At 35.4% G+C, this 72,089-nt stretch overlaps 3 protein-coding genes across 3 annotated transcripts; 1 reads left to right on the top strand and 2 right to left on the bottom strand.

The window, feature by feature from the left end:
- Positions 1 to 13,702: 13,702 nt before the first annotated feature.
- Positions 13,703 to 14,741, top strand: LOC149153996 (putative protein phosphatase 2C 44). The gene is made up of 3 exons (XM_089444004.1): positions 13,703 to 13,982; positions 14,116 to 14,252; positions 14,691 to 14,741. Exons 1-3 carry the CDS (start codon positions 13,703 to 13,705, stop codon positions 14,739 to 14,741), a joined length of 468 nt encoding a protein of 155 aa, XP_089300130.1.
- Positions 14,742 to 14,902: 161 nt separating this feature from the next.
- LOC149153995 (origin of replication complex subunit 5-like) lies at positions 14,903 to 47,877 on the bottom strand. Its single transcript, XM_089444003.1, has 8 exons — positions 47,811 to 47,877; positions 46,644 to 46,834; positions 46,263 to 46,565; positions 16,852 to 17,506; positions 16,497 to 16,767; positions 15,671 to 16,072; positions 15,097 to 15,406; positions 14,903 to 14,950 (listed from the first exon to the last, which is right to left on the bottom strand). Exons 1-8 carry the CDS (start codon positions 47,875 to 47,877, stop codon positions 14,903 to 14,905), a joined length of 2,247 nt encoding a protein of 748 aa, XP_089300129.1.
- A 6,771-nt stretch (positions 47,878 to 54,648) lies between these two features.
- LOC149153994 (uncharacterized) lies at positions 54,649 to 58,099 on the bottom strand. The gene is made up of 7 exons (XM_089444002.1): positions 58,026 to 58,099; positions 57,560 to 57,900; positions 56,967 to 57,214; positions 56,392 to 56,499; positions 55,964 to 56,184; positions 55,517 to 55,882; positions 54,649 to 54,997 (listed from the first exon to the last, which is right to left on the bottom strand). The coding sequence occupies exons 1-7, from the start codon at positions 58,097 to 58,099 to the stop codon at positions 54,649 to 54,651; spliced, it is 1,707 nt and encodes a 568-aa protein (XP_089300128.1).
- Between the last annotated feature and the right edge of the window lie 13,990 nt (positions 58,100 to 72,089).

Below are 72,089 nucleotides of genomic sequence, written 5' to 3'. Positions count from 1 at the left end.
GACCTTTGGCAGAGGTAAGACTGCCAGCAACAATGAAGAGGGTAGAAATTCGAGGACTTCAGGATAGAGTGAAAGGGAAGATAACACCAGAGGAGGAAGGCCATACCAGCGAGGAAGAGGTAGTGGCAGAGGCAAAGGAAATGCCTATCAGTGTTACAAGTGTCACAAGTGAGGACACAGGTCCTTTGAATGTCTTGAAAACGAGCAAATTGGGCAGAGGGGAGCATATATTGCTCAACCCAATGAAGCAGAGGCACCACCATAGGAGGTGGAAAATATGCCAGAGACCGGGGAAGCCTTGGTATTGAACAAGGAGTTATTAAAAATAGAAAAGGAAGTAGCTGATCAAATGCAGAGGAAAGCATTATTCCGAACTGTATGCAAGTCACACGGAAAATGATGTAAGTTGATTATTGACAGCGGGAGTACCAATAATTTGATAGCTACGGAGATGGTGGAGAAATTAGGTTTGAAGAGAATAAGACACCCAACTCCATACAGGGTGTCATGGTTGCAGAAGGGACACCAATTGTTAGTTGATGAACAATGCGAGGTGGATTTTCAGATAGGAAAATAGAAGGATAAAGTGATTTGTGACATCATGACGATGGATGTGTGCCATATTCTACTGGGTAGACCATGGAAATACGACAGAAAGGTAGTCCATGATGGAGTGGAAAACTGTTACAGATTTGTCAAGGATGGGATTAAGCATACCTTGGTACCTATGAAAGAAGCCAAGGAGGAAGAGGAGACAGCAGAAACAAGCGGAACAAAGGCATTACTGCTGGGAGGAAAGGAGTTTCTGCAATAGATAGAAGAGAGCGAAATGGGTTATACAGTTCTGAGAAGACCAAGAGTAGCATTAGTACATACCAACCTTGCTGATTTGCTAGAAGAGATACAGAACATGCTACAAGAATTTAGTGATATTGTGGTAGATGATCTACCAGACAAACTACCACCAAAGAGGAGCATCAGTCACCATATTGATTTTATTCTGGGAGCCAGTTTGCCAAACAAGGCTGCCTACCAGATGAGTCCAAAGGATAATGAAGAAATCCGGAAGCAAGTGCAGGAGTTGTTGGATAAAGGACTGATTCGGGAGAGTTTAAGTCCTTGTGTAGTTCCGACAATTTTAGCTCCCAAGAAAGGAGGTGAGTGGAGAATGTGCACAGACTCTTGGTCAATTAATAAGATTACTATCAGGTACAAGTTCCCATTACCTCGACTGGATGATATGATGGACTATCTGAGTGGAGCAACATACTTTTCAAAGATAGACCTGAAAAGCAGCTACCACCAAATCAAAATTCGAGAAGGTGACGAGTGGATGACAGCTTTCAAGACAAATGAAGGCTTGTACGAATGGCTAGTTATGTTGTTTGGATTGAGGAATGATCCTAGTACATTCATGCAGTTGATGAACGAGATGCTCAAGGAATTCATTGGAAAATTTGTGATTGTGTATCTAGATGATATACTGATATTCAGCAGGACACAGGAGGAACATTTTCGACACGTGAGGTATGTACTAGAAAGATTGCAGCAGAATAAATTGCTGATAAATTTGAAGAAATATTATTTTTTCAAGAAAGATTTAATTTATCTAGGATTTGTGATTGTTGAGAATGAATTGAAAATGGATCTGGAAAAGGTTGCAGCTATAGCTAGCTGGCCATCTCCCAACAGTTTGTTTGAAGTGCAAAGTTTTCATGGACTGGCAAGTTTTTATCGAAAATTTATTAAAAATTTCAGTGGGATCTGTGCACCCATGTTAGATACTATTAAGAAAACAAATCATCCTTTCCATTGGACTGAAGTGGTAGAGAAGAGCTTTCGGCTGCTCAAAAAGAAAATTGCTAAAAGACCAATTTTAATATTGTCGGACTTTAACAAACTTTTCCAAGTTCATTGTGATGCCAGTGGAATAGCCATTGGTGTAGTACTCAGCCAAGAGGACAAGTCGGTAGCCTATTTCAGCAAGACACTAAATGAAACTAGGCAAAAATACACGACCTATAACAAGGAATTTTATGCTGTGGTTCAGGCACTAAAACATTGGAGGCATTATCTGTTAGCAAATGAATTTGTCTTATTTTCAGACAATTCAGCATTGTAGTACATTATGCAGGATTCTTCAGAAATTTTCTGCAAATGCTTACAAATTGCAATTACCTCCAGGTATTGGAATTTCACCCATTTTCAATGTATCGGACCTGTATCACTACATTGCAACAAAGGATGAAGACATTTTGGATAATCGAACACGGGACACCCAGGAATAGAATGACATGTGGATTAAATAAATTCCCCCAACAAAGCCTCTAGAGATCGAATAGATCCTAGATACCCAGGTGGCTAGACGGACTCGACGGAAGGAATATCTGTTGTACCTAATCAAGTGGAAGGGTCATCCAATTGAAGATAGTTCTTGGTTAGATGCTGGCTAGATTCAGAATGCTGGGTACTCTATTGAAGAGCTCATGGATAGGAGCCATGAATTTATTTCTCCCCGAGAGCCTGATGCATGAGCACCCGAATGAAGAGGCGACAGTTGGGAGTTGGTTCTTATTTGTTGTTTTTTTTCTCGTTCTATTTTGACAAATAGAGAGGGGAACATCTCAATTTTCTAGTTTAATTAGTTTCATTTTATGTTATTGTAAATAAAAGCTAAATCAGCTATTGTTAGCTTTGATTTAGACAAGACAGGTTTAGATGAGAATTAGTTAAGAAAATTGTCTCAAAAACTGGAAAAATAGTTCTTCAAACTACAAGAGGAACTGCCATTGATGTATTGAAAAGGGCACAATAATGTAGAGTAAGGGGTTAGCCAAATAGAGAGAAATTGTAAGCCTACAAGCAGGTTGTAAGGAGAACCACAGAGAGAATCTAAATAAATAAAAAAGAATACTTGCCAGTTTTTCCTTTTCTCTTTATGTGCAAGTCTAATTTGGAAACTATGTATCTTAGACTTCGAATGGTTGAAAGATTGAGTTTAATGTGAACTATAGCTTCCTTGTATGCATGTATTCTTGCAGGTTAATTCGACGTGACCAAAGAGGCAGAAAGCTTCCATAAAGGAAACTACTAACCACACAGCAGAAGCGAGGAAAAGGCTTGTGGACAAAGGAATGCAAGGCTAAAGAAGTGAGACTTAGGGGTCGTCAGATCTAGGGGATCGACGGTGAAGATTGGTTTGGTGGAGTTTTTATGTAACTTGGGTTGCAGGCGAAAAAACACAAATTACATTGAAAATCGGCGCAAAACGAAGTCAGGGAAGACCCGAACCCAAAACCTTATAAAGTGGATCTAATATCATATCGGGCCTGTGCGCATTATTGCATCGGAGCTTTATATCGCATCAAAGTTTTGTTAAGTCGGGTTTTCAGCCATTGGATATGTCAATTTACCAACTTGTGATATTGCATAGTCAGCGATCGCATATCGGAGGGATCGAGGAATAAAAGGCTTGGAGATTGTGACCCGCGGAAGGGCTGAAGCCTGACTGCGATTAAGTGTGACCTCGGGTACTGTACCAAGCCTCACGATTTCAGCGGGGTGATTGGATTTTACGTTTGTTTGTGCGTAAATCCTTTGTAAAGGTTTCACCACCGTAAAAGCGCGATTTCAAGGATTATCAAAGGAGAGAGGGGGACAGTCACTTGTATGCAGGCTTGAGGCCATGAAGGATTTTCCAAGGGACTGAAGAGTCCTGATAGAAAGGATCAGTGAGGGTAAAAGGCTGAACTATTGTGCGAAAGCTTTCCACATCAACTATTAAGGGAGGTCGTAACCTGTAAGGTTAAGAAGTTAGTTCCAGCTGTGCATTGACGGCATCATGATATATGTGTATATTGATGATTTCAATAATTCTTTTATCATGTTTACATATACTGATAACCATATTCATTTTCAAATTGTTATTGATAGTGGTTGGAGTGTGGCAGGAAACCACCTTGGCACACATGTGCATGATGAGTCACAAAATCTTGTTTAGATCATTTGAGTACAGTTTGTGCTAGAAATTAATTTGTGAATAATATATAATGTTATGATTTATGATGACATATTAGTGTTCTTCTAGTACAGATCAGGTGCTTGGCCAAATTACTTTCACATGAGTGATGGGGTTGTACAAAGAAAATTGGAGTTTCATAGGAGGGGTGGGACAATGTCCTTGATTCCACCCTTTAACACTCTCATCTTGACTCAGGCTAGAAGTCGTTGGGACACCTTTTCTTTGAAGTTCATGATGCCATGAGGAGGGACTGCATATTTGATCACTCATGAGGCTTTACTTAGAGGTGTGCATCAAAGTGAAATCATTGATCCTCAATAACATTAGTCTCAAAATAGAGGAAAACCTGGGAGTTAATAATGGTCTCCCTATCGTTCCCATGTTCCCCTCTTTTAGTCACAAATCTCTAAAGGGAAAGGGGTGTAGGACCCTTGGAAATTTGTAAGGAAGTACTTGAAGGGTGTAACTGAATTGGCACCCTTGACATTAGGACTTTGAAGATAATTAATTCTCATGATGATGAATTAAAAAAAAATAAAGGAAATGATACATATAGAGTGGATAATTCAATTAAATATTAATTAAAAAGTTAAATTTTGGGGATGGAAAATTAGCATTATATCTCTAGAGATGAACTTAAACATAATTAAATATCCCCTCTAATCACCCTCATACTTAGGAAAATATCAGTAATAAAATAAATTCTTGGAATATTTAAAATATCCTAAAATATGGGGGAGGAATGAACTCTAATTTAGAAAATAGGGCCAAATAAATGGCTAGTACACATTTACAATAAGAAAGGTGAAGTCCACATTGAAATTAAAAAAAAAACTAGGAAAAAATAAATTCATGAGAGAATATCCATGTGACTAAAGCATAAATTAAATATTTCCAACTAAGATTTAACTTGAGAAAAAGTAGAGGTTAGTTGGGGATAAGAATTTATACCTGATGACTCTAGTTGATGGAATAGTTAATGGCCAACATAGGGAATATAAGTTGGGATCAAGAGATAACTAGTAGGAGAAATATGGAAACATGTGTAGGTGAGGGAAATTAGTCCATTTTTTTGTGACAAGAAATTGACAACTAGGTCGATTTCATACTCATGCGACAGGGGGTCGATTTTGATTGTTACCACTATAACATCTAGGCAGGACTAGTAAAACCTTATATAAAAGGAAAAACATTCTATTATAAGCACACTTGGAACTCTATTGTTGGATGGATGTCCTAATGCTACTTTTCTTTTTGAATGACTAAAAAGATATCTATTGTGAGTTTGGTGTGAGTGGATTTCCATCAAGTGTGAACCTTTTAAATCTGAGAGTTCAAGTCCACTTTGATGTTGTTCTTGACTCCTATAAAGTGTCATCACAACTCAAAGCTCCATGAGGAAGAAGAGTACCTAAGAAGCAAGCATGGAGGTTCAGAAGTGGGTTGAATAGTTCGGTCAAGCAAAAAGATTCAAGACCAAAAAGCTAGATTCCAAAATTTTATCAACAAGGTCAAAGAATTTTGTTTCCTTGGTGCTTAGTAATTCTAAAATATACTTTTGTGTAATAATTATGCAATTATTTTATACATTTCATTATTATAATTACATGAAGGAGGACTATGTAAGTACTGTGTTATTCTCTACGTGGGTAGCTGTGTTATCGTTCACAATAGAGGTTGCAATGATAGATAAAAATATTTCAAGTAAATTAAAATGATTATTTGAAATATGTAAATCCATAAATAAATTATGTTATTTATTCGTACCCTTCCGGCTCTTCATCTAAATTGTCTTCTTCAAATTCATGGGCTTCAGTGTTGAATGAGTAGCTATTAAAGGATAAATTCTAGAAATTATATATGTGTGTGTGGGGGGGGGAGGTGTAAAAAATTGTTGAGACATCAATGGGAAGTGATTTTATATAAGAATATTGTTGTTGATTAACATAAACAGAGAATTGATTATTAAGTGTCATTTGCAATTGAGAATTGTTTTAAGAAACATACTTTTAAACGCTTGTTACTAGGGAATTCTAGTTAGCATATCTCCTATCATATACTTATATATGCATTCGATAAAAGCATTAGCATTCCACATAACTGATTCTAGTTTTTTTTTCAACCTTATTAGTCCCTGCCATCTGGCAATGGCCAGGGACTATAGGAATCAATATCGCGATGTTAAGCATTAATTGAGCTGCTTGTTGACCTGCTTGTTAGCTTTCTCATCACTTATAATCAAAGTTTTTAATCGCATATGGTTTCACCGTGTTATTTGGCCTCTTCCCGAGGCCGACAGAGATGAACCATACATTATCTGGTTTTTAAAAGTGTTGTATTAATGGTATAAGTTCACAGCCTAAACTAATACTAACATTAGTCTCTAGTGTTAAATGCTATGTTATAGGTTATACTTGTTTGAGTAATTGGCTATGCCATATAACTTGGCTCTGCCACCTGCACACCATGCATTACTCTGTCTTATAACTTCCACCTGCACACCATGCATTGCCACCTATGGTTCCATCGCCACCTGTAGTTCCAGTTTAACCTAGCTTCCACCTGCGCTTTTCCTATTCATGTTCACTTTTCGTGTTCCTGTTTAGGTGTTCAGGTGGATACGCATCGGGCGGCTTCTTCAGGTGCCCAAGCTTCAGGCAATTGAATCAATTGAATCAGGAACTTTGGTCTTGGCAATCTCCTTGCTTGCGGGCGTGCTGGATCATTGTCTATTTAGGATCTCTTCCCTCTCGTCGGCCATCTCTGAGACTGTCTCGGCTATCTCTGAGACTGTCTCGGCTATTTCAGCTATCTTGAGACTGTCTTTCATTCAGAGAGCTTTATCACTCTTTTTCTTTTAACGAAATCAATAAGCTCACTGGCATCATTCACTGGATCATTTACTGGTCTCTTTGTGCAATTGGGGCAGAAAACTGTCTCCCTCTCCATCTCTTCTTATTAGCCTTAAGGGTATCGAGCCTTAGAAACTCCTGTTGTAGCTCTTCATGATGGCAGTATCACTGCTCGATGGCGGGATTTCTGTGCAGAGGGCGCAGATCAGTCAGGTTGACGTCATTTCATGAAAATTCGCGGTGACATCAAGGTAATCTCCACAGGCTTTATTGGGTATATAATTCTTTCTTTTTAAATTTAGAAAATGTTCTGATTGCAATACAAAGTAAGGGTTACAAGTAGTGCGATTCATTACTAGTTACCTGGTGCCATTATTTAGATTGCGTGCAGACAGAGTCGGTTTCTTCAATTCCTGCTCCTGGACTTGCTCTTGCTGCTTTTCCCTCAAAGTAAAAGGCAGACAGAGTCAGTTTCTTGAATTCCTGCTCCTGGACTTGCTCTGTGTATATAGTACAGGCATAGACTTCATGCAATTATTGTAACAAGAAATATATTTCATATTAAAATCTGCATTTGGAGTGTAGCGATACAACAAAGTTTACAAAATTGGTTCAATAAACCTAGTTTACAAAGTTTACTAAATCTGTCTGAAATTGAAAAAATATGAAAAAATATCACTGCATCATGAAGATTGGCATTGTTAAAAAAAATTCAGATTCGAAAAATAGATGTTAGCTGGTGTTGTATGAGACTTTGCTCATGAAGAAGTTTCATAATTGAATTTTTTTTTCCTAGTATTTTTATTTAATGCCTCAATTGGCATGCTTTCTCCTATTCTCGTTTACCTGGTGATATTATTCTATCTTGAGGATTTCATTGTTACTGGAAATCACTTCGCTATTAATAAATTCTAGAAGTGGATTTGCTTTTACCTGTTCTGTTTTTCTTTATTCTGACTAATTTATCCCTATGTGGTCTCTTGGCAGGAGATTCACAATGTTGGTACTTAACAAGGAATAAATTCGCGCCATACTAAGAGCCCGAAGGATATTAAAAAGCCAGAGGACCAGTTTGTAAAAATTATAAAGGGCAGAGTTACCGTATCGTTATAGATCCAACACCCATCACTCATAGGGTTCTCAAATCTTTTAGGATTCATTTCCAAAATGCTTTCTGTGTATAGCTTATCCTCTTAGGATCTATTTCTGGAATGTTTTTTGTTTCAAAACCCTAATTTTAGGAATCCCCAAATACTAAAAAATTGAGAACAGCGTGTGTCCGGCTCTCAAAAACTCAAACTTCTGGTCAGTTTAGCGAAGGTAAATTTTTGAAATGGTACATCTCACATCTTGCCTAGTATATTGATATTTTTTACCATTCATTCAGAAATAAGAAGCAGAAGAATCGAAAGTTCTGGACAGAAAACTAATCTTTCGTGTAAATATAAAGTAATTAAGGTCAGCAAAATAAAGTTTAGTTGTGAACCTTCCACAGTGGGAAGGCATTGCAGCTAGAATGGACCATAGATAAGAAGCGCCAGTATCCAAAGTTATCAAAAGAAAACTAGCTTTCGTGTAAATACAAAGTAATCAAAATCAGCAAACTAAAGTTCAGTTGTGAACCTTCCACAGTTCCGACGAAGGCATTGCAGCTAGAATCCACTGTAGTAAGCACCAGTTTTGTCCCGTCCAACAAATTCTCGTTGTTGTTCACATCATTCACCGTCAATTCTATAGTCGTCTTTGCCACTCTTCCAATTGTAGAATTAAATCCAAAAAGAGCACCGACTTTCACAAAAGCAGGCCTTCTATTCCCAACATCCCTGACATTTGCATCAGCATCTGTGTAATAACTCGGACTTAATACAGAGAATGCTACAAACAAAACGACTAAATAATCCTGGTAATGCAGGAAATCCAGACACAAAAATGTCAGGGCAGACAAGCTGAAACAACCGTTGTTGCTGCGGTTGCGATTTTGATAAGCTGGTGTTTTTACAGTGTTTATTTTCTCTTACCACATGGTCGTATTCTTCAGAAACATGAAGACAGGTTTCATTTTCATGCAACATGTTTCATTTTCGTTTTCTATGAGCATGCCACATTTCATTTTTAGTACCTTTCGTGTGATCCTGCTAGGCCATCGGTTCAATGTCTTGCAACGTCTTGCATACGATGTGTAATCCGTTATCGTGGAAGACTCACATTGGCAGGCTAAGCAGGTTGTTTACACCTGTGATGGCGCCACCACTTGCAGCTATCGTAAGCCCACTATAAACATGTGCTCTTATCACTGTACCAGTGAATGCGCCAATTGACCAAGCAAAAGTATTGATCCGTGATATAAATCCATAAGGAGTTGACGGAACCAAAATTACTACCTATACTCAAATAGTAAACTATTTCTTTCAATTGTGATTTCGTTTCAATTTCGATTCAAGAAACAAAAGAACGGGCAACATAGAACCGCTAGTCAATGAAAAGATTATGTTATATATATATATATATATATATATATATATATATATATATATATATATATATATATATATATATATATATATATATATATATATATATATATATATATATATATATATATATATATCTATTATTTCCTTATATGTGACAATAATACACACCAAGTAACAACTAGCATTTGCACCTGATGTTGCAAAGGAAACAACGTAAGGCATAGAGTGTGGAAGAATAGCGACATGTGAATGGGCATTGTTGAAAGCAAGGGTGGATGATAATGAGATGCAATTGAAATTGTTAGTTATGTGTACGCTGAATATGGATATTTTGTAAATAATAGTGTGTAGAAGAATAGTGACATGTGAATGGACATTGTTGAAAGCAAGCGTGGATGATATTGAGTTACACTTGAAACTATTAGTTATGTGTGTTTTGAATAGGGATATTTTGTAAGTAATAGTAGTTTGTGGAAGAATAGCAACATGTGAATGGACATTCTTGAAAGCATGGGTGGATGATAATGAGTTATAGTTAATGTCAGGTAGAGGTTATCCATTATCCATGTAGTAGTTGTTGTTTATGTGAACGTGTTTTTGTACATTATTTTAAGGTTTTTCAAATGGGCATCTTTGAAATTTTGGAAAAGAAATTGAAGTGTTTGGCAAGTTTTGGCCTACTACTCATAAACATCAATCCGAAAAAGGGGTATGTGTTGTAGTATTTGTAAATGAGTAAACATTTAAAATTTGGTTTTATATGAAAAAAATATTTAGTATGCATAATGAAACATTAAATCAAAACAATAATAATAAAACAATTTTGCATACCGTCATCTACAGATATTGTAAAGCAACTCTAGCCACATTTTGAATATTGCTACAGGGGCTTATGCTGTAAAGACTCCACATTCAAAACAAAATGGAAAGGTAGGATGAGAAACATATTGGATCATAAAGCAATAGAGATTATAGTGGAAGCATGGGATCCTTATAATTATCACCGGTCCTCCTTAAGCCTTACTAGGATTGGTGCCTTTTGGTGGCTTAGGCAAGAAGAGTGATTTTCTAGGTATCATTTTCATTTTGTTGCTCCTATGGGGGTTCTTAGATTCAGAATTTGAAGGGACCCAACATCATAAAAGTGTTGTTTGGTGGCTTGGTCTTGTAACACATGAACTGGTACTTAGCCCCAAACAACTCGAGAGTGTACAAATTTCCGAGGACAAAGGATAAAAAGGAGTTACTATTAAAATTTAAAATTCCCGCTTAACAAACTCTACCTGGGATTCCTTGAAAATTTTAATTTACCAGCCTCCACATTTCATCAAAAGATAAGAGCCTTACTGTAAAATAAGGATTGAAACTGAAAAGTAATGAGCTGTTATCATTTTTTTCCATTCCACCAGTCACAAAACATTAAACATGTATGTACCAGTTCACTCTACATGATTCATGATTTATTGCAGAAATGGTAAAAAAACTCAATGCTTATTTCTTCTGATCTCAACAGAAATTTGCATTTTGAAATCTTATAAATCTATTAAAATAGTAACAATAGTACAAAATTATATCTTATTTTTGAGTGATCAGGAACTTTACGGCCCTAAAAGTTTTATTATGAGTAAAAGCTTATAATTTCATTGTCTTCTAACAGTTTTGTGTGAACGAACTCTAAATTTCTTGCACCATTCTGACTTGAAGTAAATGCACAGGTGGTATATTGTAGGGAGACAGAGTCAACCTGCAATTGTTTTGGAGAAACCTATAGAGCTTGTCAATCAGTAATCCTTCAAAAGGCCTAGCGCTCTTATTAGTCTTCAATGTGATTTTTCCTAGAAGATACACAAACCTTGTATTCTTTGCCAATTCAATCTACTACAATTCCTCATCTAAGAGTAGTTACTTTCTTCCACTATATTTCTGCTTGCATAACTTCTGTCATGTGAGGAGGAATGAGTTCCTCTAAGCTTGAGATAGTCTTTTATGCTTTCAAAAACCTGGTTGATAAATTCAGAGCCTTCAATGTTTGGGGCATCTTTGTAACCATATTGGGCTACACATTTATATTACACTGTACAAAACAATTATTCAAGTGACACCTTCCATTAATTCCATTTCAGCAAACACAATCTCAGTTGTATACCATGAACCATGTCGTCAAAATTTTGAGGTTCAGGGTAAATAACCGAGATTGCTTTTGTTGAAACAGAACTGATGGGATGTGTCGCTCGAATAATTGTTTTGTACAGTTTAATTTCTTGATGTACATTTGGATTACGTGGTTCATGGTATGTAACTGAGATTGTCGTTGCTCAGATGGAATTGATAGCAGATGTCTCTTGAATACTTGTATTGTACAGTGTAATTTCTCGATGTACATTGGCCTCAAATATAGAAAAGAAAGTATAGACACTAAGTGCTCACTCCTAGATGAGGATCTAAATTGGTGAAAGTTAGTCCTGGCTATTTAGTATTGTTTTTATATTACAGTACCATTTCCTATTAACGGACGATAGAAGATAAGATAAGACTAGTTTTATTAATGGCAGTGGGTGACCAAAAGAGAGGTCAACGGGGCTCAAAAGTACACCAGTTACAACATACTGTGGAAGTGCCCATTACTTGTCATTAGGTATAGATGTAAAAAGTAGAGGAGGGAGAAGAAGCATCCACATCTGTATCAATCACTCTGTAGCTACCGATGTGCTGCTTGATAATGTCACCTAGGGAGTGCCTGGGTAGTACCAATCTATAGTCTACATATTTAAATTAGTGCTGGAAAGGAGTTTAGCGAATTGCAGTCCTTTCATTAGTTGAGTAGGGTTTGATTCCCAACTTAAAACATAATCTAGAATGAGATTCTTGATTTTGCCCACAAAGAAACTCTCTAAATTAGCTAATTTGTAAGTCTATTTCAATTGTTACCAACCTATATCCTTTCTGAGCTGGATGATAGGTATCACGCCTCGTTACCAAATGCATATATTTTTTATTATCTTATTTTTGAGCCCTGGGGTTGGCTTGATTGGCCTTGGAGTTAGACATTAAACTTCTCAGAAATGGGATGCCACAAGTTCAACTCTTACAATTCCTTTGGGGTTATGCACTGTAATCAACGCTGATGGTCTACCTGGTTTACCATCTATGAATCATGGGGAATACTTGTAATCAATGCTGATGGTCTACTTGGTTTACCATCTATGAATCATGGGGAATACTTGTAATCAATGCTGATGGTCTACCTAGTTTAGCATCTATGAATCATAGGGAATACTTGGAAGGTCTCTGTGAATTTAACAACATCTATTTAAATTCAACATCTATTTAAATTTTATAGTTGATTGTATTGTGACATGTATTGTTTTGCTATCGCTAGTCAATCAAAAATTAAAATTATACATTAAATTGGAGCAGGTTCAAAGTTTCTTTCCATTTTCCAAATTGCATATGTTTATCTCAATTGCCTAACTTGATTGTAACTTGTGAAACAATTTCGTTTTCTCCTCTATTGGTTCTATTATGATGTTTCTACTTGCATTGACTTCATGGGTTAATTTCCTGTGTTTTATCTTTGGCATATGATATATATTGTTAATTGTAACAATGATCTTTGGCATATGATATATATTGTTAATTGTAACAATGATCTGCATCTATGAACAAGATTTTTCTAGTTGTGATATATCGCCATGTCCATTTCTCAAACCTCAAAGGCGAAGATTCTCCAACATTTTACTTCTCACATATAATGAATTTCTTGTTTTTCCCCATCATATTTCTAGTTGAATATGTTTCATGCGTAAATCCACTATTTTTCAAATAGCTTAAACTGTTCATATATTTCCTATACTTATATGTTCATGTGTCTCTTGCACCTATCCAAAGAAAAAACGTCCAGTAGTAGCATCACATCATGGCATAAAGCAATAGTGCTTCCTTATTGCAAAAATTGTATTTGCGACAAATCATTATCATTTTTTATAATTTCATTCATTTATATAAATATATGTTCATGTGTCTCTTGCACCTATCCAAAGAAAAAACGTCCAGTAGTAGCATCACGTCATGGCATAAAGCAATAGTGCTTCCTTATTGCAAAAATTGCATTTGCGACAAATCGTTATCATTTTTGATAATTTCCTTCATTTATATAAATATGATGGTTCTCAAATGACTCTTTAGAAAAAAATTGTATATCAGATGAGATTTCTGACTCTGATGCACATCCAGTAAAATGCTTTTACAGCTGATCTGCCATTTGTTGTATTGGTTGTCACTTGCTATTTTCAAAGTTTCGTATGGTGTAAAATGCTAATTAAGTATTTTAATGCTGACAAGTATCTCTGATAATAATGGAGCTGAAGTTCTGGACAGACCCAGAAAGTGCCATCAAGAATGCATACAACCGGACTAATGGGAAAATTTTAGCAAAGGCAGCTGATTTAGGGCCCAGTGGCTCCACAGTAGTCATTGCTATTTTAGTTGATGGGAAAAAACTCTTTGTAGCAAATACAAGAGATTCCAAGGCTGTTATATGTAAAAACGGCACTGCTATTCAGCTGACTATTGATCATGAGCCAAGTATTGAACACCAAAACATCGAGAAGGGTGGATTTGTGACACTCCTGCCAGGTACCACTACAAATGTTGTGCAGAGATTAATTTTAATGAGAACATACTTAAATAATTTCTAGCTCAAGAGTAACATTTGAATGGTCACAGGGAGAAACTATATACTTAATGGCGTTCTTTTTTGATATATTAGGAGATGTACCTCGAGTTAATGGTCAGCTTGTTGTAGCTCGTGCGTTTGGTGACAGGAGTCTGAAGCAACATTTAAGTTCAGAACCAGATGTGAGAGACACAGAATTTCTCATTTTGGCTAGTGATGGATTGTGGAAGGCAAGGCATTTTTTCCAATCATTGACTTATTTGCATAGTTACTGTTAGATGCATATTTTTTTTGGCAAACTCATCTCATGGGAGAAAGCATCTAGGAAATTTTTTGATTACTGTATTGTCATTAATTTTACTCGAATACTTCATCTGAAACGCCGTAAGGCATAAATTGAAGAACACAAATGTTGTTGTGGTTATTCAGTTTTACAAACTAAATATACTTAACAAAACTATTGTAACGGAGTCTAATTCATATATGTTCCCACAGATGAGGAGGTTGTATTGTAAGCCTGAATGCAATTACTCTGCTGAAGAATAAAACTTAATTGTCTTGCCCCTGGATATTTCCTTGACATGTTGTCAGGGTTTTACCACATAAATCCTGTGTATTAATCTATATAATTTTGTGTGCGACTTTATTGTGAATAATCTAATTTGCAGACTCTGAACAACATACCTGAGCTATTCACAACTCCTGGGGTTATGAGGTGAAACAGTTCATATCTTTTATAATTACGTGACCTCCTTGCCCCACAACATACAACATTTAACAATCAATAAATTGTCTTTCTCCCACAAATTGAACTGATTTACTTCCTCTGTAGCAGGCGACTGAACAACACGTCTAGAAATGGTCCTTGTCAAGGTCATTATCACCGATAGAGATATTTTGACAAAGGAAATTTGACACTGCACGCAATCTACAATCACAAACAAATAAGAGATGGATTAAAAATAAAATTCCTATTTCCCACAGCCAAAGTGATGATCAAAGATTTTAGTCGATATTTTCAATACAGCATAACAACACTAAACATTGATAAATCATAAACAAAAAGAGGCATACCTTCATTGCAAGTTCCTGATCGATGTTGCAACGATATCTAGCAGCACCTTCTAGGGGACAGTTTGTTCCTTTATACAAAAGATTGATATTACAAAGAGTTGAGAGCTGCATAAGAGCATCAGCCATAGGCCCCAAACCATTTTCATCAGCTGCAGATATATTGTCAGATTGTAGATTTTCCAATTCTTCATCTGCCACTGCTGTGATGCATTGGAAGATTGCAAGCAGCCTCTCCAGAGGGAAACTCCCTGGACCTTTAAGGAACTTTTCTTGCTCCTCATGTTCCTTTCTCTCTGTGGATTTTACACTCCTATTCACAAACCAACAAAAGAGAGTATACAATAATTACTCCCAAAGTGATGCTTGGGATTGCATAATTATATGGAGGAAACGTTAACTTCTTGCTACCATGAAATGGGAAAGAGGGCATAGTATTCAGATGAGCTGGAACTTCTAGATAAAAGAAATCAGATCCTTCCTTATGTGAAATCAACTAAATTTATTTTTAAGAATCAGATGAAAAGAAAAACAAAAACGAAGAAAAGCAAAGGATCAAAGGAACTAAAGTTCTTACTTTTTCCTTCGCTTACGATTATCTAATCCCCCAGACAAATCAAACAATGTGGCATCAAGAGTCGTAGGGTTCCTTGATGCAATGAAGGCAGAGATGAGCAAGTACTTTCTACAAACAGAAAGATGAAAATCTAGATCTTCATGTATTTCATCAAAACCTTGTCTTCTTGTCATGATTTTCATTCTAACCTTGTCTCCAGAAGTAGGGACATTCAATATTTGGTTCAAGGTCATTGCAATGTGTGGCTCAAGATAAGAAAACAGCCTCCACTTTCCATTTTCATCGGGAACCACAGCTTCTTTGCTAATTGGTTCACAGTATTTTTGAAACAAAGGTTCCAATGTTGTAGAGAGTTCTGTAACTCGCCTGCAAGCTCTACTGAAGGGCTTCAAAATAGCATTGTTCAATATCAGAAACAAAAAGAAAACAAGTTTAAATCAAGCAGCCACATATTTCATTGGCAATTTTAAAAACTTCGAAAGCCCCTTAACTTGAACAGCAAAGAGGATCGTGGCACGGTTTGGACACCTGAGATCAGAGAAGCCCAACTTTCTTGCTGCTGGGTGGATCTTCCCATACAAAATAAGCAAGTGTATAGTGTGCAGAAGAGACAGAACTTTCAGCAAACCAAACTAATAACCTCATTGACAGGAGCCAATCAACAAGATTTACACATTGCGACATACTCCTATGGACGCAGAGAAATAGTAGACACATGAACCCAAATTTGCCTCGTGTTTTTCTAATAAGATTTGAGCATTATTGTTTCATTAACAGAAATCTATAAGCATATTTGAAGAAAAAGGTAGGCACAGGTACTTACTTGAGAAATGAGGCATACAGCTCAGTATTAGGCTGCCCTTTGATAAGGATTTGATACAACTCATCATCAGTATAGTCCCGAAAGTAGACTGTCAATGGCTCCAGAGCACCAGTATGGGAATAGAAGGAATCTGGAGTGATATTGCTGATAAAAATCAAACCCAAATTGGGCATTCTTGTCAAATCAGATAGCTTGAACAATGCCGAGATGAGGTTGAAACCATTGTTCCACTCATGCAGAAGTTCAATATTGTCAAATATCAAGTACACCACCTCTGGAAAATCCAATCTCCTGACTTCTTTACTAAAAGAATCATTGTCCCTCTTCCCTTTGTCTTTCTGCGAAGGATCATCGCAACCAGAAGCCTGAAGCCCCCTTCCTGTATTTTTTTTGGAGGAACCCTTAAGCCCCTTTTCTGGACTTTTTTGGGTATTCTTGCGAGGGGAGCCCTTAAACCCTGATTCCTGAAACCCTTTCTCTGGACTTATTTGGGTATCCTCGTGGGGAGATCCCTTAAACACTGATTCCTTCAGCCCTTTATCTGGGATTTTTTGGGAATCCCTGGGAGGAGAGCCCGTAAACCCTAGTTCCCCATCTTTCCGAGATTCTATAGACCCACCTACCAATTTCTTTTCATATTTTTTCTCAATGGCCTGAATACCGGCTTCTTTCAAATACACAACAAAATCTGCAATTTTCTCGCAGCGATTTGCACTGTTATAGTTATTAGCTTTCGTTCTTCTGTGGGATATCAACTGGTTCAGAATGGATTCAAACAGCAGACGAGGGCTAAAACAAGATCTACAACTCGCATAGGCAAAAGGGCGGTTCAAACGCTTAAATATATCTAAAACTACACTGGTTTTGCCAGTGGAAGGGCCCCCATAAACAAGCAATGGCGTCATAAAATCCCTTGGACCCCCAACGAGCGATATGAGCTCTTTAATCTGTGTTTGTCGCCCGGGAAATCCATCGCAGAGGCATTGTTGGCTGCTGTGCGCCTGGTGATCCGCCTTTTATTGCATGTAAAGTGAAACGTTTTTTTAAGGTTTTTTAATGTTTTAAAACATTTTTTATCAAATCAGACGGTTGATTTTTGTTCAATCGTCTAACAAAAAATCTAATGGCTACGATTAGGAAAGAAAGGCAATCGGGGGAGTTCATTTCAGAGGGAAACGCCTTACGGCGTAAAGATCTTTCATGTAAAATGCATTTTATTTGTTAAAATGCATTTCGGATAACAGTCAATAAATCTACGCCTGTAATGTTTGGTACCTCTTAATTGATAGTTCCCAGCTAAACGTAAAAAAGTTTCTATTCTAGTTCCACAGTTTTTACTGAAGATGAAATTCAGTAAAACTGCATATTTGTAATTACTAAGAGCTATGCCCAATTCTAGTTACGCATCGACTGCATTTTCCTCATGCTTAGCTTAAACAATTGAAACCTATTTGAATGACTGAATTGGTTTTGCATCGCACGCACAGCTCCAGCGACTTCTTACTGAGCATACACAATTATTAGAGGGCGTATTTGTCAATTATGTTTTTTTGCCTGATCAGAGATCATTGGTGCTTATGGATCGGTGGGCCTTGTTGGCTGGATAGGCCCTTTGCATCGCACGCACAGCTCCAGCGACTTCTTACTGAGCATACACAATTATTAGAGGGCGTATTTGTCAATTATGTTTTTTCCCTGATCAGAGATCATTGGTGCTTATGGATCGGTGGGCCTTGTTCGCTGGATAGGCCCGCGTGGCTGATTTTATTTCTTTATTTCTTTAATTTTTCTTTTTTTTATATCTAAAGAGTGCACAGTTTAGTCGGGCCTTAACAAAATCCCCAAGGCAGGGACTAGCTGCCATGCAGCCTCCCTTATTTATATTATATATATTAAAATTGTTTATGTATTAAGTTGCTCCTCGCTTGTAAATGGTATACTCGTTATTCATTATTAAACCATGAGAATATCAATAAATTCTAAAAAAATGTTATGGATGATCCAAGCGTTCTTAATACCATGTCCTGAGAAATATGGTAATGCTTTGAGATTCGCATTGATCTGTGGTCAGTAAAATATGATTCCCAAATAAATCAAATTTGATGCCTATGAGACAACAAATTGTTTCTCAAATACCTTCTCTCAAGAACCCTGGAAATACATTCGATCTGTTCTTTCAATTCTTGTATCATAAATAAAATCGATGGCCAGTATAGTAACCAGGGAAGCAACGTGATCTTAAATGATAACTATTCTATCCAAATTCTATCAAAACCTGGGCTGTGTAAATGAACCATTATTCTTGCTAATGCAATGACTTCAAGTCCACTTTCCTGCATCATGATAATTGGTTATTGGTATTTTCATTAAATCATGGAATCGTGTGGTTACCTCTAGCGGATATTGAACTCTGACTAACAAATATTGAACTCTGCTATCAAGGATGAAGTCAAATTTTGAATTCACAGTGTCCTTTTACATGTGATGGAAAGGGTGGGAAAATTTTAGGGAAAAAATGGGGTTAATTGGCTAATATTTTTTACGATTTAAAAAAAATATTAGTTCATTTAATTATATATAAATAAATAATATTATCTAAATTTATTAATTTAGTTATTAAATTATATATATATATATATATATATATATATTTATATTCTATAAACATAATAATCCTTAAAAAAGACACTGAATCATTGCAAAAAGACCTAAGTTTACCATTTTGTCACGGAATATGCGAGACATGTTTGTCGACTCTAAATCCAATCAATGTCAGATCCATGCATAGTAGTAATAGTTAAGTTAATTTCCACCTGGTTACAAAATGGTTACAAAATGTCACTGTTACATTTGAATGTCTATTAGGTACGTGATGTAAATTATTAACCAATATTAGAAGGTTATGTATGTCATGTATATTACTAACCAATTAGAAGGTTATGGTCAGATCACTCTGCATATGTTTTGAATTTTGTTGGTCACACCAAGTGTAATTATGGGATAATTGTTTTCAATTTAATTATTTTACATTGTGAATTATATTTTTGATGATTGGTAATAATTTTTGAATTTTATTGAGCCGAGTTGCTTATTTTACAACCCTGTGTGAAGACAATGTGTAAGTATGTCCATGCTTAACTTGGAGTTGACACATGTTAGTGGTAATAAAAAAGAAAAAGAAAAAAATATGTTATGCATGTTTAATTAATTGTCCAAGTAACATAATATAATTTCATCTAAAGTAATTAGAAGTAAAAAAACATGTAAGTAAGATGTTTAAACCTTATAGTTTCAAAAATATTTTAACACGTGATTTAAATAAATTATTTAAAAATTGTGTTAAATAATTTATGTACATATCAACTTGATATATATCTATATATATAAAAATGTTAAAAGAAAATATTTTAAGATTTTTTTGGATTTACAAGTTTAAATTATGTAATCTCTATAGCATTCAAAAATATAATTTAAAGAATGAAAAATTACACATTGTTTTTTTTGCATTCTAAAATAAGTTTGCATCTATTATTTGATCCTGGGTCATGTTAAACTTAAGATGGATCTATGTTTGTTCTACAACCCAATGTGAAGGCAATGTGTAAGTATGGTCATGTTAGATCAGTGATTAAGATGGATCTATGTTGGTTCTACAACCCAATGTGAAGGCAATGTGTAAGTATGTTCGTGCTCAACTCTTAAAATAAAAATAAACTATTGTCTAAATAAAAAAGAAAAGTGAGCGATAATAAAAAAATAAAAATTGTTATGCATGTTTAATTAGTTGTACAAGTGACTTGATATAATTTCATGTAAAATAATTAGAAATAAAAAAGACATGTAAGTAAGATGTTCAAACCTTATAGTTTCAAAAATAAATTATTTGAAGATCTATGTTAACTAATTTATATCCATATGAACTTTATATATATGTGTGTGTGTGTGTTAAAATAAAATATTTTAAGATTCCTTTAGATTTACAAGTTTTGAAATTATGTAATTTCTATAGCATTCAAAAATACAATTTAAATAATGGAAAGTTACATATTGTTTTTGTACTAATAAATTTGCATCTAAAAAAATTTGATCCCTTAACTTATATTAAATTCATGCGTTAAATAAATCTATACTGCTATACAATATCATGTTTAACCAACGACAAACACCCATGGATTTGATTCTAGGTATTACTATTTACAAACACCCATTTATTGTAGGTATTACTATTTATGCATGATTGATCCATACTTCCAATTGAAAAGACATTACCGAGCATTTACCCTCAATACTGAAGTAAAGGAGTTTGCAAATAGTATAATCACTCAGAATCTCGATAACTATTATAAATTGGTCTTCTTGTTAAATTTTTGTAAACACAAAATGTCTTCAATGACTTCTCTAATGGAGAATAAGAAATTGGATATCATGTTATCCATTCATATGTCAATACAAAGACTGACTACACTTAAATTTTGAATAATTACAGTGTGGTTTTGTTAGGTCTCTATACTACTAGTGTAACCACTTATTGTTATTAGTGCAACCACGTTATTGTATTACTGTGCCCATATATTCCCCATGTTGTTATTATTATGCCCCATAGAAGCCCACTATTGTTATTGTTGTGCCCTTACAATATTATTGTTATGTAGGCTTAGTTTGTATTGGGAACCCTTAGACTCCTATATATAGAAAGGATGTCTTGTCATCTATATCATCCAAGAATTGTTCATTTGTGTAATGTAAAGGAGGTTGCCCCTCGAAGAGGCTGATTTCTAAGTCGTTGATCTATCTTTTCTATCTTTTTGTGAGTTAGTTTCATAACATTTGGTATCATAGCTTTGGATTCTAGGGTTTTGATGGTCCAAACTACTCATCGTGGAATTTTTGAAATAATGTTTTTTGTACGGAGTTTCAAAATCTAAAACAAAAACTCATCTGAGCTGAAATTGTTTTAAACTTTGGGTATGAATTTCAGATATTATCTCGCTATATTTTCAGAGATATGATCTGAGGAAGTTAGGGTTTTTGAAAGCTCTAGAATTCCATCACAAATAGGTCATCGTGGAATTTTCGCTATAATGTTTTTTCTACGAAGGTTTAGACTCTGAAATTAAAACCCATTTGAGCGGAAATCTTGATGAATCGTAGGCCCAAATTTCATATCTTGTTTCACTATATTTTCGGAGATATGATCCAAGGATGTTAGGGTTTTTGCAGGCTCCCGAATTACATCCCAAACAGGTGACTTTGAGAAAATAGTCATAACTTTCTCTCTGAGCATCGGATTGAAATTTCGTAAGAATTTACAGAAAGAGGATGGACTTTAGTCTTCTATGTATATATTTCAGGTCCAAATGTCGAAACAGTGACATGTTTCTGGTCATATAAATTTACTTTAGTGAACCATTCTATAATCAGGTCATTGTAAGAGATTTGGCATAAATATTTATTGAAAAATTAAATATTGATCAAACTAGTGGGGTTTGAAATTGAACTCAGAGGGATACCATATGAAGAAATTGTAGAACTTGAGGATATGAAATTATAGAGTCAAAGTAGTTTAAATATTGAGCTCCTAAAAGCAAGAAAAATAATGACTCGAATCAAGAAAATAGAAACACCTAGTAAGCAAAATTGGATGGATGATTTGAAGAATGTGATCGAAGCTAAGATAAATAGTTTTATATGTGCCATGGAAGCTAATATCGATGGTATGGAAGCATATTTGAAGAAAGGCATGGAATATTTGAATAAAGACATGGAAGGTTTGAAGAAAGGTGGGACAAATCTGCTACAAGAAAGACCTCCTAATGATGAAAAGGTAGTAGAGGAAACTCATGATGAGAAAAAAATAAATGTTAATCATGATTTCATAGAATCTAACATTGGATTGAAGACCCACCATATTCCAAAGATTGATATGAGGAATTTTGATGGCAAGGATCCCATAACATGGATACTATAGATGAAGAAATATTTCAATCTACATGATGTGCAACTGTTACAAAAGGTACGTATTGCATCTTTATATTTAGAACCGAATCAATTTTTATGGTACAAAAGGCTTTGTTCTCATAAACCACTTGTCACCTGGTCAATTTTCATGGAGGAAATGATAGCACATTATGAGGATACAAAGAGAAACACCTTCTTTAGCCAATTTATAAATCTCAAACAAAAGGGTTCAATGACAAAGCACATTGAGGACCTCCAAAAATTAAATATAAGGGTAAATGATATTCTAGAGAAGCAGAGGATTGATGTCTTCATAGGGACTTTAAAGGATAACATTCAACATGAGGTTCATCTTTGGGAACTTGATTCATTGGAGAAGACATTCAGGTTGGCAAGAAAAATGGAAAGCAAAATTATGACAACAAGGAAGCCTACCACTCACAACTATAAAGATGGAAGTGTTGTTGTTCCTAGCCTTTCACCACCTACAAGGGTGACACCACAACAATTGGAATAAAAAAGAGTAAAAAGGATTTGTTATAATTGTGATAGAAAAAACACTAAAGGCCATAAGTGTGTTGAAAAGAAATTAATTTACATAGATAGGGAAGAGGAGCAAGAAAAGGAACAAGAAATGTCAAAATAAGAGGATATACACCGGGAACCAATCCCAGAGAAAGAAGAAATGAATCTGACCATATCTTGTAATGCATTGACAGGAATTACCACTCTTCAAACTCTCGAGATATAAGGGCATATCAAGAAGAAAAGGTAATAGTGCTGATTGATTCGAGTAGTACCCATAATTTTATTCATTGTAAGATAGCCAAGGAATTGAATTGCTTCTATATCCAGCACCAAAGTGTCAACTAATGCTTGCAAATGGAGGAACCATAAATTACTCTAGAAAGTGCAATAATATCAAGCTATTCATGGGATAATATGTCTTGAATAGTCCAATTCTTTCCCTTCCAATGGGTGGTGTAGATGTTGTACTAGGAGTCCGATGGATACAATATTTGGGTATGATATCTTTTAATTTTAAAGAACTTTTCTTGAAATTCTTTTGGGAAGGAAAGGAAGTTGAATTAAGGGGTATCGCAGGGAAAACATGAAAGATAGTTATCTCTAACAACATGAAAAATCTTCTAAATAAATAACAATGAGGCGTAATTGCACAATTATGTTCACTAGAGGCTCCCACATTGAAATCATTTATTTCTCCATATCTCCAAAACGTTCTGGATAATGATTCAAAGGTGTTTGAGACTCCCAAAGGCCTCCCACGTATTCATGATGCTGATCGTGCTATTCATTTGATTCTATGAAGTGTTCCCCCAAACATCAGTCCTTTGAGATATCCATATGCCCAAAAGAGTGAAATTGAACGTATGGTTACGAAAATGTTAGAGGTTGGTATAATTCAACCTAGTCAAAGTTCTTTCTCTACTCCAGTGGTATTGGTACACATGAAGGATGGATCATTGCGCATGTGTCAAGATTATAGGGATTTCAACAAGCTTACTATTAAAGATAAATTTCTCATTCTTGTCATTGATGAACTATTGGATGAATTACATGGAGAAATTTACTTCACCAAGTTGTATTTTCATTCAAGATATCATCAAATCATAATGAAGACTAGAGACATTCCAAAAACAACATTTAGAACTCATGAGGGTCATTATGAATTTTTGTTCATGCCTTTTGGCCTTACCAATGCACCTTCTATGTTTCAAGGTTTGATGAATTCCATTTTCAAACCCTTCCTTAGAAAATTTGTGTTAGTATTTTTTGATGATATACTAATCTACAGTAATTATTGGAAGGATCATGTTCAACATGTTGACAGGGTGTTCAAACTATTGGAGGAAAAACAATTATATGAAAAAATCTCCAAATGTTTCTTTGGAGTACAAGAGGTGGAATATTTGAGTACTGAGTTAGCTCATTTCTCATCTTATCATCCTCAATCTGATGGGAAAACTGAGATAGTGAACAAATGTTTGGAAGGATATCTTCATTTCTTTGTATATGGTAAACATACACAATGGGTCAAGTGGTTGCCTCTGTCTAAATGGTGGTATAACACTTCCTTCCATACTGCAGCAAAAATGACCCCATTTATGGCACCTTATGGATATCATCCACCATCCATCACATTGTCTTTAAAAGAAAATTCTAAGGTTCAAGCAGTGGAAGATCACATCAAGCATTAACAACAAGTTCTCAAAATCTTAAAGGATAACCTCACTTTGGCCTATAATAGAATGAAACAATAGGCAGATCAACATCATAGTGAAAGAAGTTTTGGTGTAGGTGACTGGGTATTTCTACCACTACAATCATACAAACAAATGTCCCTCAAGCAAGCTAAGAAGGATAACAAATTATACCCTAAATATTATGGTCGATACAAGGTGTTAGAAAATATTTGTACTATGACATACAAATTGGAGCTTCCAGCATCTTCCCAGCTGCACCTAGTTTTCCATGTTTCATGCTTAAAGAAGGTTAAAGGTGAGAAGATCCCAGTTCAAAAAATATTTCCAAAACTCAATGAGGAAGAAAAAATCATATTAGAACCAGAAGCAGTCACAAAAACAAGAAATCAACAGCTACGAAATCGATCAATTTTAGAGTATCTTATCAAGTGCAAGAACTTACCCACTGGAGATTCCACATGGGAGGATAAGAATTTTATATTAAAGCATCCAGAACTACTCAAGAATTGAGGACAACACTTTTTGAAGGAGAGGGGCATGTTAGGTCCGTATACTACTAGTGTAACCCCTTATTGTTATTAGTGCAACCCCCTTATTGTATTATTGTGCCCATATATACCCCATGTTGTTATTATTATACCCCATAGAAGCCTACTATTGTTATTGGTGTTCCCTTACAATATTATTGTTATGTAGGCTTGGATTGTATTGGGATCCCTTATACTCCTATATATAGAAAGGAGGTCTTGTCATTTGTATCATCCAAAAATTGTTCATTTGTGTAATGTAAAGGAGGTTGCCCCCTCGAAGAGGCTAATTTCTAAGTCATTGATCTATCTTTTCTATCTTTTTGTGAGTTGGTTTCATAATAGGTTTGAACTATAACATGTGGAAAATGGTTCATGCATATAAAAGTGGATTGTTTTCAATTTCACTCTCAATATGATTATTACGTGCAATAATAAAGTATCAATAAAAAGGAATTAATATAGAGTTGGGAGGAAAAGTTTTCCATCATGGGTATCTAATTATTTTATGAAAATAAATACAAAGTACTTTATCAATATGGGGATCGTGAAATAATTATGTGGAAATGAAAGTAATAAGCAATAGGTTATGCTTTACAAATTTAATGATATCACTTATTTATTAAAATGTTATTTTTAGTAATATAAAATTTTATTATACTATGGTAAATTTTTGCAAATAAAAAAAATATTATTACACTCAATTTAATTAGTGGAAGAACTAATTGTTGTTTTCATAATAGCTTCTTATTATCATATATTGAAAATGGTTTATATTGGTAATTTGAATGGTTTTATTTAAATAATATGAAAATTAGGTCTTAACCTTCCGTACTGAATATTCTTATAATTAGTCGAAGGCAAGCTTTTTGTTTCAATTTAAGGTGGATGGGAACCTGTTGATTTTTTTTTCTAGTTTTTTAATTAATGGCCTATATTTATTATCAAGGGAATATTCTCAACATATTATTCATATGAATTCTTATCAACGGTGGTAGTTTGTTACATAGTTTGTTAGGTTGCACTGACTTTTGATAAATTTTAAAAATTAGATTTGTTCTATTTTTTTTATTGATGGCCTAGATTGATTATTAAGGGAATATGCTCCACATATGCTTCGTGTGAATTCTTATCAATGGTTCTAGTGTGTTACATAGTTTGTTAGGTTGCATTGACTTTTAATAAATTTTAAAAATTAGATTTGTGCCACTTGGATTCCTGCCCACCAATTTCCTAGGGATTTTCAAAGCATACCTAATTTTAGAAAATCAACCTTATATCTTAGTTGTAAAGGATAGAGACTCTTCAACACTTCTATTTTTTATCATGGCCTAGGCTTCTTAAGGGTTAATTAAAATCAAAGTTAATAATAATATTTTTGTTGCTATAGTTTCTTTCGATATATTTATCAACAGTAGATACAAATGAATCCTTCGGCTATATCAACCACAATAATATTTTTAAATATCAACCAAATTAATATTTTTAATGTGGTTGTGCTAGTGTATCCATTTATTGATATAGATAGATAGTCTATAGCTTTTATAAAAACTTGAAGAGGTGGTGGTGACCTTAAAGCCTTAGAGAAGGAATTTGGTTAGAAAGAAAAGGCCATGTTATGTGCAAATACCCACACTTATATGATGATAATTACATTATGGGGGTAAATTCATCAAAACCTATGTAACTCAAAATGCATTAAGGTTATACGATTTATGATACATCTTCAAAAAACCCCAAGGGTTAGATCAACTGGTTGAGTTCTTGTTGCTAAGTACCTTGTCGATTAGGAGGTCACGAGGTCAAATCTCCTCAACACCCTTGGGGTTAAGCCCATCTAGTTTGATCGACAGGATTTGGTTCCTTTTGGGGTTGATCTTCCTCGATTTTCCCGTGGATGTAGTGGCCACCCAGTGTCCATGAACTGCCATAAAAAAATTACACATATTTTAAAAGGGTTATAAGAAAGTAAGTGGAAAATAAGAGGAGTTATCTTATTGGTTAGCTCATTTAGGTCATCATTACTCTTTTTTAACTAAATGCACTCATTGAAAAATTGAAACATGCATTTTGTGAGATGATATATGTCTATATATTTTCTCAAAAAACAAAACAAAAACAAAAAATAATAAAAGAGTTCATATTAGGCTATGAGTGTGACCATCACATTAATATTTTCTAGATATTTCATTTCTTGAATGGTTAATACCTTTGCATAAAATATCAAGGGGAGATATCTTAGAATTATATGCAGAAGCATTGATTCCTTGGTATTTTCACCAATTCTTATGATAGTATTGACAATCTCATCCACAAGAAGGAAGAAGGATGCAATATTTTCTTCATCGTTCATCTTCAGACTCTTAAATTGTATTCTATGAGAATGAATATTTTCCTTTTCTACCTTGTCACATGCTTCATATATGTTTTGATGATTTCCCCAAATTTATATTGTAGACTCACACTCCATTACCTTTATTTTGATAATCCACACAAGATATCATTCCTTTCTTTTGCATTACACACAAAATCATTCTTACCATCTTGATCATATGGATAAGTTTCTAGAACTTCATAACCATCAACTATAAAAATGTTAAGATAAATTAACATTAGATAAGTCCTTATCCTTACCTTCCATAAATCATAATGTGTCCCATCAAATAGTGGAGCTTTGTTTGTAAAATAATAATTTTAAATGGCCATGGTCATTCTAATACGTTCCTTCGATATTAGGATTATTTCAAAGAAACCTACTCTAATATAAATTGTTGGATTCATACTTATACTTTGGGGTGGTGAATCCGTATAAGACTTTCTTTTACTTACTTAAAATATCATAAGAAAATAATCTCATAAATAGTTCATGAAACACTAGATATAAGTGGAAACGCTCTTAGGAGAAAACCCACAAAATTTTTCATATCAAAGTTCTTTGTAGGAACCAACCTACTATTACAATAATTTTTATGCAGCAAGCCATAAGAAACACTGATCCACTCAAATTCATAAATTTGTAGGCACAAAACTATAGAGACATTGATCCTCTCATATTCAATCATATGTAAGAACCAACATACAATAGACATCAATCCCCTCAGTTGCAAGTGTTTGTAGGTACCAACCTGAAAGAGACATTAATCCCCTTTGATATCCACTCTACGGTATGTTTTGCAATGGTCCAATATGCTTCTTTGAAAATTTCTTTGTTCTTTATCCATGTGCACTCACATTTTACCATGTTACATTGAGTCGATTGCTTCATTCAGCTAACATATTCAGAATTATTATTTACAAACGTAACACTTTTTATAATTTAGTGTTTTCTTCAGCCCACATTTCAAAACTATACTTTATTAACATAGTACTTTTATATTTTGGCACTTCTTCAACCCACATTTTAGACTTGGTGCTCATAAGACCAAAATATTTATTATATTCCCTCATGATATTTACATGTGCTTATCACATCCTTGGAACTCTATACATTGTGACAAAATAAGAATGCCAAAATTTCACCATTTCTCATTGAGATAAGAATTCATTCTATTAGCTATGTACAATTCCTCTGTTAGTTGATAACTAGATCTACTAAGATATCAGGATAACAAAGGGTTATATGAATGTTGTACTTAATCTCCTTCTATGAAACTATCATGAGTGAAAGGCTCGCATTTTTTATAATTTCTCTATCAAACTTCATGACTAGAGTCATTGGTGGTTTCAAACACAAAATTCTCTTTTGCATCAAAATATTGGAAAATACTTTAATTCATTTAGAACTAAAAACTCCCACAAAACCAAATGATTTTGTACCCTTAAATGGTAAATAACCAAATGATTTTCTACCCTTAAATGGCAAATATTTTTGTTAGGCTCCATTAAATATTTTGTCTATCAAGGCCAATAGATGACAAAAATTGATATATCGATATATTGAGAGCTATAGGAATGTGTTCATATAAATATTTCTAATATGTCGAGGATCCTGTGTGACATAATGTATTTGTGGGTAAACATTTTGTTGCTAGAGCCTATAATTGATGGCATTAGGATATCAAAATATTAGTGCATCACAAGATAGTGCAATAAATGCAATACTTCAATATGTTGAGTGCTTTTAACCTTTAAGTGCTATACCGAAGAACCCTATGAGAAAGAGTTATAATAGGGATTTTATGAGTATCAGAATATCAGAAAAACCATTGAATCTATGCCTTTTTTATAAAATTCCAAATGCTGATATGCCAAGGGCTTATGCCCTAACTATTGTAAAAAAATTTCTCCACTAACAGGGGCTATGACTAGGGGCTTAGTAGGTATTAGGATATCAATAAAATATAAAGTTAGCCCTTTTAATAAAACATCAATATGGTGACATGTTAAGGGCCTTTATCCCTCAGATGCTACACCTTAGCACCTTTATGGCTAGGGTCTTAGACCAAGAGATACAAATATTGAGATATCAGAAAAATCACAGAGCATACCTTATATATAAAGTTTGATACATTAAGGTTGTGGTAGATGAACTATCAACTCTTCGAAAAAATGTTGTTCCATTTTTTGATGGATCATAGATTGGAAATAATGATTTTTAAATGTCTTCTCGTTATAAAAAAAATTGAGGTTTTTCATATATTTTTCAAATATTTACTTTCTTTAATTCCACATTCCTTCTAATTTCCTTAAATATTCCTCATGCTTCTAATTGTGTGCCTCTACTCCTCAAGCATCATTGCTCTACATTTCTATATTCATCATACCTCATATCACATTACTACTTATTCATTCCATTACCTAGTAAGCTCAACAATAAAATCATTTATACATATTTTGGTGAAAATATTTTCTTAGTCTAACCTAACGTGCGCTCCCCTTGACTTATCTATGATGAATTGAGAGCTTGTCTTATATATAATGTAAAAGGGTATCCCCCTAGATTTGACATTAAGGAAAAAATTACAATAGTATATTCTATATGCATTATTCATCCATCCGAAAATCATGATTTTCTTTGACATCGATAAAGTTGATTCCCCTTTCCTAACTCCTTACATCACCATCAAAATACCAATTTCCATTAGGAATGACATTGTTAAACGATTTATTATTGAGGAAGGTGCATCCTACTTTGTGATTTGTACCCAAATATGGAATATTTTATGCTCTTTCAATTTAATCCCATACATAATCATCCTTCATGTTTGTGATGGAAGACCTTCTCAACCTAAAGGGATGTACTATAATTGTCCCATTTAGGTCATAGGCATTGAATTCCTACCTGATTTAGATATTATTGACACACCATAAGACTCTAACCTCGTCCTGGTCCATAGCTTAATGTATGCCATGAAGGAATTTTTCCCCTTTATTTACCACATGATGAACTTGCCCAATAATGGGAAATTTGTGATTATTAACTAGCACATGTATTACAATCCCAAGAAATAGGTTAATCTTGAAAATGAAATCTCCTCAATGTAGATGAATTATTCCATCCATTAATTTACATACATCATCCTAAGATTCTACAAAGACTTCACTTCGCATGGTGCATATTATAGTTCCTATCTCCAATACACCATGATCATCTCAAGTTTTCATAGTTTCTACCTCCCAATATTCTCAAAGGCTTGCATTATATTTTTCATATATATATATATATATATATATATATATATATATATATATATATATATATATATATATCCTCAAAGAAACACATCTACTTGTTCAGCACCTAGGGTAGGGGCATCCCCCCTAGACAGTGTCCATTTGTCTAGATACCATACCTATTTCCATCACCTAGAGTACTAAGCACTCAAGTTATGGCCGCATTAAATTTTCTCAACCTACCATTGGGCATAATAATTTGGTACTTGCATACTCTCAACCCTCTAACAAAAATCCATACTTGGCCTTGACACTAGTCACACCATTTCTACTAGCCTTATAACTACTCAATTTCTTGGGAAACCCTAGCCTAATCCTATTTTTTTATGGGAAATTAATTGAAAAGTGGTGGAAATCAAAGAATAAAAGGGGCATAGATAAGATGGGATAAGTTATGGATACTCAAATCATTGCACCTAAATCTCCACCTCCATTTTCTTTATGAAATCTCCTTGGCCATGCCACCAATAATTTTCCTTCTCTCCCCAATATCAAATCACTCAATATCTCAAGTTATATGGAGTATAATACTTATGTCATAGTGGTAAAATTCATTTAACTTGAGGACTCTAAACAAGTAAATCCTTAATAAAAAATTACTCTTGTGCTCTACTTGATACATATTGTGGTCGTTCTCACCATTGTCCCAAACTACCTTTGTTTTGAGACACTCTTATTGTAGTGACAAAATTGATTAGAGCATACACTTTGCTAGTTAAGGACCTTACGATTTATTGCAAGAGGTTAATCTAGGAGACACACTAACCTATCATTGAGATCGATCCTCATGGTGTAACTATGGAGGAGGACATCATGCATATGCTTTACTTCTAAACTTCAGTGGGATCAATTCCCTCAAGGAATCCTTATTTTTATAACATTATACATCATAGCATCCGTTATATGTCTTATGTCATTTTGGTATCAACACCAATGGAGGCATCATCCACCCACCTTTAATTTACCCTTATGGACATTGCATATGTGAACCACCATTCTCATTCCCAATGCATTAATTTAGGGTTCACTTCCCCAACTCCATAGATCTCATCTAGTAGTGTAATCTATAGTTCCACTATTCTTCACTCTCATGATGACATTCTATAGTCCCATACCACTCTATATTACCCTTGGGATGATATACCTCATTGTTCCTCCTTCTTATATGAACAACTCAATCCCTTCAATTAGTGTGTTGTTAAATCAAATATTTATAGGATGAGGATTTTTCCTCTATCTCCAAAAACACTTGGCATGGTGGCACCTCTTTGCAAAACCAAAACTGAGTCCCTTTGACTGATATATATTTACTAGGAATCTCCTTTTCCTTTCTCAAATTGCACCTATTTACAATATAACACACATTACTACATTAGAATGGCACATCCACATTCTCTTTCACATTTGTTTCTCTAAAACTACACCCATAACTCATGTGTACAACCACCATCTGGGACATGCTACTTTCATGCTACATAGATAACTAGCATGGGACATCATTCCCATATATTCATATATGATTGGTTCCCCCCATCATCATCTACTATGGGGTAACACATAATTCTTGGATGGTCATTTTCCAAACTGATAGTTATCCAATATCATCCTAGAAATTAAAGTTCTAGGTAAGGTATATCATCCTCCCAATTGTTGAGTAAAATATCCTACCAGCCTCTCTAATAAGCCATTTATAATATTTACTTGATTATTAACAAAGAAATAATTTTTCCAAGAAGTATTAGAGAACCTATGTTTGGTCCCTTTGGACCTTTTTGAGCCATTCTCAATATTTAATTCACTTTTTACTTCACTAACAAGCCATTTTTCCAAGAAACATTAAGGCATGTTCTCATTTTCCATGAATTTCTACTCATTTTTCGTTCTTACTTGTACACCATTTTGTATATCTACTTCTTGGATTATGGGTGGATTTTCACCATGAATAACCAATTTTATTCATGTACATGGGTATCCATTAGGACTCTTCCGCTTGGCATTTAGCATAGAGCATTTGCTTTTAGTTCATTGCAATTTCCTACCATATCTTGGAATTTTCATATAAGAACTCCCACACTTTTTTGTATGGAGAAACAATCCACATATCCATTTTCTATCTATCAAGTATTACATCATTCCTTATATGGTTGACCAAGAATAGTAATCCTTGTTGCATTTTGGTAGCCATGCCATTCAATCCTATTTTAGATTCAAAGTTTATTTTGTCTTCATACTAGAGTTAGAACCACATAAATTTCTTCTAATCATATTGAAAACATAATTACCCCTGTAATATCTCATTTTTAATGCTTGCTATCTAACAAGATATCCTTTTGATCATTAAGTACATTGTTCATTTTTTGGTATCATCACTTAGTTGCCCTTGTTTAGATCATGTTTGATGAATCAACTTGATATCCCATGGAGCATATTTGGTACCATATTGAAGTCATGTTTAGTTTTTCAACACTTTTATGAATTGTACCCATCTCATATTCTTGACAGTTTTCCTCTAGTTGTCTTGTTACTTTATTAGTATATCTCTAAAAATCCTCTACCTAGTATTTTATTATTTCTCATGGAGTGTTTTCAATTATTAGTAGGTCAACCATAGTTTAATGCTCCAAAAAAAGGGAAGAATTAAGTCCACCTCTTACTATTTAATCATCTCTCATATGATATCAATCTCTAATAATCACATCATACTTTATACCTCATGCTAGTGTCAAGGATTCATCATTTCCTTGAACCTAATAGTCCTTCCCCTATCAACTTCAACAATTATATTCTAGGGGTGCTCTAGAGGATAATGTACCTTAGGCTTATCTTCCTCATTTATGGACGTGTTGAATCAAGAGCAAGACCTTAATTCTGTATGGCTCATTTATTCCTTGCATTCTCAACTCCAACTCATCATATCACACCTAATAATCATACACACTAGGGAAGCAAAAGATATTATGCAAGATATACATGGCCCAATGCTTTAGACAATTGTACTAAATTAACTAGGCATATAAGAGGTATCTAAGACCTCAAGAGAACATTTCCCTTAGGTAGTCTCCTACATGCCTAGTGTATATCAGTCCATTAGCTAGCGTCAAATGTAGTTCCTTTGATGTGATTAACTCAATGGTGTTGTTCTCAAATCCATCAACATGGTATTCCTTTGTGTTCACTCATTCAAATATTTAAAGATCCTTCTTTTTCAGTAAGGATTCATATTTTATTTCCACACCCTTCCCCCCAATAAAGGAGTATTTGGTCCTATGTATCGAAATAAACATCTTTCATGATATCAATCCTAGCCTATTTTGTTCCAAGCACATGTATTTGGGACCATGTTCTTAATTCCATTTGTTTCATGTATTATAAATAATACTTCATTTTATCTTGTATTACTCAACCCCCTTTTTTCTTGGCATAGCATTGTATTTTTTGTACTGAGTTATCTCAGTGAGTATGGGTATTGCCTTCCCCACCTCACTAAGATCATGTCCACCCACTTCTAGACTCTTGGTTGACAAGTGGTAACTTCTAAAAATCTTCTCCATGAGTGGTTCTAATCCTCATGGTGACTCCCCCTCTCACTTTGGTCATATAATACTTAGATAAAAGAAAACTATGATGTATTTTGATCATATAATGTGCTCCTATTCTCATACATTGAGGGAAATCTATTATCACACAAAAAAGTGATCACCTAGCCAAAATTACTCAGATTATTATAATACCCCTTTGTAGTATGAGTTTCTCATATTAAAACCTACTTTTATACTATTACCCATGAAAATAGCTTAAGAATCACTTTTTTATAAGTTATTTTCATTAATTTATACCCACCTTGTATAAAAATAGCTCAAAAACCCATTATTTAAAGGCTATTTTAATTAATTTTATGTATTTTCTATAAAAATAGCCCAAAACCCCATTATCTATGAGTTATTTCCATTAAATTGATTTGAGAAAACATTGTTTTTAAATTAGTGACCCATAATTAAGGTCATAAACATTTTTTATGACTTCTTCCTCTTATATTTAACAAAAAAAATTAAAATAATTAAATCTTAACATTGTAAAATAATCCTATTTTATTATTTAGACTAAATCAAATATACCCATTATTTTGGGTAAATATGAGTTATTTTCCTCTCCCTTTATAAACCCATTTTTATTTATAATCAATCTCATCCTCACTTTACAACATTAAGCCTTTGACCCTTAAACTTGTGTTCTCATTTCTCCCTTGAAAGCAAACAAATGAATTTGCCATCACATTTTCTTTCAAGCATCTAACAAGGTTGAAAATGACCCTTCAATAGAGGAGGTGAGGTGACCATCAATCTCCAACTATTAATAAAATCTTCCTTTTGGGTTTTGGAGTTATTTATTACATTGCTTGTCATTTATATTTTTGTTTGATTTGTTTTATATATATATATAATATTATTAATCTAATATTTTTAACTCCTAAGTTTTATAATCCACTTCTAGTTCTCTAGCTAAAACCACTAGAGTGGTACTTTCCCGTAGCCCTTGTTGTAGTAAGCGTGTAATGGTTGGCTTTCTCCGTTAAGCTTAAAATTGAATAAGCATTGGAATGAAAAGCCATACCAAAAAGAAAAATTCGCATATAGGAAATAATAATCTCCATAATAATAATAAAATATATATTTGAAAATTGGAAATGTGAATGATGATAGTGTAAACATGGATTTGCATCTCTCAACAGCCATAGAGATAATGTTGAATAACAAATTGAACAAGAAGAAATCATCTCAAACAAAGGTATGAATATATTATAATGAATACACCATGAAATTCATGTTAGCAATTTAGTAAATAGGTATATCCTGCATTGGTTTTAAGATTTTTATATTTTAGATTTCAATGAATAATTATGTCTATAATTGATTTTGATTTTTTATTCCTTTTATTTTAAAAGTTTTGACTATTTTTATATTAAGTATTTAATTTGATGTACTTTTAAATCTATAATTATATAATTTCAAATTTCAAAAGAAATTTGTAATTGGAGTGCTATTGATATTAATGATGACTTCTCTATTAAAATTGTTATTGGTAACTTAGAACCTAACAATTAACCATGTTTTTATTCTATACTCTTGATTTGATTTCCCAAATTTATTTTAAATATGCACCAATGGTAACACAACTTCAAATTTTTCTAGTTTGGTAAATTCCAAGATGTGATGTTTATTGGGTATTAAAAAGTTGATAAAAGAGGATATTGATTACATAAATCAATATGTAATCCAAAACTTACTAATGAAATGGAAACTTTAAAAATGGACATTACATGGTGGTGTAATTGCCTAAAAAGAAATACAAATAAATATTCTCCCACTGGGGATTACCTCAAAACATTCATTTGCATTCGTGGAAAAAGAATTTGGCAACCACACCAAAGACATCGTAAAAATACCAAAAATCTCAAGGTCCAAATAAATGCAAATGATTAACTCTATTGTTGGTAATTATCCCTACAAAGATAGACTTCTACAGGGTGTTCTATATACGGTGCATGAATGTTGGGTGGTAAATTCTCATTTACAAAATGTAAGGGATATGGTGCTAAAAAAATTTCATGAAGTCAATATGAATCACATTAAAAATATTTGGAAAATAATTGAGATATTCAAAAATAAAAGAGGTATGGTGATATTGATATCTTAATTAATGCATATGTTAAACTAAAACCATGGTAGGTTAGGCTTATCATTAGTGTTGTTTTCATTATCATGTAAAATTTGAATTTTTTTACAATCTTTCATTAGTTTTGGTATAACTTTTTGAAAAGATTCACTTACTCCTGCCACACTTTGTACTTTTTGTATCACAAATTCTATATGGAAGAGGAAGTGTTGAGTTATTTTGCCACAAGGAATGTGTTGGGAGAAATAAATGAAATCATTGTGTAATTTTGTGTTATTTCATTTTATTAACCCTGTTGATAGGAAAGGCAAGTATCAGATTTCGGGAGAATCGTACCATCCCGCATTTACTTAATGATCTCACATAAGGTGTACTTAGTACTCATTAAGAAGATGAGATTTCATAATCTAAAATATCTTTGTACTTAAATGATTTCCTACTAATTGGGTAAATGATAAAACAAAGTGTTAATCATAATACAAATTGAATGCCATGATCTGCAAGTGGTACAGTTATTCTTCCTGTACAAAAGTTTATAAAACAAAAAAATAAACTTTCAATACGCATTTTTGCACTAGGTGTTCTTGGACTAGAACATGTGTTTTCCTAATTAGGCGCGCTAAGCAGTGTAGATTCCTGTACTGAACATACCTGCACTGAACATGCTTGCACCAACCATGCTTGCAATTAGACAAACCTGCACTACCCATGCCTACACTGAATATGCTTGCACTTGAACACACATTCCTACACTAGGGATATTTGTAGCATTTCTAGAAAGATAAGGGGAACCAAACGAAAATTCTAATAGGATATAATTCATAAGTTGGATTAAAAAATTTGTTGAATATACAAGGGAGGTTTTATTTACCATTCTTTGGTGTTGACATATGCCTTTCGATCTGATTTGTGAGTTCACATCAGATCCTGCAATCGATCCATGAGGGAAAAGGATGTGGGAAAAAGGGTAAATTTTTAGAATATGAAGGAAATTACGACAGGGAATTCAAGAGCGAAACCACCAAGAGGGACAAATTGAAAAAGTTATTTCGGGAAAAAAATTGTTAGGGAAAAAGAGGGAAATACGAAATCGGATAGGGAAAGTTTCTTTGGAGAGAGGGATGGTAAACTTTATGGGATAAAAAGAAGAAAATAAGGGGAATTTTTTACGAAAATGAGAATAGAAGAAGGGCATAATTTCACTTGACATCTGTGTGTATAGTGTTGATCCATAAAATAAATGCAATAGAAATTGAGTGTTGCTTGGACAAAAAATTGTGTGCCAGCTATCCCAAACTTGGATAAGAGCCTAGTTCCTGTGCTTGAACCTGCTTTTTCTTGGTGACAGTTAACACATCTAAAGATCAAGAAACATTCCCATTTTATTAGAATTGATCTTCTTGCCAACAAGCTAGTTTTCAGGTTGATCCTTCTGCAATTATGTCAGTAAAACTGATTTTCACAATCACAGGAAATAAATAAATAAATAAAAAAATTCTTTTTAATTTTTTTTCCTTTTATTATTATATAAAAATTTTTTTGGATTTTCTTTAAATTTTATTTCAAGAGAAAAGAAATCAGACTACAATAGGCTGGCATAGACACCTACTAACTAAAGTTCAGACTGCAGCTACACTTGTTGCATTAACTCTTCCTTTGTGATGGGCTGAAAATATGCTTTAAGCCTATGCCCATTCACAAGGAAAAATGGATTTCTCCCATCGATAGTTTTGACTTATACAGCCCCATTTTCGAAAACTTAAATTACCTCATACGGTCCCATCCAACGAGTATGGAACTTCCCTTTAAAATGTTTAAATCTAGAGTCATAGAGAAGTACCCAATCACTTGGTTGGAATTGTTTCTTCCTTATAAACTTGTCATGCCACTTCTTGTGTTACTGCTACACCAAAATATTTTGTTGAAAAACATCCCTTCGAAATTCATCCAACTCGTTTAGTTGTAATAGACGATGTTTTTTTTCTTCTGAGAGATCTAAACCCAAATGAACTACAGTTCTAAAAGTCTTTATTTGAAATTCAATCGGCAAAAGGACTTGTTTTCCATACACTAGCTCATATGGTGTATGCCCCGTGTTGTTCATCCAAGTGGTTCGATAAGCCCGTAAGGCTTCAGGAAATCAGCTAGCCCAATCCTTCCTATGCATGTTTACTATTTTGGTGAGGATGTATTCGATCACCTTGTTTGTGGATTCCACCTAGCCATTTGATTACAAATGGTACAGTGTATATTTCCTGTGCTGAATCTTGTACTAATTCATGACTTCTTGTACCAAGTTAGAAACAAACTGCGGTCCATTGTCAGAAACAATTTCTCTAGGAACACCAAATCTAGTAAAAATTTCATTGAACAAAAAATTAACAACACCTTTTTCAATGGCAAAAGAAACAGCTTTAGCCTCTACCCATTTAGTAACAAAATTAGTACAAACCAAGATATGCTTTTTATTTTAAGGTGTGGGGTTTATGGGTCCTACAAAATCAATAGCCCACTTTTCAAAGGGTTCAATCATGACTTGAGGACATAAAGTCATTTCATTGGCTTGAACATGTTGACCCATTTGTTGACAACTATCACAATTCCTAACATATTGCTTGGCATCCTTAAACAAATAAGGCCAAAAATAGCCAATGCGTGAAATTTTATATGTAAATCGCTTGTCAGCGAAGTGGCCACCGCAAGGTTCATCATGGGAAAATTTTAAGATATCAAACATTTATTCCTCTCTCACACATCTACGAATAACAAAATCTGGTCCAGTGTAAAAGAGGTCTCCCTGTATCTAAGAATATGAAGCACTTTTCTGAATAATATTCCACTTTTTGTGAGTGTATAAGTGAGGTGGTGTTTTTCCAGTGACTAAATAGTTAGCTATGTCAGCAAAGAATGGAGATTTTGCTGACATAGAAAAATATGCTCATCAAGGAAATCAGCTTCAACAATAATTACTTCACTAGGATTGTTTAATCCAGAAAGATAATCAGCTACAACATTAGACTTTCATGGTCTATCAATAATTGTAACATTGAATTCTTGTAATAGAAGCGACCACCTAGTCACTCTACTGCTAGTTAAAGGTTTATTCATTAAATATCTTATAGCAGAATGATCAGTATGCACATAAAATTCATATCCTATAATGTAATGTCTGAATTTGTTAATAGAAATAATAATGGCTAAAAATTCTTAGTCACTATATAGTTAAATTTGGCAGGTGACAAATTTTTACTAATGTAGTAAATAGCATAGGACTATTTATTCTCCTCTTGTCCTAAGGTTGCACCAATGGTAGTGTCTGAAGCATCGAAGGAAATATGAAATGGAACGGACTAGTTTGGTCCTCTCAAAACTAGTGCATGTACTAATTTTTCCTTCAATGTTTCAAACTTGGAAAGTTGTGGACCAGGTGAATTCACTATCCTTAGCTATTATTGAAAAAGGAGGTAGAAATCTTGGAAAAAACTTCAATGAGTCTCTGGTAATAACCAACATGTCCTAGGAAACCTCTCACTTTTCTTTTGGTTTTGGGTGCAGGAAAATGAATAATGACTTCAATTTTAGCGGGGTCCACCTGAATACCTTTGTAAAAAACCAAATGACCAACAACCACTCCTACTTTGCACACTAATATACATTTTTTATCACTCAAAGAAATATGAGCCTCTTGGAAACGTAAAAGCACATTTTCTAGATTTTTAAGAGCTTCATCAAATGAGTTGCCAAGCATAGAAAAATTGTCCATATAATCTCAACACATTCAAGATCAGAAAAAATAGCCAGCACAACCCTTTGAAAGGTAGCGGGTGCATTACACAACCTGAAAGGAAGCACTCGATAAGAAAATGTACCCCAAGGGCATGTAAAGGTAGTTTTGTCTTGATCTGAAGGTGTGATCTCGATTTGGTTATACCCACTAAAGCCATCTAAAAATGAAAAGTACTTTTTACTGGCAAGGGTATCTAGCACCTGATCAATGAAAGGAAGGGGAAAGTAATCCTTGAGAGTGGCTTTGTTTAATTCTCGATAGTCAATGCAAATACACCATCTCCCATATTTCTTGCAGAATATCACTAATGGAGAGACCCACTGACTGTCATAAATGGGGTAGATGAAATTAGCATCTAAGAGTTTTTGTAATTCCTCCTTAACAATATCTCTTAGTGCGAGATTCATTCATCTCTAGGGGTTGTTGGATAGGTCGGGCTCCCTCCTAGATATAGATATGATGAGTACAAGTCTCAGGAGGAATGCCTTTCATGTCTTCGTAACTCCAAGTGAATGCATCCAAGTGATCTCGTAACAAGGTAACAAGTTTCTCTTGCTGAGATGAATCCAAGTCTAAGCTAATGTGTAAATATTTTCCTGGAATAATTTCAACAAGAGTGGTCATAGGCTCAAGAGTACAAGAAGATGATGCCATAGTATGGGATAAGGAAGGTTGGGAATCATAATTTTCTTGGAAATCTAGACTAAAGATCTGATGAAGTGTATCAAAACTTGGCATAGTGTCTAAATTGTTCAATAAATATCGTAATTCACCATCTTGGGTGGACTCAGTATAATGTTGAATCGAAGAAATAGGTCAGGTCTCCTCATCACTACTGTCATAATCTAACCATAAAGTATCCTTGACTTCCCGAATAGATCTAGCAAGTGGGTATAAGGTGGCTTTTTTCCTAGAGTCTCCATGTGAAATGTACTTATCACCAGAGCGACATCCAATATAAGCATCAGTCGTGGAAAGCCATGGTCATCCTAGAATCAAAGGATGTCCTCCCATTGGATTCTTTGGCTGAAGCATAATGAAATCTGTGGGGTATTCCGGTGAATATATAGAGACAACCACGTCGTCCAATACTGCATTAGCCTTGATTTTAGATATGTCTACAAGTTCAAGCACGGTGGGTGTAGGACGAATATGGTCCAACCCAAGTTGTTCCATGGTTTTCATGGTCATAACATTGATGGTTTACCCCAAGTCTATTAATACATTAGAGACAAGGATATAACCTATCTCGACAGAAACAACTCAATTTCCAAGATGTGTGTATTTCTCCATTGATACGCATCCTGTCATCAACTCAGCTACACTACCAAGAAACTGAATGGTTTGAGGTTCTACTCTCTTCCTCCCTAGCTTTTTAAGACATAATTCCCAAATGATCTTTGTACAGATGGGAATTTCTTGGATTGCCTGAAGTAAAGGGACCTTTATACAAAGATTCCTTAATTCAGAAGCTAGAGTGGACTCGGGGTCACTGTTCTCCCCAACCAACCACTTTGGATAGGGGGTTGGTTTGAAGAAGATAGTGAATTTGAAGGTACAGGAATGGGCTGAATGGCGACTTTATTTTTCAAATGATCACGAGTTACCTCCTCATTTTTCTCCTCAAGAATCATCGTGGATTGCTTTTGTTTTTCTAGTTTAACCACCCTTTCTGATCTCAATTGAATCTCATTTATCCCAAACAACAAGGTTCAATAGGTAGAAAGAGGGGATGGTCCAACAGAATGAATCAGTTGTACCGCCTTATTATTAGGATTCGGTACCAGTTGAGCAGGTAGTTGAGGTGGTCTACATGGTGGTGGAAAATTCAATGGTGGAAATGATTGACTCTGCTGAGGTGGAGAGAGAAAATATGGTTGTGACATATGGTGTGGTGCATATGAAGGAGGATATGATGGCATATGAGCAGGATAGGAATGATATGAATGGTTTGGCCCTCTCCATCCTTGTTGCCAAGGTTGAGAGGATTTTCCATGATGAAAATGATTCTTGTGTTGCCAATGTTGAGAGTGATTATTATTATTATTATAATAGGAATATGGAGGTGCATTATAACCATAAAAATGTGGTTCAGGAGCCATACCTGCACTTACCTATGGCTAGTTTCTTCGTGCTTCCATGGCATATAATGGCTCAGATTTAGAATTCTCTCCTTCTAGTACAGCTTTTAATCCAGGTATGGAGGGGCAATCCTCGGTGGCATGGTTCTCTGCACAAATCACACATTTATTAGCACTTTTCATTTTAGTAAGACACTCTCCTAAAGGATGCTTTTTCCTACATTTTGGACAAAAAATAGACAATGACTCTTGTTCCTTTTCTAATTTTTGTTAAAATTTCAAAGAGTCTATTTCTTTGCTAAAAGTATTCATTATTTCAATTTCCATGTTGTCCATGTTATTCTCCAGACCAATGATCATAACATCTCTAGAGCCTAGTTTGTTAGTTTTTCTTTGACCTCCTCTCGTGGATCTAGATTGATTTCGAGAGAACTTCCCGCAGAAGTCACAAATTTGTTCAAAAGTTTTCTGGGCAATGTCTCATTGTCCTAACAAATTCAAATTATGTCTACAATTCTCAGTAAGTCCTCATAGGAACAAGGTTCGAATAGTACTAAAATCAAATTTATGTTTGGACCTTTGGAGTATATACAAAAATCTCTCTAAGTAATTCTCCGAAGTCTCATCATCACCTTGTACAATGGTGAAGATCTCATCCTGCATTTCTCTCGTTTTAAAATATTCCTGATATTTATTCAAAAATACTCTCTTCATTTGGTCCCAAGAACTTATAGTGTTTCCTCCTAGTCCCATGAACTATCGCAAGGCTGAATCCTTGAGAGTTGCAAGAAACAACTTTAATTTCTTGGCATCAGAAGAATAATCATAACTCTGACATAATATATCAAACTCAAATGAAATGAATATGGGTCTTTGTGCACCTTACGATGAAAGTGTGGAAGAGCTGGAGGTGAAATACTCTTCATTTGTACATTTACTTCTGAGTTCACTATTGGAAATCCAAAATTGGACTACTCTTCATTTACCTGGTTCTCTCCAGTCCCCTCTGCATGGTCTTCATGATCAGCCATTGTTGTGCCTCCAATCGGACCACTTCTAGAAGATGAAGGTTCACTAATGCTGAATTGAGCTTTATGATCACGTTAGCCTCCTTCTTCCCCTTTTCAAGTTGTGCCACACATGAATTACTGTTTCCAAAAGTGGATTGTTCTAGCGTGATGAGTCCGAGTCTACTTGGACTTTCTACCTGCAAAAAAAGGTCCAATATGAGAAGAGTTTTCAGATTTTTCAGTTTTTTTTCAACCCTTATTGGGCTTCGGACCCCTACCTTTATTAGGCATTCATTTTAAAAATCAAATCCAAAATCAAAAGTCAAATTCTTATAAAGAAAAAGAATTTGTTAATTGTTGCAATGAATAAAAAAATTAGCACTCGTAAAATCGTCAAAAAAATATAAGCATACTATAGGAAAAAATAATAGTTGACTTACCCCTATTTTATAAAATGTAAGGTTCTTAAAATTTTCAAATCACCTCCCCGGCTACAACGCCAAAATGTTGGGTGCGGGAATTGCGATTAGGTAGATTCCTTCAACACTTAATTGTCAACCCGAGGGTTTCATAAACTTAGAGACAAAGCACAGGAAGTGCCATAAATGATATGAACTTTTCCTAACTCTATTCCTACTTCCTTAATTGTAATCTTGCAAAATCAAAAGAAAAGATCACCCGAAAATTTACACCAAAGAAATTCTAGTGCTAGAATGTGAAAGAAAGTATTTCTGTAGAAAAATAAATGAAAGGAACTCTCAAACTTCTTGCAAGACATCTTGACTAATGGAAATGTAAATCCATGTTTATCTTCAGTATATTTGTGTGTCAGGTTAATAATTGGACCCTTGGAGATATCTGACTTCCTTATAGATATTTCTCCCTGCACTAAGTTGTTATTCCTTTACTCCTACAATGTTCTTGCACTAGTACTAGAACAAAGTTTAGGTTTTGGAAGTATATTTTACACCTATACTAAATATTTATGTCCTCATGTAGGGGCACTAAGCCTCAAGACTAGAGCACTATGTTCCTGTATCAAGATATTGATTCCTATACCGGAACAGAGATTCCTGCACCAACTTTTCTAGTTTTTCTTATAAGAAAATAAAGAATGTGTTAACTTAGAGAAAGAGTTTACAAAGGTGAACATAACTTCAAAATAAATTCCTCAAACAAAAATAATCCTTCAACCAATATTAATATCTAAAATAAGATTTAATTTCCAAAGTCAAAGCACACTTTTCTTTAATCAAGGAACATCTTCATGCAATCTAAAGGACTCATCTAATTGTGACAGCAGGCTTCAATCCTGTAATAGTTATTCACACAAATATGATCTGCATTCATAACCTTCTTAACTCAAAAAGATTCTCTTTGAAAATAATTAAACATGAAGTCTGATCTTTCCCTAAACAATATGAAGTATAGGTACATATTAATGTGTCACAATGACATTCATTCTCGAATTACCAAAGCATATTTAATTCAAGATATCAAGAACACTTCAAAATGAAAATCACACACTGCAAAAACGCATTAAGGCTCATAAATCATATAAGAATAAAAGACTATTACTGTAATGAACCAAAGGAATCAATCTGCGAAACTATAAATGCACTAGTGCAGGAATGCATGCTTGCACAATCCAGGCAGAAACGATATTAAGCTTTGAAGAGAAGAAAGCATAAAACTAAACTCGGTTGCACATGTGGATCCATCACACATTGATGAAATCAAATCTGGACTTTGCAGAAGAATAAAGCATCTATTTAATTCACACTTTGCATTAAACAAAATCAACACACCTTAATCGAAAAAGAAGAATACGAGGGAGAATGAGCTGGGTTGGTTGGGCCCTAGCCAACCAACTTGTTTCCCTGTTTAGGAAACATGAAGATTCAGCTCTTAATGACACATCAACACATAATTACAACACAAGATTGAAATAACATGGCACAATCCCTTTCTATTAATAATCAAAAAATGTACATCATGAGTTCGAATCCAGCCCAGAACGAGGGTGATACCAGCAAAATTACAAAAGAACAAAATTACAATATCCTTGCTATAGCTATCGCTCGCTACCATTTTCTATCTGAATCCTATATTTTATACATCCGTTCAGGCCTGCGGCCGTAACCAAATTACATCCTGCATTCTAATTTGATCCTTTTAGCTATAACAAAAGAATAACAACAATTCGTACTAATCCTTTCGGCTATAACAGAACGCTAATCTAAGCATCTGGCCGAAAACCCAATCTCCATCATATCCCTAACTTATCTTCACTCCAAGCCCAACTCGATTTGACCGTTCTAGAACAAGGTGTTCATGTTAGGTAGTGAGTTGTCATGGTTGTTTAGGATTTGCCAGTGGTGAAAGAATCCTACCTGCACTTGACCATGCTAACGGAATGATCAATACATTGCTTATCAAATACTTTAGGAAAATAAATATTAGTTGCAAAGAATATTAAAGGTACAAAATCTATGAAAACGATTAATTAAGCACATTCGTAACCCTTAAACATGAAATATAAAGCTAGTGCAGGAAAAGGCACGATTCTTGGACTAGTGTAGGAATAAGGAGGTTGCAAGGTTAAAACAGAGGTCTAAGGTTATGGTTTTGAAGTGGAAAAGGGGTTAAAAATGAAGAAATTTAGCCTACCAACATCCTCCCCTCCTTAAGTTGTTGTGGGTCCTCACACAACCTTTACCTGCTGCAAAACATCCAAAACAAACAAGCCTCCTTTCAATTCTAAACTTGTATGTTGATCCCTTCTTTCACTATCTTTGCCTTCTTATTTCGAGCCTTTTTGAGTTTCTTGGTCACCTTTTTAAGACGTTCATAACACTTTGAGGCCAGAAATTTCCATATCTTAACTTCTCTTTTCTGCTCCTTCAGTTGTCCTGCCAACTCTGCATTTTCTCGCCTTTGCACTGTATTTCTCTCTTTCATCGATTGTTTTAATAGCTCAAAGCCGTAAGCATGTTCCTTGAGCTCTTTTATCCGACTATTCAAACAGAGGGTGGAGTTCTCCACTCCCAATTCCACTGGCATAGAATTCTCGGCAGTCGATTCCAAACATGTGTCGACATCATCAAGGTCGAGGTTATCCTCACCACCTTTCAGTTCCTGCATTTCAATATTGTCAAGGGTTTCAATACCCAGTGTCCCAACTTCACTAAGTGTCTCAGTGCCCTACACATTTACTTTATCAGGGGTATTAGTACCTTTCTCATCCAATTTACAAGGGGTTTCAGTACCCTGCTCTTCAAAATTATTGAGGGTTTCAGTACCGTGCTCGTCCATCTCACCAGGGGTTTCAGTACCCTGTTCTTCAAAATCATTGAGGGTTTCAGTACCCTGCTCATCCATCTTACCATGGGTTTTAGTCCCCAGAACTTCAGAATCATTAAGAGATTTAGTGTCCTATGCCTTATCATCCACCTGACCCTCCACTAGGTCCTTGCTTGCACTCGACATCATTTTTCTTTTCTTCATCCTACCAAAGAGGACCGACAAGGGTGTGTCATCTTCCTTCTCCACATAGTCACCATCAACCACTGTATGGGTCGCCGCCTCAGCGAGGACCAAAGATTATCATTACTTGGTGAAACAGGTGGCGAGTCATCCAACAGTATCGGGGAGGATGACTGAACATTACCCTCCCTCGAAGAGGCAATCCTTCTCCTGGCCAACCTCTTGGTCTCAGTAGGGTGCAAGGTCAGTGTTTCCAATTTCTCTTTCTTTCCTGCACTTTTCTTCTGGGTCGAATTCCCTGCACTTAACCCCTGAGACTCCTTTAATAATTCCTCCCAAGTCACATTTTTAGATTCCATCTCCTTCTTAATTAAGATTTTGATCAGCCTGTGGTGATATAATTTTTATGTGACCTGAATAGACTTCCCTTTCTGAACCTCTTTCGCCATTTTTTCTAAGCTTCTGAGAAAATAATAAGGGAAATTGATGATCCTACCGACTCAAAGTGCAAGAGTAGGTGTATGTGATAGAGGAAAGTTAGTGAGTAGTGTCCCTCACACGTAACAAACTTATGCAACACATAAAGGAGATCCTTCCACTTTCCTATCATAGCATTCCATTGGAGACCGTTCTTCCAGTCCACCTTCTGCTTCAGTTTGACCACAAACCGGCGCCATAGCTTCTTTTATAACTTCTCCTTCTTAAACCATTGTCCCCCCACTACTGGTAAACCTGTAACCTGAGATATGGACTCCTTTGTGACTACAAATTCTAATGAACCAACCTTGGCTCAACTCCCATCAAAAGTCCAAGCGAATGTTATTGCCACTGCTGAGTCAAATCCATCGAATTTTTGCAGACACGGGAGGAACCTGGATTCTTGCAATATTACAATACCATTCATGTACTCAGCGGCTTGCTCCATCTCTTTTACAGACCGTGGCTCAATCCTTACAGGTGCCATGTCCGTTTGAATTCACCCAGTGCTTGTCTCAGTTTTGAAAAGATATTACAACGTAAAGAACTTAAATGATGGTCGAGCTATACATTCGTCGTTATATTAACCACTTCTCCAATGGTCGTGATTCATCATTAAAATTACATGGACGTGAATATGAATTGGTTAAGGTACAGGCACGTGATGATTATTGGAAGAGGCAGTGGTTTAGATAATAATTCCATGTAATGGTCATGAAAGGTCAGATATGGAGTAAGGCCATTATTATCAGGTGATGAGTTTTTCAAGGAAAGGCAAGTATTGGATTTCGGGAGAATTGTACCATCACACATTTACTTCATGATCTCACATAAGGTGTACTTAGTACTCATTAAAAAGATGAGATTTCATAACCTAAAATATATTTGTACTTAAATGATTTCTTCCTAATTTGGTAAATGATAAAACAAAGTGTTAATCATAATACAAACTAAATGCCATGATCTGCAGGTGGTACAGTTATTCTGCCTATACAAAAATTCATAAAACAAAAAAATAATATTTCAATACGCATTTTTACACCAGGTGTTCCTACACCAGCACATGTGTTTTCCTAATTGGGCATGCTCAGTAGTGCAGATTCCTGTACTGAACGTGCTTGCACCAACCATGTCTGCACCAAGCATGCTTTCACTTAGACATGCCTACACTACCCATGCCTGCACCGAATATTCTTGCACTCGAACACACATTCTGGCACCAGGGATATTTGTAGCATTTTCGGAAAGGTAAGGGGAACCAAAAGAAAATTTTGATAGGATATAATTCATAGGTTGGATAAAAAAAATTGTTGAATATACAAGGGAAGTTTTATTCGCCATTCTTTGGTGTTGACATATGCATGTCGATCTGATTTGTGAGTTCACATCAGATCCTGCAATCGATCCATCAAGGAAAAAAGAAGTGGGAAAAAGGGTAAATTTTTAGAATACGAAGGAAATTACAACAAGGGATTCAAAAGCGAGACCACCAAGAGGGACAAGTCGAAAACGGGATTTTGGGAAAAAATTGCAAGGGAAAAAGAGGGAAATACGAAAATAAGGGGATTTTTACGAAAATGGGAATAGAAGAAGGGCGGAATTTCACCTGATATCTACCTATATAGTGTTGATCCATAAAATAAATGCAGCAGAAATTGAGTGTTGCTTGGATTAAAAAAATGTGCCAATTATCCCAAACTTGGATAAGGGCCTAGTTCTTGTGCTTGAACTTGCTTCTTCTTGGTGACAATTAACACATCTAAAGATCAAGCAACATTCCCATTTTATTAGAACTGATCCTCCTACCAACAAGTTGGTTTTCAGGTTGATCCTTCAGCAGTTATGTCAGTAAAATTGATTTTCACAATCACAAGAAATATATATATTTTTTTCTTTTTAATTTTTTTTCTTTTCATTATTATATAATATTTTTTTTGGATTTTCTTTAAACTTTATTTCAAGAGAGTAGAAATTAGACTACAATAGGTTGGCATATCCACCTACCAATTGAAGTTCAAACTTCTACTGCACTTGTTGCATGAAGTCTTCCTTTGTGATGGGCTGAAAATATGCTTTAAGACTATGCCCATTCACAAGGAAAACTGAATTTCACCCATCGATAGTTTTGACTTCTATGGCCCCATTGTCAAAAACTTGAACTACCTTATACAGTCCCATCCAATGAGTATGGAACTTCCCTTTAAAATGTTTAAATCTAGAGTCATAGAGAAGTACCCAATCACCTGGTTCAAATTGTTTCTTCCTGATAAACTTGTCATGCCACTTCTTGTGTTTCCGCTGCACCAAAATATTTTGTTGAAGAGCATCCCTTCGAAATTCATCCAACTCGTTTAGCTGTAATAAAAGTTGTTGCTATGCTTTTGAGATATCTAGGCCCAAATGAACTGTAGTTTTGAAAGTCTTTATCTGAAATTCAATTAGCAAAAGGACTTGTTTTTCATACACCATCTCATATTGTGTATGCTCTGTGTTGTTCCTCCAAGTTTTTTGATAAGCCCATAATGCTTTAGGAAATCGGCTAGCCCAATCCTTCCTATGCATGTTTACTATTTTGGTGAGGATGGATTCGATCACCTTGTATGTGGATTCCATCTGACCATTTGATTGTAGGTGGTACGATGTAGATTTCCTGTGTCGAATCTTGTACTGATTCATGACTTCCTGTACTAAGTTAGAAATAAACTGTGGTCCATTATCAGAAACAATTTCTCTAGGAACACGAAATCTAGTAAAAAAATTCATTGAACAAAAAATCAACAACAACTTTTTCAATGGCAAAAGAAACAGCTTTAGCCTCTACCCATTTAGTAACAAAATCAGTACAAACCAAGATATGCTTTTTATTTAAGGATGTGGGGTTTATGGGTCCTATAATATCAATAGCCCACTTTTCAAAGGGCTCAATCATGACTTGAGGACATAAAGGAATTTCATTGGCTTGAACAGGTTGACCCATTTGTTGATAACTATCACAGCACCTAACATATTGCTTGGCCTCCTTAAACAAAGAAGGCCAAAAATAGCCAGTCCGTAAAATTTTATATGCAGTTTGCTTGTCAATGAAATGGCTACTGCAAGGTTTGTCATGGGCAGATTTTAAGATATCAAACATTTCATCCTCTCTCACACATCTACGAATAACAAAATCTCGTCCAATCTAATAGAGCTCCCTGTATCCAATAATATGAAGCACTTTTCTAAATAATATTCCGCTTTTCATGAGCAGATAACTGAGGTGGTGTTTTTCTAGTAACTAAATAGTTAGCTATGTCAGCAAACCACAGAGATTTTGCTAACATAGAAAAAATATGCTCATCAGGGAATCATCATCAACAATAATTACTTCACTGGGATTACTTAATCTAGGAAGGTAATCAGCTACAACATTAAACTTTCCTAGCATATCAATAATTGTAACATTGAATTCATGTAATAGAAGCAACCACCTAGTCACTCTATCGCTAGTTAAAGGTTTATTCATTAAATATCTTATAGCAGAATGATCAGTATGCACATAAAATTCATATCCTGTAATGTAATGTTTGAATTTATTAATAGCAAAAATAACGGCTAAAAATTATTTCTCAGTCACTGTATAGTTAAATTTGGTAGGTGGAATTTTTTTACTAATGTAGTAAACAACATAGGACTATTTATTCTACTCTTGTCCTAAGGTTGTGCCAATGGAAATTTCTGAAGCATAGGAGGAAATATGAAATGGCAGGGACTAGTTTGGTCCTCTCAAAACTGGTGCATGTACTAATTTTTCCTTCAATGTTTCAAACAACTACTGGCAAGCTATGGACAAGGTGAATTCACTATCCTTAGCTAATAATGAAAAAAGGGGGTAGAAATCTTGGAAAAAAATTGAATGAATCTCTGGTAATAACGAGCATGTCCTAAGAAACCTCTCACTTCCCTCTGGGTTTTAGGTGCAGGTAGACGAATAATGACTTCAATTTTAGTGGGGTCCACCTAAATACCTTTGTCAGAGACCAAATGACCAAGAACCACTCCTTCTTTGCACATTAATATACATTTTTTATCACTCAAAGTAAGATGAGCCTCTTGGAAACGTAAAAGAACATATTCTAGATTTTTAAGAGCTTCATCAAATGAGTTTCCAAGCACAAAAAAATGTCCATATAAATCTTAACACATTCAAGATCAGAAAAAATAGCCAACACAACCCTTTGAAAGGTAGCGGGTGCATTGCACAACCTAGAAGGAAGAACTCGATAAGAAAATGTACCCCCTGTAAAGGTAGTTTTGTCTTGATTTGAGGGTGTGATCTCGATTTGGTTATACCCACTGAAGCCATCTAAAAAATAAAAGTACTTTTTACCGGCAAGGGTATCTAGCACCTAATCGGTGAAAGGAAGGGGAAAGTAATCCTTGAGAGTGGATTTGTTTAATTCTCAATAGTCAATGCAAATACACCATTTCCCATCTTTCTTACAGACTATAACTAATGGAGAGACCCACTGACAGTCAGAAATGGGGTAGATGAAATTAGCATATAAGAGTTTTTGTAATTCCTCCTTAACAATATCTCTTAGTGCGGGATTCATTCGTCTTTGGGGTTGTCGGACAGGTTAGGCTCCCTCCTAGATATAGATATGATGAGTACATGTCTCAGGAGGAATGGCTTCCATGACTTCGTAACTCCAAGCGAATGCATCCAAGTGATCTCGTAACAAGGTCTTGCTAAGATGAATCTAGGTCTGAGCTAATGTATAAAGATTTTCCTGGACTAATTTCAACAAGAGTGGTCTCAGGTTCAATGATGAGTCCAACCCACGTAATCCTCCTCCCACGAATATCAATGCGGGGATAAAGTGGTAGTTAATAATGAACAGCTAATTTTTTTTTGATATAGGTCGATTCACCGGCGGTTGAATTTAATGATAGTATTTTAGTCCTTGGTACCCGCACGGATGATTAGTACCTCTTCTCCCAGTTGCTTGACAACTATCCTCCCTTGGATTTCTCGACCTACCTTGGTATGGGCGATCAAACCCTCACTTGGTCATTCGTTTGCACATTTCTTTTGGTTCCTGTATGCTCTGCGTTCTCGGTGGTTTCTGGAGGTTTCAATCTAGGGTTTTGTTGTCCGTTCTCTAGTTCAGGATGTTAACCTGAACGTTGTGCCTCTTTTTCTGGCGATAATAATGTCAACTCGATAGGTCCTATTTTCCTTGGTCCGTTCTTGTTTCTAACTATTAACTGTATGTTTGCGGTCCGCAATTGCATCTCTACGCTTCTTGTAACATGTGATATTGATGCCTATAAATTCTTTTCCTCTATCGTTGTGTTCAGTTACGGGTTGGAGTTGTTTCAGGTGACAATCTTCAGGGTTCTATTCTTCCGTCCTTGTTTTTGGGCAGAACATGGTAGCAACTTCCTCTGGCTCCTTCGTCACTCACGAGGTATGTTTTCCTAGTTCCATGCTATCAGCATTCGCATCTCTTTCTCTCAGTTGCTAATGTATCGGCTCCTTGTGAGCAGGGTGTTCTGGTGGAACTGTTTCGGCCACGGCTTGCCAATACCAGGTAAATATTTACTGTTGTTTGCCTTTGCTCAGTTATACGCCTCGTCTTTCCCCACTATCCGTTACTTATATTTTGTGACACTATTTGTGACTACAGGTATGGCTCCTCAAAAGGATTCGAGGCCTAGCAGTTTGGTTTGCTACTCGAAGCGATTCGAGGCCTGGCAGTTTGGTGGCTCTAGCTTGTCACGGGTAGTGACGTTCTCTATGCTTTGGTTGCTTTTCGTTCAACGTTTGGTTAGGGTTTGTCAAGTCTGTGTGTCAATGGCTTGTTGGCCCGCTGACTGTTTTACAGTCTCAGCTATAGGCTTACACAGTTGCTCTTTCCTTGTCTGGTGTCTGTAATTAAGTCGAGGGTTTCTAAACTCGTGTGGTATCTTGCCCCAACTTGTCAAAGAATTTGGCACGGATTTTGTAACTGTTGAACGGTTTTGGCTTTGAACAATATATATGGATGAATGCACAGGAAATTCTATTTTCTCTTTTGTCTTGATTTAAACGCATGAAGCTATGAATATCTGTTTATTGTGCATACTTGGCAATGCTTGTAATTGATTATTCGCTTGACATTTAGTTTGGGTCAGGTCTTTATAATTCCACTTGAGGGTTACTTTGAAGACTGTGAGTTTGCCTTCCGCAACAAGTCCTATGAGCTCCTTGGTGTTATGTCCGGACTTTGTTTTCTCGTTGGACCAGTGTAGTTCAATTCACTTATAGGCCATACACCTATAAGTTATGTTATAAACAAACCTTCACTGTACATGAAAATGGATGCTATATTGTATAAACAATTCAAAAAATTTAGGGACGCTAGAGAGGCTAGAGTGCACAGAATTTTTTAATAATCTATTTTTTCATTTCCCAGAAAGTCGAACCCCACACTGTGTTCTATTCCACTTTTAACAACTGTTAGAAAACTGTTGGTTTTTCCAACCGTTGTTGGTTATGTTTTGTTAGTTATATCAGTTTTGTTACAGAAATTTTCATTGTCGTTCAGCATTATTACAAAGGCAAAATTAATTGTTTAAAACGTTCATCCTAATTAATTATAATTCCTACTATTCATTTATCTAACATATTAGTTTTGTTATAGAACTTTTCATTGTCGTTCAACATTATTACAGGGGAAAAATTAATTGTTTAAAACATTGATCCTAATTAATTATAATTCCTACTATTCCTAATTACTGTTCATTTATCTAACTTAGACATCTTAGTCAAATAAATAAATAAAAAACAAACACATTATCCCTTCAGCATATTTACTCCTCTGTCTCCTTCAAAGACCAAATAGCCTTCCTTTTATCTCATCCTATCATCCAGTTGCTCTTGCATCAGGCTCCCGAGGTGAGAAAAGTCATGGATCTGTTCCATGAGCTCCTTCACAGAATAACCAGCCTTCTGTATCTGCGCTACGTCGAGACACGAGCTGTCCTCAATTGGATGGTTCTTCCACTTGACGAGGTACCGTAGATACTCCTTCCTGTGAGTCTTCTTGGCTACCTGGGTATCGAGAATCTTCTCGATCTCATGGGGCTGAACCAAAGGCATGTGCCTCATCCAAGAACTGTCTCCAACTTGAGTGTCCCATTCTGGTCATACCACACTATCGTCCTCTGAGTTGGCAGTATATGGGAATAGGTCTGCCACATTGAAAATAGGTGATGTGCCTATATTAGGTGGTAGCTAAACTTCATAAGAATTGGCTGAGAACTTGCGCAAAATTTTATGGGGACCAATCTTTTTAAATTTCAGTTTTTTATATGCGCCCTTAGGAAGTTGTTCTTTGCGTAAGTGTGCAAGGACCTCGTCACCTATATTGAATTGGACTTCTCGTCGCTTTAAATCTGCCTGTTGTTTGTATTTCTGCACGCTATCCTGCAACTTTAGCTTCACCCATTCATGTAGTTCACTCATTGCTTCTGCAAAGTCTTCTCCGTCAGCACTCCTCCGCTCCAACTTTCCCAAATCTCGCAGTTCATGTATCCCCTGAGGATGCATGTCGTATAGGATTTGAAATGGACTGTGTCCAGTGCTACGATTTGGCGAATCGTTATAAGCGAATTCTGCCTGAGCGAGAGCACGATCCCATAACCGTGAATTTTCCCCAGTCAAACTCCGTAACAAATTTCCCAAACTCCTGTTCACCACTTCCGTTTGTCCATCAGTCTGCGGATGATATGCAGAACTGAAATTCAACTGTGTGTCCAACTTTTTCCACAGGGTACGCCAAAAGTGCCCTGTGAATTTTACGTCCCTGTCAGAAATAATAGATCTAGGTAGGCCATGTAATCTAACAATCTCTGTGAAAAATAGGTGAGCTACATGAGTGGCATCACTAGTTTTTCGGCAAGGAATGAAATGCACCATTTTTGAAAATCTGTCTACCACCACCATCACTGAGTCATATCCTCACTACGTTCTAGGTAGTCCCAAGACAAAGTCGATGCTGACTGAGTCCCACAACCTGCTTGGAATAGGTAGTGGTGTGTAAAGTCTAGTATTTTGACTATGTCCCTTCGCTAGCTGGCATACTCTACACCTGTTCACATACCGCGGTACATCCCTGCACATTCTGGGCCAGTAATAAAAGTGTCCGAGCTGCTCCAAAGTCTTGTCTATGCCGAAATGACCAGCTAGACCCCCGCTATGTTTCTCCTGTACAATATTTTCTCTCATCGAACAGTCCGGGATACATAACTTTCCTCCTCTAAACAATAGTCCCTCCTGCAAGTTGTAGTCCAACCATGGACTTGTATTTCTCAGCATAGGATTCTGACAAGCTTCAAAGACTTCCTTGAAGTCTATGTCGGTCTGGTACAAATCTTTTAAGTGTTCGAATCCCAACACCTGTACTGTACTTTCCTGTAAGAGAAAAGCCCTTCTGCTCAATGCGTCTACGACCTTATTGGCTTGCCCACTGATATGTTTCAACACAAAGGTGAAACTCTGCAGATACTCTACCCATTTGGCATGCTTGTGGTTCAATTTATGCTGTTACATTACATATTGCAACGCTGAATTATCAGAAAATAGTACAAACTCATTCCCCAGCAGGTAGTGTCTCCAATGCTTTAAAGCTTGGACCACGACATCAAATTCCTTGTCGTATGAGGAATATTTCTGCCTACTCTCGTTCAATTTCTCACTAAAGAATGCAATAGGTTTATCTTCCTGACTAAGCACAGCGCCAATGGCTGTCCCACTTGCATCGCATGGAACCTGGAAAAGCTTATTAAAATCTGGTAGCCTTACAATCAGCCTCTTCGTAATCTTTCGCTTCAAGAGCTAGAAACTATTCTCTGCTGCCTTGGTCCAACAAAAAGGTTGGCTGGCCTTTTTTATGGTGTCTAACATCGGCATGCAGATTTCACTAAAATTCCTTATAAACTTGTGGTAAAAACTCACCAACCCGTGAAAGCTACGTACCTCAAATAAGCTCTTCAGTGACGGCCAATTGACTATCGCTGCAATCTTTTCTGGATCCATCTTCAATTCATTCTCTGCAATTACAAAGCCCAAGAAAACTAGTTCTTTCTGCAGGAAGGTACATTTCTTCAAGTTTATCAGCAGTTTATTTTGCTGTAATTTCTCTAGCACTCTTCGAACATGTTGAAGGTGCTCTTCTTTTGTTCTGCTGAAAACCAAAATATCATCAAGATATACTATCACAAACTTACCGATGAACTCTTTCAAAATTTCATTCATCAACCTCATAAAAATACTAGGAGCATTACTCAAACCGAACGGCATGACCAGCCACTCGTACAGCCCTTCATTGGTCTTGAAGGTTGTCTTCCACTTGTCTCCTTCTCTGATCCTGATCTGATGATAGCCACTCTTCAGATCAATCTTTGTGAAATAAGCTGCCCCACTAAGACAATCCATCATATCATCCATCCTTTGTAAGGGAAACCTATATCGAATAGTGATTTTATTAATAGCTCAGGAGTCCTACACATCCGCCATTCTCCTCCCTTCTTAGGCGCAAGTACTATTGGTACCGCACAAGGGCTCAAGCTTTCTCTCATCAGCTCCTTTTCCAGCAACTCTTGCACCTGTTTGCAAATATCTTCATTATCTTTTGGGCTCATTCGATACGCTGCTTCATTTGGTAGGCTTGCTCCAGGTATAAAATTGATATGATGACTAATGCTCCTTTTGGGAGGTAACTTGTCCGATAAGTCATCAACTATAATGTCCCTGAATTCCTCTAACATCTCCTGAATCTCTGCAGGCAATTCAGCCATTTCTGTGTGCAACAACACAGTCTTAGTTCTCCTCACGACAGCATAATTCACTTTGTTCTCCTCAATCTGTTTAATAAATTGTTTTCCACCTACTAATAAGGCTTTTGTTCCACTCGCTTCTGCTGTGTCCTCCTCCTTGATGGGTACAAGCATATGCTTGACTCCATCTTTCACAAATTTGTAACAATTCGTCTTCCCATCGTGTACCACCTTCTGATCATACTGCCACGGTCTCCCCAACAGTATATGGCATACGTCCATTGGCATGATATCGCAGAAAACCTTGTCCTGGTACTTGCCAATGTGAAATTCAACCTCACACTATTCATCAACTAATAGCTAGTGACCTGTCTGCAACCATGACACCTTGTAAGGTGTAGGGTGCTTAAGTCGCCTCAATCCCAGCTTCTCCACCATCTCGGTGGCAACCAGATTGTCTGTACTCCCACTGTCTATGATCAATTTACAACACTTTCCATGTGATTTGCAAACTATCCGGAACAGTGCCTTCTGTTGGGTCTGTTCGGCAGTCTCCTTGGCTGGCTTCAACAGTACTTTATTTAGAACCAAAGCCTCTCCCATTTCTGCCACATTTTCTACTTCCTGGGGCGGTGCCTCAGCTTCCTCAGGTTGTGCAACAAATGTTCCCCTCTGGCCAGCTTGCTCTGCTTCCGGGCATTCGAAGGATCTGTTCCCCCATTTGTGGCACCTGTAGCACTAGACGTTAGCTCCCCTTCCTTGGCCATTCCCTCTTCCTCCATGATATGGCCGACCTCCTCTCATGCTATCTCCTTTCTCTGTTGTTCCCGAAGCCCTGGAACTGCTACCTTCTTCGTTGTTACTGGCAGTTGTTCCCTTGCCGTAGGACTGTCCTCATCCCCTGCCATTTCCCCGTCCTCTCCTTTCATTCTATTTCCTATTAATCTTTTCTTCAGCCTTTACAGCACTCTGAAAGGCTTCTTCTATGTTCCATAGGGAAAGAATATTGATCTCATCCAGTATTTCCAGCCTCAAACCGTTCACATATCTCGCTATTTTTTCTGGAGTATCATCAGTATAACCAGCCCTCAAGTTTACACGGTAAAATTCTTCTGTGTATTCCTTTATGATCATACCTTTCTGTATTAAGTTCTGTACCCATCGATAAAGCTCAACCTGATAATCTTTAGGTAGAAATCTGCCTTTCAGCTTTGCCACCATCCTTGGCCACTTCCTTATCGGTAGCTTATTCATTCTCCTTCTGTCTGCCTGGACACTATCCCACCATAAAGCGGCGTGTCCCTTCAATTTGGTTGCAGCAAATTTGACTCTTTTATCCTCACTGATCTCTTCGTTCTCAAAATACTTATCCAACTCACTTATCCAGTCCAGCAGAACTTCTGCAGACAGACTGCCATCATAGTTAGGAATCTCCAGTTTGGGCTTGCTGCTGGCTAGCAGCACTGACCTCAACAATTTTATCTCTGGGGCTTCTTCATCTGATCCGTCTATAGCGGTTACTACCTCCTCCTCACTGTCATCCCCAAGTTTTGGGTCTCTTCTCCTACTTGCCTCCACTACCTCTAAGCAAGCAGTAAGGATCCTTATTTCTTCCCTCAAGCCCTCATCTGTTGCGCTGCGCACACCTCTTCCACGTCCGCATCTCTGAACCTCCATATCTTGATTCTTTCAACTTCCTACTCTAATAGCACTTGATGAGTCCAGCCCACGTAATCCTCCTCCAACGAATATCAATGTGGGAATAAAGTGGCAGTTAATAATGAACAGCACATTTTTTTTATATAGGTCAATTCGTCGGCGGTTGAATTTAATGATAGTGTTTCAGTCCTTGGTACCCGCACAGATGATTGGTACCTCTGCCCCCAGTTGCTTGACAACTATCCTCCCTTGGATTTCTCGACCTGCCTTGGTATGGGCGATCAAACCCTCACTTGGTTATTCGTTTGCACATTTCTTTTGGTTCCTGTATGCTCTGCGTTCTCGGTTGTTTCTGGAGGTTTCGATCTGGGGTTCTGCTGTCCGTTCTTTGGTTCAGGATGTTAACCTAAACGTCGCGCCTCTTTGTCTGGCGATAATAATGTCAACTCGGTAGGTCCTATTTTCCCTGGTCCATTCTTGTTTCTAACTATTAACTATATGTCTGTGGTCTGTTATTGCGTCTCTGTGCTTCTTGTAACATGTGATATTGATGCCTGTAAATTCTTTTTCTTTGTCATTGTGTTCTGTTATGGGTTGGAGCTGTTTTAGGTGACAGTCTTCAGGGTTCCATTATTCCATCCTCGTTTTCGAGCAGAACATGGTAGCAACTTCCTCTGGCTCCTTCGTCACTCACGAGGTATGTTTTCCCAGTTCCATGCTATCAGCATTTGCATCTCTTTCTCTCAGTTGCTAATGTATCAGCTCCTTGTGAGTAGGGTGTTCTAGTGGAACTGTTTCGGCCACGGCTTGCCAATACCAGGTAAATATTTACTGTTGTTTGCCTTTGCTCAGTTATACGCCTCGTCTTTCCCCACTATCCATTACTTATATTTTTTGACACTGTTTGTGACTACAGGTATGGCTCCTCAAAAGGATTCAAGGCCTGGCGGTTTGGTTGGCTACTCGAAGCGATTCGAGGCCTGGCAGTTTGGTGGCTCCAGCTTGTCATGGGTAGCGATGTTCTATATGCTTTGGTTGCTTTTCGTTCAACGTTTGGTTAGGTTTTGTCAAGTATGTGCGTCAATGGCTTGTTGGGCCGCTAACTGTTACAATCTAGACTATAGGCTTACACAGTTGCTCTTTCCTTGTCTGGTGTCTGTAATTAAGTCGAGGATTTCTAAACCCGTGTGGTATCTTGCCCCAACTTGTAAAATAATTTGGCACGGATTTTGTAACTGTTGAACGGTTTTGGCTTTGAACAATATATATGGATGAATGCACAGGAAATTCTATTTTCTCTTCTGTCTTGATTTAAACGCATGAAGCTACGAATATTTGTTTATTGTGCATACCTGGCAATGCTTGTAATTGATTATTCGCTTGACATTTAGTTTGGGTTGGGTCTTTGTAATTCCGCTTGTGGGTTACTTCGAAGACTGTGAGTTTGCCTTTCGCCACACATCCTGTGAGCTCCTTGGTGTTCTGTCCAGAATTTGTTTTCTTGTTGGACCAGCGTAGTTCAATTCACTTATAGACCATACACCTATAAGTTATGCTATAAACAGACCTGCACTATACATGAAAATGGATGCTATATTGTATAAACAATTCGAACAATTTAGGGACGCTGGAGAGTCTAGAGTGCACAGAATTTTGTAATAATCTATTTTTTCATTTCCTAGAAAGTCGAACCCCACACTGTGTTCTGTTCTGCTTTTAACAACTGTTAGAAAATTGTTAGTTTTTCCAACCATTGTTGGTTATGTCTGGTTAGTTATATCAGTTTTGTTACAGAACTTTTCATTGTCGTTCAACATTATTACAAAGGCAAAATTAGCTGTTTAAAACATTGATCCTAATTAATTATAATTCCTACTGTTCCTAATTACTGTTCATTTACCTAACTTAGACAGCTTAGTCAAATAAATAAATAAAAAAACAAACACATTATCCCTTCAGCATATTTACTCCTTCGTCCCCTTCAGAGACCAAACAGCCTTCCTCTTATCTCGTCCTGTCAGCCAGATGCTCCTGCATCACTCAAGAGTACAGGAGGATGATACCACAATATGGGATAAGGAAGGTTGGGAATTAGAATTTTCTTTGAAATCCAGACTAAAGATCTGATGAATTGTATCAAAACTAGGCATAGTGTCTAGATTGTTCAAGAAATCTCGTAATTCACCATCCTAGGTGGACTCGGTATAATGTTGAATCGAAGAAATAGGTCGGGTCTCCTCATCACTACTGTCATAATCTAACCATAAAGTATCCTTGAGTTCTCGAATAGATCTAGCAGGTGGGTATAAGGTGACCTTTTTCCTAGAGTATCCATAGGAAATGTACATATCACCAGAGCGACATCCAATATAAGCATCGGTCTTGGCAAGCCATTGTCATCCCAGAATCAAAGGAGGTCCTTCAACTGGATTCTCTGGCTGAAGCACAATGAAATTCACGGGGTATTCCCATGAATCTATAGATACAACCACGTCATCCAATACTCCATCGGGCTTGATTTTAGATCTATCTACAAGTTCAAGCACGGTGGGTGTAGGACGAATATGGCCCAACCCAAGTTGTTCCATGGTTTGCATGGTCATAACATTGATGGCTACCCCTAGGTCTATTAATACATTAGAGACAAGGATATCACTTATCTTAACAGAAACAACTAGGTTTCCAGGATCTGTGTATTTCTCCATTGATACGCATCTTGTCATCAACTCGGTTGCTCAACCAACAAACTAAATGGTTCAAGGTTCTACTCTCTTCCTCCCTATCTTTTTAATACATAATTCCCAAATGATCTTTGTACAGATGGGAATTTATCAGATAGCCTGAATTAAAGGGACCTTTATACAAATATTCCTCAATTCAGAAGCCAGAGTGGACTCAAGGTCACTCTTCTCCATGACCAACTGCTCTGGATAGGGGGGTTGATTTGAATAATATAGTGAATCTAAAAGTATGAGAATGGGCTGAATGGTGACATTGTTTTTCAAATGATCACGAGTTACCTCCTCATTTTTCTCCTCAATAATCACGTGGATTTTTTTTGTTTTTCTAGTTTAACCACCCTTCTCGATCTCAATTAAAGCTCATTTATCCCAATTGCCAATGTTCGATAGGTAGGAGGAGGGGACGGTCCAACTGAATGAATCAGTTGTACCAGCTTATAATTAGGATTCGGTACCAGTTGAGCAGGTAGTTGAGGTGGTCTAAATGGTGGTAGCAAAGGCAATGGTGGCAATGATTGACTCTGCTGAGGTGGAGAGGGAAAAGATGGTTGTGACATATGGTGTGGAGCGTAGGAAGGAGGATATGATGGCATCTGAGCAGGATAGGAATGATATGAATGGTTTTTCCCTCTCCATCCCTGTTGCCAAGGTTTAGAGGATTGTCCATGATGAAAACGGTTCCCGTGCTACCAATGTTTAGAGTGATTATTATTATTATTATAGGAATATGGAGGTGCATTATAACCATAAAAATGTGGTTCAGGAGCCATACCTTCACTTACCTGTGGCCAGTTTCTTCATGCTCCCATGGCATGTAATGGCTCAGGTTCAGAATTCTCTCCTTCAAGTACAACTTTTAATTTGGGTATGGAGGGGCACTCTTTGGTGGCATGGTTCTCTACACAAATCACACATTTATTATCACATTTCATATCAACAGGACTCTCTCTTAAAGGATGTTTTTTCCTACATTTTGGACAAAAAATAGACAATGGCTCTTGTTCCTTTTTTAATTTTTGTTGAAATTTCAAAGAGTCTATTTCTTTGCTAACAGCATTCATTATTTCAATTTTCATGTTGTCCATTTTATTCTCCAAGCCAATGATCATAGCATCTGTAGATCCTAGTTTGTTAGTTTTGCTTCGACCTTGTCTAGTGGATCTAGATTGATTTCTGGAAAACTTCCTACACAAGTCACAAATTTGTTCAAAAGTTTTTTGAGCAATGTCTCCTTGTCCTAACAAATTCAAATTGTGTCTATAATCCTCAGTAATTCCTTGTAGGAACAAGGTTCTAATAGTACTTAAACCAAATTTGTGTTTGGAGTTTTGGAGTATATACAAAAATCTCTCTAGGTAATCGTGCAAAGTCTTATCATCACCTTGTACAATGGTGAAGATCTCGTCTTACATTTCTCTAGTTTTACAAAATTCTTGATATTTATTCAAAAATACTCTCTTCATTTGGTCCCAAGAACTTACAGTGTTTCCTCCTAGTCCCATGAACTAGTGCAACGTTGAATCCTTAAGAGTTGCAGGAAACAACTTTAATTTCTGGGCATCAGAAGAATTATCATAACTCTGACATAATATATCAAACTCAAAAAGAAATTAATTTGGGACTTCGTGCACCTTACCATGAAAGTGTGGAAGAGATGAAGGTGAAATATTCTTCATTTGTACATTTACTTCTAAGTTAAATATTGGAAATCCAAAAGTGGATTTCTCTTCATTTACCTGGTTCTCGCCAATTCCCTCTGCATGGTATTCATGATCAGCCATTATTGTGCCTCCAATCGGACCACTTCTAGAAGATGAAGGTTGACTAATGTTGAATTTAACTTTCTGATCATCGTTAGCCTCCTTCTTCCCCTTTTTGGGTTGTGTCACACCTGAATCATTGTTTCCAGAATCCAAGTGGACTGTTCCGGCGTGATGAGTCTGGGTCTACTTGGACTTTCTACCTGCAAAAGAAGGTCCAATATGAGAAGAGTTTTCAGATTTTTTAGTATTTTGTCAGCCCTTATTGGGCTTCAGACCCCTACCTTTCTTAGGCATTCATTTTAAAAATCAAATCCAAAAACAAAATTCAAATGCTTATAAAGAAAAAGAATATGTTAATTGCTACAATGAATAAAAAAATCAACACTCGTAAAATCCTCAAAACAATAGAAGCATATTGTAGGAAAAAATAATAGCAAACTTACCCCTATTGCAGAAAATAGAAAGTTCTTACCAATTTCAAATCACCTCCCTGGTAACGGTGCCAAAATGTTGAGTGCAAGAATTGCGATTAGGCAGATTCCTTCAACACTTAATTGTCAACCCGGAGGTTTCGTAAACTTAGAGATGAAGAAAAGGAAGTTCCATAAATGATATGAACTTTTCCTAACTCTATTCCTACTTCCTTAATTGTAATCTTGCAAAATCAAAAGAAAATATCACCTAACAATTTACACCAAAGAAATTCTAGTTCTAGAATGTGAAAGAAAGTACTTCTGCAAAAAATAAATGAAAGGAACTCTCAAACTTCTTGTAAGCAATCTTGACTAATGGAAATGTAAATCTATGTTTATCTTCAGTATAGTTGTGTGTCAGGTTAATAATTGGACCCTTGAAGATATCTAACTTCCTTATAGATCTTTCTCCCTACACTAAGTTGTTATTCCTATACTCCTGCAATGTGCTTGCACTAGTACCAAAACAAAATTTAGGTGTTGGAAGTATATTTTACACCTATAATGAATATTTATGTCCTCGTGCAGGGGCTATAAGCCTCAGGACTAGAGCACTCTTCTCCTGTATCAGAATATCGATTCCTGTACCAGAATAGAGATTCCTGCACCAAGTTTTCCAATTCTTCTTATAAGAAAATAAAGAATGTTTTAACTTAGAGAAGGAGTTTGAAAAGGTGAACAGAACTTCAAAATAAATTCCTCAAACAAAAATATGCTTCAACCAATCTTAATATCTAAAATAAGAATTAATTTCCAAATTCAAAGCACACTTTTCCTTAATCAAGGAACATCTTCATGCAATCTAAAGGACTCATCTAATTGTGACAGCAAACTTCAATCCTGTAATAGTTATTCTCACAAATCTGATTTGCATTCATAACCTTCTTAACTTTGAAATATTCTCTTCAAAAATTACTAAACATGAAGTTTGATCTTTCCCTAAACCATATGAAGTACAGGTACAGATTAATGTGTTACAACAACATTCATTCTCAAATTACCAAAGCATATTTAATTCAAGATATCAAGAACACTTCGGAATGAAAATCACACATTGCAGAAACATATTAAGGCTCATAAATCATATAAGAATAAAATATTGTTATTGTAACGAACCAAATGAATCAATCTGCGAAACTATAAATGCACTAATTCAAGAATGTGTGCTTGCACAATCCAGGCAGAAATGATATTAAGCTTTGAAGAGAAGAAATCATAAAACTAAACTCAGTTGAGCATGCACACCACGGATCCATCACACAATGATGAAATCAAATTTGGACTTTGCAGAAGAATAAAGCATCCTTTTAATTCACACTTTGCATTAAACAAAATCAACACACCTTAATCGAAAAAGAAGAATACAAGGGAGAACGAGCTGAGTTGGTTGGGCCCTAGCCAACCAAATTATTTCCCTGTTTAGGAAATGTGAAGATTCAACTCTTAACAATGCATCAACACAGAATTACAACACAATATTAAAATAACATGGCACAGTCCCTTTCTATTAATAATCAGCAAATGTACATCATGGGTTCAAATCCATCCCAGAACAAGGGCGATACCAGCAAAATTAAAGAAGAACAAAATTACAATATCCCTACTATAGCTATCACTCGCTACCATTTTCTATCTGAATCCTATATTTTATACATCTGTTCAGGCCTATGGCCATAACCAAATTATATCTAGCGTTCTAATATGAGCCTTTCAACTATAACAAAATAACAACAATAGTTCATAGTAAGCCTTTCGACTATAACAAAAAGTTAATCTAAGCATTCGGTCAGTGACACAATCTCCATAATATCCCTGACTTATCTCTGATTCGAGCCCAACTCAAGTTGACCATTCTAGAACAAGGTGTTTGTGTTGGGTAGTGAGTTGTCATCATAGTTTAGGATTCGCCAGCGGTACAGGAATCCTACCTGAACTCGACCATGCTAATGGAATGATCAATACATTTCTTATCAAATACTTTAGGAAAATAAATATTAGTTGAAAATAGTATTAAAGGTACAAAATCTATGAAAACGATTAATTAAGCACATTCGTAACCCTTAAATATGAAATATAAAAGTAGCGCAGGAAAAGGCATGATTCTTGGACTAGTGTAGGAATAAGGAGGTTGCAAGGTTAAAACAAAGGTCTAAGGTTATGGTTTTGAAGTGAAAAAGGGGTTAAAAATGAAGCAATTTAGCCTACCAACAGAAGACACAAGAATATGTTACTCTCTATTATCCTTGTTCTTGTTGAGTTGTTATCTATAGAAAGAATGAATTTCTAGAGAACAAAATCCACTAACATAGCATCAAAATATATATATATATATATATAGAAAGTTCCAAAATCAACTTAGAATTTCAAAGACAAATATTAATTTCCATCAAACTATATATATATAATCGTCAGTAACAAAGTTTCTTAGTGTTAGTCATTGTCATAATAACATCATCAACATGACCTAGGCATCCGCATCATTGTTCATTGTGAACCAGAACTAATGTAAGTAGCTAACATAGGGGACACATCCATCATGGCTATCATCATCATAACATCAATGGAAACATATATGTCCATCAAAGTTGTCATCATCATAACATTAATAGAAAACATACCTATCCATCAAAGCTATCATCATCATGATATCAATAGAGAGCATACATATCCTTTACTTCTATCATCATCATAATATCAATAGAGAACATACATAACCATCACATCCACTAATAATATATTCATGTGTCTAGATCCTCAACCTGAGCTCCTCAAAGAATAAAGTGTGGGTCTTAGATATAAATAAATGTTAATGTCATATCACTGATAGTCAGCCAGAGTGGGGCACTACACTATTACTTAGCCAAGTCTTTCCCAATTATCTATACAATCTTAAATGTATTGAATAAAAATATAATGTGACACTAGAAGCACTCACATGTGAAACAATGCTTCTATAAGCTGAAAATAGAACTCCTTGACTAACTTTTAAATATTCATGTATTACATAAATATCCAAATTGTATTCCAGCAATCAACCCTTTTCCAATCAAAATAAAATATATATATAGAGTTTGTACAAAATCATATATCTATATATTAGAAGGAACATAATTTCTATCCAAAATAATAATTTGAATACTCTCAATAAAAATTTGATCAATATAGAAAATCTTCATCTTAATTATCTACAATTTTCCTCGTTTTTCTAGACTTTGTTCCAAGCTATCAGTCTGCGTGAATTATGCTCCTCTTAATCTAGATCTGTCATGATTATCTGCCAAAATATAGTCTATCTTCAAGATACTGTCTTTAAATTTCGTAATTAAGATAAGATACCAACAAGCTACTCCCATTCTTCTCTCATTGGATAAGTTAAAGCTACCATCTTTCTATGGGTTTCATCCACTTTAGTATATTTCTGAAAGTCTAGTTCAATTGTGAACAAATATATGGTCTCATAACATATAAATAAATCATTAGATAATTTTTGAAGAAGACTTAGACCACTCAAAGCCCCTTTTACTCCAGAAAAATTTGACCTATCCATTACAACCATGTTAACTAATATTTTATATTCTTCCTCAGATACCAATTTTTCCTGTGAATTTTTAAAGGAAGGTAAACCTCTTTGTTTTAAAGTAGAGAAATTCTTGTTAAACTTATTAATCTAAAACTACATAGAGTTACTTTTTACTTTCATTTACGTCATCAAATTTTTCTTAGTCAAAATTTTATTGGTTTGCATAATCAAATGAGTCATGTCAACAATATCTCTTTCTTCTAATTCTTATTTTTTTCTGAATTCAATGAATTTATAATCTGACTAGCTTAATTAGGTTTGCATTTATTTCCCTTTCTACTCATTCCAATAGCTCGTCTTATTCAACTATAATCTCAATTGATATCCAAACATTATACATTTAAGATATGATCTCCATCCAAGTCATTTATTTAGCTTGAATTAAAAATTGAACACTATCAGCTTGACCTAAATTTCATTCAAGTTGTTTTTGTAACCTAGAATTCTTTTGAAGTTCAACAACTAAAGAATTATTGGATTTAATTTTATCTTCTTCATATTTCTCAAAATATTTCATCAGACTGTAAATTTCTTGATTCTTTAAGCTCAAAGATGATAATGTCTTTTTTAATTCCATGGTTGCATCATTTCCCTCTTAACTTACATGTGATGTAGAAGGCATTGTACCTCTTGTTTACACTCTTTCTTTGAGTAGATGTTCCACCTGTGTTTCCAAACTCTGGCTCTGATTAACCTTCTCAATCATTATTAATAATAGAAATTATTTTTCATTTTCCATCTCTCCAATTTCTTGTGTTTGTGGATGCTTAGTAGTTGGCAGCTTTAATCTTTTGTGAAGAGCTAGAATGTCTACATTTTTGTTCTTTGTGATTTCCTTAATAGCATTGATACCATTAGGATCCAATCCCAATTTGATAATTATGTCCTCCAATTATTTGATCCTAGTATCTTTAGAAAAAGAGGACATCCTCTCCATCTTTAATTTAGAAATTGTGTTATTCAAAAAAAATTGCAACTTAGACAAATTAATTATTGAACTTGTTAAGGCGGAATAGATCATATCCCCTATCTATCTATGGAGATCAATCTGGTCAATTGGATGGATTTCCTTTGTGTTAAAATAAAATACAGAAGTCCTAAAATATTTTTCAGACTTAGCCTCTGGGACTTTTGGTTCTAAGAAGGCCAATTGAGAGTATCCCTTCTCAACATCCAAGGCTAAAAGTAATATATTCTTTGTAGAATAAGTTTGTTTACGAAATTGAGTGTAGGTAATTGACTTCAAAGTTTCATTCTTCTTCTTGATCTTGATGAGTTTAAAAAATTCTCTAATTAACAGAAGAAGAAGTTGAAGAAGAGTACCATGTTGTTGATTACATTTGTTATAGATTGATTATAGGCTCGCATGAAAAACTAATTGTAGAAGGTGTAGACACATATGTTCACATAGTCTCTAAAATGGATTCTTTTGTTTCCCTTACTTTTTTCCTCTTGTATACTCTGAATGTTGTTCCTTTTGAATATGAAGTGGAATGGGAGTATCTTCAATATCCCTTTTGATTTATTTTTCCCTTTATTGAGGAATTGTTAAAACATTAAGTTTTACTGACTGCTCTATCTCTTGTTGTTTTGGTAACTATTCTAGGGTACCTTTTGCCCATATTTCTCTATTGTCATATATTTCAATATATGGTTTTGGTGAATGAACATAAGAAGTAGAACCCTGTTGAATTCTGATAGATGAAATATTACCAATTGGATCATAAGACCAACTTTTTCCTTTTCTAAATTTCATTTGTGCTAATAGAAATTCAACTTCTTTACCAACTTCCCTAATATTTACAACAAAAGTTCCAACTTGTGCCTTGAGTTTGAAAATATCCTCTTTATTTCTTGGTAGAAAATGCATTTGATCTATATTTATACTTTTTCTAATGAATTCAAGTGCAAAAGATATGATTGGGAGAAAGACTGGAAAATAATATGGAGGGAGTTCACATCCATATATTCTTATTTCAGTAAATATTTTATACAAATACTAGTTTCCTAATTGTGTATGTTGACTAAGTTGCAAAGTGCACTTGACCTCTGGTATAATTCTTGGGACTTCATTACCATTTAATAGGCTGAAAAATACTAATATAAATTGGTCTACAAAATTTTCAAAAAAAAAGTATTTAGAGTGTTTCCTAACCAGAGAAGTCTAGTGAAGGACTGGCCATTGAACCCCTTACATATCCTGTTTTTGCAATTATATTTGAAGGAACTTGTTTGACTGGTGATACAAGAATAGATACACTAAAATTGATTGACGTTTGAAAGGCCTTTCAATTCCAAATTTCAAAAATTTCTCATAAATGGTGTCTAAGAGAAACTAACTAAAATTTAAATAAATAGAAGGCTTTATTCCTAGTGATAGACTTGACAAAAAACCTAATACCACTTCATCCATAAATTCATCATTTCGATGCCCTAATAAACAACATAACATTGATATGATTTGTCTGGAGATCTTTGGGAAAATATTTGAAGGATAAGGAGGGTTGTGTTGGGGAATGTTGGCTCCCCCTAGAAAAGAAGATTCAAATATGGAATTTCTTTACTAAGGGTTTAATCTCTTATAAGTTTACAAAAATGCTTTACTAGAAAATGGATGGAGTGAACCAGGAACAAAAACCTGTAGGGCCTCTAAAATTGACTTAGAATTGATATGAAATAAAGGATCTTCATTCTCGGCAACAATGGCTCTCTCACTCGGTAAATATCGGTTTGAACATCACACAACAAACACATGAAAATGATGGATTTATGGAAACGCAAATTGGCGAAGGAGGGATTCCCAAAGGGAAAAGTAATTGCTATGGTGTTGAAATCTTTGGAATTCCTAATTTTTAGTTTGTAAAGGTCAAATTCACATTGTGTTTCCATAATTTTAGTGTCTAGATCAATTAAAGGAATCTCATTAATTTTTATCGAGGAAGAAGGAGGAGGGACTTTAGACTAAGTTGTAGCTGACTTTCCTTTCTGTGAACTCATCTTTACAATATGAAATTAAGGAAAAATAAATAGGATTACCCATGAAATCATAGTGCTTGAAAACAACTTGTAGTTAATTACTTTAGATGGTACAGAGGTGGCATTGTTCTTCTTCTACAATAACTCTTTGACAAATGGGAAAAAGGTGATAACTTTGGATAAAAATAAATGCAATAAATATGGAAGAAAAATTTTGACGACAATAAGAATTAGCGAAAATGGGATTTGGCAGCAATAAAAATTTGCATGCAGATAAAATGGAGGTAACTAAAAAAGAGTCGATGGCATTTAAATTTAGCGGAAGTAGAAGTGGAATTTAGGAAAGGGTAGTGGTAAGTGGTTTGTAACTTGGGGGGTCCCTTATTAACTATATGCCATCATGTACCCAAATCTGGTTTCGGGAAAAAAATCAATCATAGACCTCCCTGTTAACCTTCAACCACACAAGGGTGTCCACTTTTGAGATATTGACATTGATATCTTCAGGTCACATTGTCGCTACACAATGCTGCATCCATTTTATTTACACTTTATTTAATATAAAAAACAGAATTTAATATATGTGTCACTTATAGGAAGTGCATACATATGTTTACAAAGTGCATAAAAAATGGAATATTTTTTGAAAAATCATGACAATAAAATCTTACAACACCTGAAACTAGAGAATGTATGCTTTCAATGACCTACATGGGAACAACGTTCTCTCAAGCCACAAAGAGTAATGCCTAACACCTACTAGATCAAATAAATTGCAAATACAATTGGATACCTAAGATAGAACAACAAGTCAAGTTGTTGAAGGCTAAAACCATAACCATGAAGAAAATAGGTTCTAGGATGGATTATCATTGGGCCTGTGCTTTCGAGTTACAGAGGTCCTACAAGCCTATGTTCAAATAAGTGTACCCATGCCTCCCACCAAAATACTGTTATGTGGGTTCTTTTTCACTTCTGTTAAATCCCCTTTAAAAAAATAGTTATTAATTTTTCTATACCAGTCTCCTTGAGCTTATTTAAGCCCATAAAGATCATTTTTCAATCTGAATACTTTTTGTTCATATCCTACAACTTCATATCCTTGGGGTTGATGAACGTAGACATATTATTTAAATATACCATTCAAAAAGGATGATTTCACTTCAAATTGATAAAGAAAACAATTATATTATGTTTTTCATAACAAAATAGGTCTTATGGTATCCAATCTTGCAAGAGAAGCATATGTTTCATTATAGTCAAAACCTAACTACTAAGCATACCCCTTTGCCACTAACCTTATTTTTTTATTTTTTATAGATGCATCAACTACATACTTTGTTTTCTATAGTCATTTTCACCCCAATGACTTCCTTTTCAAAAACATGGTCTACAAGATCCTATGTTTCATTCATTTTAATAGTTGCAACCTATTCTCCATTCCTTTCAGCCAAGCTTTTTCTTTTACAACATCTTCAAAATATTTGGTTGTGCTTGTTGTGCTTCAATAAGAGATATTAAAGTAAAATTAGTATATCCATAATTTTCATTTAAGGATTTCACTTTTCTTAAAGGATGACTTGGACATGAAATAGGACTTGAAGCTGAAGAATATGATGGAGTGGATGTAGTGTGGGAAATAGTTGGACTAGTGATTAGATTTTTAGAAACATAAGATTCATCTTCTTGTACAATAATTCTTGGAC

Source organism: Pinus tabuliformis, chromosome 9 (assembly GCF_031772625.1).
Source record: "Pinus tabuliformis cultivar Carrire ecotype Pingquan chromosome 9, CPIR1, whole genome shotgun sequence".
Taxonomy (NCBI): Eukaryota; Viridiplantae; Streptophyta; class Pinopsida; order Pinales; family Pinaceae; genus Pinus; species Pinus tabuliformis.
This window is presented reverse-complemented; position numbering and strand designations above follow the sequence as displayed.

Excerpts from the sequence above, each read along its gene's own strand:
- LOC149153995 (XM_089444003.1), bottom strand. The coding sequence starts at position 47,877 with ATGGCACCTGTAAGGATTGAGCCACGGTCTGTAAAAGAGATGGAGCAA. Across the intron at positions 17,507-46,262 it reads GTTATGAACGTCTTAAAAAG|GCGGATCACCAGGCGCACAG; the intron begins GTGACCAAGAAA and ends ATGCAATAAAAG. Across the intron at positions 15,407-15,670 it reads AATCGTAAGCGAAGGAAAAA|GAGTGTAAAATCCACAGAGA; the intron begins GTAAGAACTTTA and ends GTTTGTGAATAG.
- LOC149153994 (XM_089444002.1), bottom strand. The coding sequence starts at position 58,099 with ATGGCAGGGGATGAGGACAGTCCTACGGCAAGGGAACAACTGCCAGTA. Across the intron at positions 57,901-58,025 it reads AAGAAGGTAGCAGTTCCAGG|ATCCTTCGAATGCCCGGAAG; the intron begins GCTTCGGGAACA and ends ATGGGGGAACAG. Across the intron at positions 56,500-56,966 it reads AAAGCTTGAGCCCTTGTGCG|AAAGAACTAGTTTTCTTGGG; the intron begins GTACCAATAGTA and ends ACCTTCCTGCAG.
- LOC149153996 (XM_089444004.1), top strand. The coding sequence starts at position 13,703 with ATGGAGCTGAAGTTCTGGACAGACCCAGAAAGTGCCATCAAGAATGCA. Across the intron at positions 13,983-14,115 it reads ATTTGTGACACTCCTGCCAG|GAGATGTACCTCGAGTTAAT; the intron begins GTACCACTACAA and ends TTGATATATTAG. Across the intron at positions 14,253-14,690 it reads CTAGTGATGGATTGTGGAAG|ACTCTGAACAACATACCTGA; the intron begins GCAAGGCATTTT and ends TCTAATTTGCAG.